The sequence below is a fragment of the Parasteatoda tepidariorum genome, chromosome 4, assembly GCF_043381705.1.
Source record: "Parasteatoda tepidariorum isolate YZ-2023 chromosome 4, CAS_Ptep_4.0, whole genome shotgun sequence".
NCBI classification, from domain to species: Eukaryota; Metazoa; Arthropoda; class Arachnida; order Araneae; family Theridiidae; genus Parasteatoda; species Parasteatoda tepidariorum.
The window spans coordinates 30,357,059-30,429,147 of NC_092207.1; the positions used below are offsets into that span (position 1 = coordinate 30,357,059).

Here is a 72,089-nt window from a genome sequence, read left to right on the forward strand (position 1 = left end):
TCTAAGAACTAACAAAACGAAAAAAAGGGTCCATCTTTCTTTTATTAACCGTCAATTGGATGAGGATTCGGTTTAAGAAAAACGCCCTTGAACCACGTTTTGGCTTACCAACTTTTCAAAAAAACAGAGAGCTGTCTCATTTAAATTCAGCTGACTATTCCAGATGATGAAGTTGGAGCGCGATGAAATTCGTCGTACCAGTCCACTGAACTAGAAAATTTTTTCTTATCGCTCTTCTTTTCCTGAGTATTAAACACTTAGCCATTCATTTAACTGCAATCTGCACTTTCTCAGCATCAAGCTTTCGTGATCTTATTTTTGAGCACTGAAGATTCCCTCCAATTTTTTTAAAGTCAATATGATTTGAGAATACGAAATTAATAAGTACGAATCATTCAAGAACATGCTCGGGACGGAATATGGAATATTTTTTTTTATTTTATACTTCCTTAAAATACAGCAATTTTCAATAAAGATATTTTGAACGAAAGAAAAAATCTTAAATGGGTTTTGTTTAGTCTGTATTAGAAATAAGGTTTATTCAAATTCACTAAAACATCACGTGGTTCCCAATTTTTTCCTGCTACGGAACCCTAAAAAAACGACCTTTTTTTGACGGAACTCCCGGGTTAGTAAATAAAGTTCATTAGCAATTTTAAATATTTTATCCGACGAAACACTGCTAATCATCACAAAAATATTTAATATGTAAGAAAGGAACAACTATTGCCCAAGCATCTCGTTGCTCCATCTCTCTGCACTCATTTAAATTGCTGGTCCGAAACCAATTCCGGAACATGCTCTCAGAGAATTTCCGTACAAGCAATATACACAAAACCTGGTTCAACCGTATTTTAACTATCCCAAATCAGCCCAGGTTTACGGCAGTCGCTCTCTTTAGACTTGTAACGGGCCATGACTGTCTGGCCAAACACCTTTTTAGCATAAACATTTTTGACTCTCCTAAATGCAAGCTCTGTCGCCTTGGGGAGGACATGGACTTGCCCAATATTTCCGTCTGTCCTGCGCTCATCTCCACTACTGTGTGTGGACGCTACTGGGAAGCTAGGGCCCGTATGGGCTAAGCATGTCACTATGCATTCAATTCTATTTATTTCTTTTTGCCTTGTTTTTCTTGTTATTTTATCCTTTTTGTTCTTTTAAATTGGCCTGCCATTGGAAATAAAAAAAAAATATTTAATATGAGAAATTTAATGAATTTTTTTCATTGTTTTATCAATAATAGTTTTAAAATTAAGTGACAGTTTAATCCACAGGTCTACAACGGCATCTAGTCCAGTTCTAAATTTGATTTCAGCCATGCAATGAAAATTCTAAATCAGCTAAGCTAATTCATTAGCTGAAAATGAATTGGGTGATTTATGGTTTTCGTTGGGGAAAAAAAAAAAAAAAAAAAAAAAAAAAAAAAAAAAACGAAAAATGATGGTTATTAGGAAAACGCATTTCTTTTTTAAAATTGGTATTTTCTGCGAATTGAAAAGTTAGCTGGAAAATACCAATGCCATTAGCTTTGTTTTTAAATAATACATCTTACTCAGTGACATTTTGGCTTTAATTATTTCATAAAAATAACTGAAATATTAAATAAATAATGATTCGATATAAACATAGTTACAGGTTTCAAAAATCATTACTGAATTTTTAAAAAAAAATGTCCTAACTATCGAAATTTCTGTGACTCATCCACGGAACTATAGGGTTTTGCGGAGCACCATTTGGGAACCGCTGACTTGAGGTTGGATAAATACTGTTTAAGTATATAGAAAACGTCTACCTTCCATGCTTGCATAAAATTATTGTTTTTTAGAAAAAGAAGTTTTTTCACTACATTTATTTTTTTACATTTTACAGGGGTTTTTCTTCCGATACGGGATATTAAGTGTTTAGTGAATCTTTAGCTTACACTTCACCTCTACTTCAGTAGAGGGGAAAGAATACCTAAACTCCCCAAACATAGCTTCATTTCTTTTCTTCTTTCTTTTTGTGAACTAAAAGTTATTTTTTTTTTCCAAAATAAAAAAGAAGGGAGACGAAATATGGTTTTCTTGGAAATGTGGTTTTCTATTGCCGATAATGCAAAAAATTACAAGCCAATTATAAAATTAAAATTATGCATTTGTTTCTGCAAACACCAAATTATTTTTTTTTAAAAAAAAGATGTATTTTAGGGCACCAAAATAAAATTCATGAATAAAATTCACCCTGACGTTAATATCAGGAAATATAGTTGAAAAACGTTACGTTCACTTTTTCCTTAGGAAAGACATTAAAATTAGGCAAATTGTGTTTTAGAACAATGCTAATAAACTAATTTCGTAAAATTATCTGAGCGATTTAAAAAAAATACTTATCAATGCTGCTTTTATTTCAAGAATTCACACTTATAATTAAAAATAAATAAATAAATCAAATAAGAACTAGTAAACAAATAAGCACTCATTTTCACAAAAAAGTCCTCTTCGCCATCTATTTTTTTCCTTTTAAATGAAATTATTATTTTTTTTTAAAGGGAAAACAATCTAAATACGAAACAGATTTTTATTTTTCGAATGATCACCCCTTTTACTAAATAGGTTTTGCTTTCATCCCTTCTACCGGATACGAAACTATTTGAAATGTACTATCTTTCATTTCAAATACTTGCCTTCTAACTTTGCACGCTGTTACGCTAACTGTTGCCCGCTTTTAAAGTTAAAAAAAAAAGGTCATTATAATGTCCTTTTTTAAATAGAGACGTCAGAAAATGCTTTTATTTATGGTGAATCTTATCAAATTGTAGACAGTAAGTCTTTCCTATCCAAGGACGCTGCTATCATATATCTTGTTCCATTAACTAGAATGTATTTTTTTCAAGCTTATAAACCTTTGGGGTAGATCAATATCTTCAAGTTAGCCACATTATCAACAGTCTGGAATTCTGCAGTTCCACTAGAAGCTTAATTTTTATCTACATTGCTGGCAACAGAAAATATAGGCTTAAAAAATATTTTAAAGTTACATTATGTTTGTACCTTGTCTCAGAATTATACCATAATTGTAACGTAAAAGAAATAATTTACCATCAAAAATCATAAAGCATTAAAAACCATAATCCGAAAATAAGTATTCTCTGAAAATATACTTTATTTCTAGCTAGTAATCATTGCAAAATTTTTTCTAAGAAATGGTATATCATAAAATGTAATTAATCCATGACTTATTATGGTTTCTTGAGATGAAATGATCTTTTAAAGAGTGACAAATATTCCACCAGCGACTGTTTAGGATATTTTGAATAGATCCATATATTTGTTGTCAAGTATAGATCTTTCTGATTCATAGCTCGTGATGTAACTTCGTCCAGAACTCCGCTGGTAATAAAATTCCATTTAATTTTTAAAATTGTTTTTCGTAACAATGCTCGTTAACAACTATAAATTTAATGCGTTAAGACATCATAGAGGTAGCACCGTTTGGTGAACATTCACCCTGGAAACTATGTTGTATCGGTCAAGATTATTATTATTATTTTTTTTTACAGGGTGCGTAGTCAAATCTTTCAAGAAAAAATAAGCACCTTTTAAACTCTCAAAATTATTTGTAAGCAAATTAAAAAAATATAATTAGGTAGTGCTAACAAGTTTTGACAATTGTCAAAACTCACGAAATTTTGAATCATGTAAAACGACAGGCATTTTCATACGTTACGGACCGACGGCATGCCGAAAAATAGATTGAGCTTGAATTAATTGTGAAAATGTTGAATAGAACAATGCGAACAGTGTCTTTTTGCATAATTCGTGGCAAAAATCAACATGGTAAAGGAAAAATCTTATTTTCGAAAAAGGAAATTTAAGCACTTTTTAAAAACTCCCAATGAAAAAAAAGCACCTCTAAATGCTTTTAAAAAATAAAAATTGGAGGAAAGCACCTTTAAGCACTTTTTAAAAACGCTACGTACCGTGTTTTGAAAGAAAAATATTTTCATTTTAGTTCATTAAGTTCATTTTAGAGTGATAGAGTGATAGCGCACATTTTTATTAATACACGCAACATCTGAAGTCAGCTATATTTGTTTACTTACTAATGATAGAAAATAGTTCTGGAATGTTTGAATTCACTTGTCTTTTCCACAACTAAAATCGATGATCAAAGGTTTATGAGGAAAAGCATTGCGCAAAAATAAGAATTGAAATTTCGAACTCCGTTAATATAAAATTATAAGATTTCTCAATATGTATTCATTTTAATTACTTTAAGTTTTATATTGAAAATTAAGAAATTAGAGTTTTAATTGCATAACTTTTTATTAAAAATAGAGATGTAAATTAACTTATCAACCAAGGTAGGGTTTACTTTAGCAGGGCGTTACTAATAGCGAGGTAACTAGTGCATGCAATCCAATTTTGGAGCCCATTTACAAAATGATCTAACTATTTTTATGCATTTCAAACTATTTTTATATTTTTTAAGCAAAAAAAAAAATGTTTCATAATATCTAGTAAACTAGTGGATAAATTTATATATTTTCCTTTGCCGGTTGTAAACGAAAACCCATATAATTCACGTGTGAGCTACAGTTAGTTAATAACTCTCATAAAAATTATTTTTCAATAAAATTTTGCAAACTTTTAATACTCTCATAAAAAGTTTTTTTCAATAAAATTTTGCAAACTTTTAATTTGTAATCCTGAGAAAAGCAATTGATGATTTGTATTAGTGCCCTTATCTAAAATGGATTTGGTACCTCTTTAAGGCCGCGAAAACGAAGATTGTTAGCTGCTATAAATACGCATAAAAAATAAATAAAAAGCTAATTACCTCGAAAATATTTCATGTTACGAATATGAAATATTTAATCATATGAATTAGTTCTCGGTGTATGCATATGCTGAAAAGGAACTAAATTCTTTATTCGTGAATTAAATTCTTGAACTATTTTGTTCTGAATTGAGAAGCTCGTTGAGAAATACTTACGGAACTTTTAACAAATGCAGATTCTTTTCATAATTTATACAATATATTGTTCTTCAATTTTAAAAAAAAAAAAAAAATTGTGTCACTTTTTTTTTCATTGCCATTTTACATAAATAATTTCATAATTACGACCGAAATATTAAATAAATTCTGAGTTATTGATTGGATATAAATGTAATTAAATTAATTAAAATAATTGAAAAACAAATCGTGACTCTTGGATCCAGGGTGAAGTGAGATTCCAGGGAATTTTAAGATTCTGCGGATTATCTTTCGAGAACCACCCTATGTGATTGCCCCTTTTACCCTGTATGTGGGGATTAAAAGGAACAGATTACTATGTAGATAATGTCACTAATTCTTTGCATTCAAATCTGAACGTCGCGTGGAGTTGACAGGCGATTTCTAATTGCGTTTTAGCCTTGGCGCAGTTATATAATAGGCTAGACTCCAGACCGAATTTAAAATGATTATACAACTTCACGTTATCCAATAAGGGTTTTAAAATGACTCAATCTGAAATAGTACATAGTTTAATTTTTATTTTTCATGTAGTCATCACATTGTTAGAGTAATAAATAATACGTAGGATTTCATAATTTTGAATTTATAATACATTTATTAATTTACAAGTTTAATAATTTGATAATAAATAATATCGAATTTGAATTTTGATAATTATTTATCGAAGAGAATTATTAGATATGAATTGCGATCGTATTGGGGCAATTCAAACCAATTTATTTTTTGTCCGAAGGTAAAATTTTTATATTCAAACAAATCCTTAATAATTCTTTCCAGATCATAAATGCGAGCATTTCACATTGGGTACAATTTAAAATAGAATTTTAAGCAAGGTTGCCAACATTCTACATTTTTTTTGGGGGGGGGAGAATTTCTTATAAGTTGTTTATGGTTTAATGTATGGTTTTTTTGTTTTGTAAATTTGATTTGAAGTTATTTTCGAAGCCACAATATGTAAATAATTCAAAAGTTCCTATAAAACGTAACTTTGTCCCAGATCTTTCAAGGCGGGGCTTTTAAAATGTTAGCAAAAATACTAAAATTCTGAAAACTTTAGTTTTTAATTGTCTGCCATTTTGCAAAAAGCTTGTCGCGGAGAGAATTCCAAATAATTATGAATGTTTTTTTCTCCCTAAAATCCGTGAATTTTTCGAAATGCTTTGATATGCTCGAAAATAGTTAAAAATGTGATATTATTTTAATTATTATTATTTTTTAAATTTCTTACTTATATTTTAAGAGCAATTAATACTTTTCTGAAGTTTAAAAATTAAAATTATATTGTTTGATCGATAAAAAAATTAAGCAAAATGGCAAGAAATTAGTTCAAATCCTATTATGCAAAGCGGCCTTTCTATCCCTTGTATGACAAATTAATAAGGATATCACGTCTTCCTTAACTGCAATTTTATAACCGTCGTTGCACAGCCGAACCAATTCTTGGGTTTACTACTGCTATGTAAACTTGCAATTTTGAACCCAATCCAGAAGACAAGGGAACTCCTGGATCAAGTATTGGGAGAAATTTACCTCCGTGGATGACTTTTTTGATGGAACTGAAGTAACCCGCATTTGCGATTGCGTAGAGAAAGACCAAGAGAACATTCCACGGTTAGCCCGACGACAAAGGGACTCTAACCCATGATCCGTCTACCACTGAGGATATTTCACGTCAGCACTGTGGTCGGTGCAAGCCGGATGCGGAATGCGTATTGACCAGCCATTGTCGGGATTCGAACCCGGTTCACCCCAATGGAAGGCAACGAAGGAACTAAACCTTGAGCCATTGTGGCTCTCCTTAACTGCAATTAGAATAAAAATGGAAGAGAAAGTTCAGTTAGCCTCTTCTTTAGCAAGAAGATTTTCAGACTTTTTAAAATTTTTTTATATCATACACCAGAACAGATGGTGGGTCCACCATCAGTCTATGATGGGCAGCCCAATACAGTTCAAAAACACAAATAAAAGGATTAAAATTCTTTGCAGCATTTACAGCTACTATGTCAGTAAGTCTAAATTGAATTTTGACAAAAGCAATTTAGGTGATCATTGCTCATGTCAGACTCAGTCAGGCAGAGTGGGCAAATCAAAGAGCCTGCCAATCCAATTTTATGAAGGTGCGTCCTAAGGTAATCATGCCCGGTCAATATCCTGAAGTTAGCTACCCCCACCCATCTGGGCAGATTATATGGTACGGGATTATCCAACAAGGAATCCCAGGTCTTCCCATTGGATAGGTTGGTAATAGTTTCATGATAACTGGTTGAAGAACGTTAGGTCCAGCTTTAGCAAGCGAATCAGCAAACTCGTTCCCTATGATACCGCAATGACTTGGTATATCCATTGTAAGGCAGCATTTCGTCAAATTTTTATCAGAAAATCTATCAGAAGTTCGCATTAAGGAGCAGAACTATTTTTAGTCAGCATAACTGAAGAGATAGCCATGATAGTGGCCTGTGAATCAATAAAAATCACAATGGTTTGTTCCTCTCTTCAGCATCTCAGTTAATGCCATTTCACCATCAAAATTGATATAATGCTTACCAATGACTCTGCCGAGGCTAAAATACCTGGAGTAGACATCAGCATTTGGTTGAGCCTCAGTAGCAGAACCGTCAGTGTGCACACGAATTCAGTGTTGTTCTGGGAATCTTTTGCCAATGCTGATTTTCAACTCTGACTCTATGTAGTTCTTTGTACTAATACGCAAAACCAAATCCAGATTACATTCAGCCAGGCTCAGATGTCAATGAAAATTTGTTGTTATTAATAAGGGTTATCTCTTTGTAGGAATGTCAAAAATGGTAGACAACTCTGTTGTCACTTGTACAAAGTTAGGTTGTGATTTTAACCTATGGACTGTAGGATTTACTGAAATGACGGTATCTTACTTCATTCATGTGAATGCCAATTCCCTTGTTAAGGACAAGAGTTTCTCACAATTTCTCCATAATGTATGGAAATAAATTTTGCCTTTGTTTGTATCTCTCGATCACTGCGGTTTTTCTAGTACACTGAACAGTCACATTTTTTGATTTTTTTCACCTTTATTTTCAATTTTTTGTTGCAAACTTCACGTTATCTGTTTCAAATAACTTTTGCTTCCTCATTCACGCCTGGTGAGTCTTGAGAATAGGTGACTATTTTTGAGCACTCGAAATATGTAGACTATCATTATTATCCTCATAATTTTGAAGCAAATGAACGTTTTTACTTATTAAGTATATCAGTAGGGTTAATTTTATGCTAGTATGGCTCTACATTATCCATTTCCAAAAATTTTTTAGTTCATTAAGTACCATGTACCATATGATATGCCAGTGCATATAATAGGCATTCTTTTTTATCGTCCCTATGCACTAGTGAAGTAAATTTTACAAGACAAAGAATGTCAAAATGCTATTCCTGCGTTTCCCAAATCAGCATCATATGGTTGATACTGAATATATTATATTATAATTTTCATATGAATATTAAAGGTGCATAAAAATATTTGAGAAATAGGGTAAATTTTGAAATGTGAAAGGTTACATACCCAGTGCTGCAAGATTACTGATGAAGGTCATAGTCAAGCTTAAATTAAGGTTGCCATTTAACAGAACTGTCCACATGTTACTTGCTCCGCCTCCAGGACTGCACCCAAATGTAAACAAACCTAAGCGTAGGATGACATCATCAAATAGCAACCTAGCTAAGCCATAAGCAACCTAAAAGAATGAAATTTTTTTTAAAACTATGATGAGAATTAGTAGCACATTAGGTTAATATTTTTTCAAAGTATTGATTGATTTCAAAATAATATTAATTTCAAAATATTGATTTTTTTTCAACTCCTTGATTAAAGCAGTATTTGAAAAAAAATGTCTCAGTGAATCCCATTTTTGAATTAATTTATTGGTGATGTGCAAGGGAAAAAAAACAGGTTATGTCTTGAACTCAGTTCAAAGGTATCAGTAAAAATAAATGAATCATCATCATCATCATCATCAATGGCTCGACAGCCGAGGGTGGGCCTTGGCCTTCTCAAGAAGATTTTTTCCAGGCTAACCTTTTTTTTGCTAGTGCTTTCCAATTTTTAGTTTTGAAGACCAAAAGGTCTTTCTCTAGGCCATCTATCCATCTCAAATTTGGCCTGCCTCTTTTTCGTGTGCCAACTGGACTGGCATTGAAAACTCTTTTTGCGGTATGAAAATAAAAGAATATTGGACTTTTTTAATGCTTTGCAGTCTATCAATAATTATAATAGCAAGGAGTGAAATTTCCACTCACCATAGATGCTTAATTATTTAAAGCTGGTGAGCAATTTTCATGTTTTAAAATATTCAGTTTTTAATTAAACTATATTCACTTAGATAATCCTGTTTCGATGAAGTGATCAAGCAACAGCATTTTTTTTCTATTTAGAAATATCTATAAAAAAATGCTAAGTAGTTAACTTTTCACATACAAAACCATTTATATTGGAAACATTGAAATCTTAAGACAATTTTATTTTGATTTAATATTATTATTACAATAAATATGCTTTGATATCAAAGTTTCTTCATACTTATTTGGTTTTTCAAAAAGTATTTCATACTGCATCTGTTAACTTTTTCAAATTTACGAAAAAGAGGCACACGAAATATGTAAATGTAAAATAGTTTACAAAATTAAAGTAAAAATTTTAGTCTGGCTAGTATTTATAAATTTGAGAGAAAGGTCTTGAGAAGTATTTTTTGGGGAATTCAAAAAATTGGCATGTGACTTAGAAGAACAAATTTAGAGCTTTATCACTCAAATAATGAACCTGACATTAACTTCATTAAACAACAAAGAATAAAATGGGTAGGCCATGTTATCAGAATGGGTGAAGACCACACCACAAAGAGTTTTCAATGCCAGACCAGTTGGCACACGAAAAAGAGGCGGGTAGAATTTGAGATGGATAGATGGCGTAGAAAAAGACCATTTGGTCTTAAAAACGAAAAACTAGAAAACGCTAGCAGGAAAAAGGTTAGCCTGGTAAAAACTTATTGAGAAGGCCATGGCCCACTCTGGGCTATCGAGCCATTGATAATGATGAGTATTTATGAAACTGAAATTTCATATCCTGATAATATAGCGATTCCAAGATGAAGGGTTTACAATATCAATGATGAAAGGTTTACAAACGAAATATGTTTTCCTTCTAGCAGTTTTCAATGTTTATAGTAGTTCTTTTTAGATTTAATTTCACCGAAAACAGGGTTGCCACAGAAAAAAAAGGAATAAAATAGTTGCTTTTAGTAGCCTAAAGCATGAAAATAGTTGCTTTTAGTAGCCTAAAGCATGAAAATAGTTGCCTAAATAAGAACAAAATTTTTTCAATAATATTAGTAAAATTTATTAAATGACTTAGTTGTCATATAACATGATTCATTTAGTCAAGTTGGTTCCAAATATGATAATTCTTCTATAAGCGTAAGTGTTCTAGCAATAAATTTGTACATAAAAAAATTAGTAAATTTAAGGAAAATTAAATATTTTAATTATTAGAATTGCATCAAAAAATACTTTATAAAAAAACATACTTTTTTTAAATAATTTTCCCTTTTATCAATAATTGATTTAGCAAAGTGAAAAGTGATTATTCAAATTCGAAAATCACACATCCTACAATCGTATTAAAAATTGGGTTTTTTAAAATTCTGCAGAATTTCGTAGCAATAACCATTGAAAAGGAGATTGAGATACAAAATAGACTTACAATGGAATCTGTGCAAATTGAGCGCATTAAAAAGTGATAGTAACTCAAATTTGCAATTCAAAATTTTCAAACTTTTTTAAGAAAAAAAAAAAATCATTGTGTTCAGGGTCATCAACCCAATTTATGCTAAAAAAACATCATAAGGAGCACAGAAAAGTCTCCCAATAGTCTATTTTTCCTGAAAATAGTTGCTTTATTAGCCTTTTCAGGCAAAAAATGTTGTCATAGTTACCTGAGATTCAAAATAGTTGCGTGTGAATAGTTGCACTGTGAAAACCTTAGTATCAATTTAATCAGCTTATTTAATTTATTTTCAGCTTATATTTATACGCCAAAAACAAATTCACAACAATACTGGATTCAGCTCCAGGACTTTGAATTTAACTTTCGAAAATAAAACCTAAATTAAAATTATTAATGATAAAACAATGAAAAATGTCATTCTTATGAAACATTTTTGAAATAAAACAGTCTATTAATTATAGGTTAATATGTTCACAATTGTCTTTATACATTTTAAAATCTGGGTTCCGTTGAACGAATCTTGATAATTTAGGGTTCCGTAATTGAAAAAAATTGGGAACTGCTGAACTAGTAAATTGATAAATAACGCTTACTTTTGTTTACACTCATTTTAATATAATGGAGTTTTTTTTTGTGATTGAAGCTTGGTAATTGTTTGAAGTTAGTTTGATGTATAATATGTATGGTATTAAATAGACAATAGAATATCGGTAACACCATTCAGATTCAGGAAAAGTGTGCAATTTTTCAGATAACCTCCATGTCTAGGTACGGATGGGGCTGGTTTTGAAAGGTTTTCCACCTACTATCACTACTTTTAGGGGGAGATTTCTGTATCGTGATCTGTGGTAGAATAATCGCCAAGTCTTTGCCACTTCTGAGAAGTGGCCTGCGAGAAATTTAAAAAAAAAAAAATCACAGAAAGGGACCAACTCGTGAGGTATAACTCGTAACCACTCCCAAGTAAACATCTACATGTATTTTTTTTATTTTTAAAATTGCAAGTTTAAAAATCTATTTGCCACCTTGGCGATATTAGTTGGCGCAACATATCACGATACGGAAATTTCCCCGCAACATTTTCTGTTAGTTGCTGCATTTGTCTGATTTATGGCATGGCAAGGTATAGGAAAAACTTTAAATTGCTCTTTTATTTGCTTACTCTGTTAAACTACCATTTAAAGACATAAAGATATCTCGAGAGAAGACCACTAGATACCACGATAATTTAACATTCAAACATAACATTTAATACAAAAAAAAGGAAATACGTTTAAATTTAGAATTGACATGGTTGGTGAGAGCTGCCTTCACACAGTATCTCCAAAACGCATGTGAATAAGAAATTAAATTGTTCTATGGTATAAAGTTAAGAGTTAATTATAAATTCGGGAGTTCTCCATCGAGACTGGCTGGCGCCTCTCAATGACAAAAAGGATGATGCAACTATCTTATATTTCATGATGGTAGATGACGCAATGTTCGTAGTTATTACACTATAATACTGTAACAACAGCTACACATTACTACCCCATAAGCAGACACTGCCACCAAACCCAAGTAACGAAAGAACACATTTTCAATCTTAAGAGTCTTGTCGCACATTTTTAAACTACTCATACAGTCCTTAGAACTCGAAAAACTCATCCTCCAAACTTTCGGAAACATTAGGTATTGAAATAGGCAAGACAACAACAATAGTTTATCTAAATACAATTATTGAATCAATTGAACTAATGGGTGGATTTAAACCTTTTAAAGCAAATGAAATTTTAAGAACAGTTAAATGTTTTTAATAGTAGCTTCAATACAAAAAAAGTGTTAAGAAGTTTAGGAAAAAATGCTCGTGAAATTGGAGATAACGGGTCTTTTAAACAACAAACCAATAATTTATTAAAAATTTACAAGTTAAACTAGTGATCTCGAAAAATCAGAGCTCATAATAATCGGGTTTGACTGTATACAAAATATGTAATTCATAAATAGAAAAATATGGGACAATTATTTTCGACGTATAAAAGTTATGAACTATGACAATTTAAGTTATGTATTTAATACTTACTAAAGGCATGACAGCATACTGCGAAATAAATCCAATAGTAGGTGCGATAGGTTTTCGCAAAACTGACTGCACCACACTAAGATCTAAAGCACAACCCATATTTATATAGTTTAAAGACACTAGGGTGGCTACAGATATAGTGAAAGCTTTTGATATAGCTCGAACTTTTCGCATCACAATGATCTCTAGAGGTGGAGAGATTTCTTTAGTTGTCCCGTTCACTTCTTTAACAACTCGTACCGAAGTTTTGCCCAGAAATACTGCTTGGATAAAGAAAGATCCATTATAACTGCTATAATCAAAGACAGTATTATTTATCGTAGCAATATCTGGGTTAGTAGATACAGCTTTATAAATCCCTTCTGATGGATTGTTAAGAGATTTTTCAAAAACAGTGAAGTACACTTGTTTTTCTTCACTCTCAATAAGTTTTTTTAAAGGATTCGGATAAAACGTAACATTGATAGCTGCTGTTAATTCCATTAGCAGCATTAAAAAACTAAACAACAACGCTAGCAACACTACAGGACACATCTTTTACAAAGATCAATCAAAGTAGGGTATGAGAAATGAGAACTTGAATACGACTCTCTAACACGATAACCTTCTTTCATCTATTGATGTTTTTTATTTGTTTCGGTTTTCCAGTTTGGGTAATTTAAGAAATAAAGTTCAAAAATCAGCACTGAACTTTATAAACTCTTAAATTTCATTAGTTATTGAAAAACATACATAACTTTAAGCATTTACGAATTAAAATGGTTTAAACGTTTTAATACATACTCAGTGTCAATTTTGTGAAAACTCAGCTCTGATACGATAACAGTTAAAATAAAATTTTTGATTAAAATATTTATCTGTAAAAAGAGAGAAAGTTTTTAATAGTATGAACCTAAAAGTATGAAATTGTATAATTTCTTGAAATAAAATAGAAATTTTATTAGCTCATAAGTGTTCTAAAAGTTATCATTGACCAATGTAATGAAAAATTTTGTTTTGGTGTGTCATCTAGTGGTGAATTTAAAAAGTATATCTTTGATTGTTGCGGATTGCTCTATTCGATGAATAGTATAATCTCGTCAGTTCCTTGGAGTTGTGCATTTGTTTGTAATCATGGCTGCTGGATGTTGTGGGGGGAAGAAAGAGAAAACAAATTATCACTTCCATCCCTGTTGTAATGGCACGGTAGTTCATCCTTACACTTGCCAACCAAGTATATATCGAAATGGAATGGTTGTTTGTGTTGAAATGTGCTTCTTTTGCTTCGATGTTTTGTACTGCCATTTAAACCAATATGAGTCGCCCAAAACTCCTAATTTTCCCAATGAAAGCTAGTAAGAGCTTAACCTACTTTTATTTTTTCAATTTATTTCTTTTAATTATTTTTGAGAAATGTGTAAATTGATGCATCAGCTAACTTTTTTGTACATTTTTAAGTGTTTTTTGTTAAATTTCCTTTATGCATTCGTAATATTATTCATATATTCAGTTTCTAAACAAAGGAATTGAGTAATAACTGCTCAGTCAAGGGAAACCAGAAACAGCTGTTTTGGCAAGGCCATTGTTGTTATTCGGTAGCCAATCGAAGGGTTTTCCGTATTTTGGTATAAAAACGCCTTTGGGTTATTTTCTGACTTTTAATAAATTGATAGTCTGTGTAAAATATTTGAAATAACCTTTGTTTCAATCGAAATTTCAAAATAATTTTTTTATTAAATAGTTTCAATTTATAATATATTTAATGAAATCATTTATTAAATTATTATTCCGTATAAAAAGATTGTTATCTTTGAATTATGTTCGGATTATCATTTAACTTGTTATATAATTTTGAAAGATGTAATTTTTTTTTTGCAATCAGTTAATCAAATGTTTAATGTTATTCCTGATTCAAATCAGTCTTTGTAATTTTATTTCTGGTAAAAAAAATATTAAAAAAAAAATCATTAGGAAATTTTAAAATGTAATTTAGTGTTTTGTTGTTTTTGTTTTCATTCGCCATCTTAGTTATATAATTATTTTAAGCTTGTACTAATGGATGTAAAGTAAAGCTTTTATAACTTTTGGCTTTACTGTTTGGACATAATTCATTTATTATATTTTTCTTTGTGTAAATTAACTAAAGTAAATTAAGTATTTAAAAAATTAAATTTTTATTTTTAAAATTAGAATGTAAGATTTTTAATAATTTGCCGCTTGTTTGAGTTTTGTTATTTTCCTCTTCCTTTACTAATTCTATTTATATTATTTTAATCTCCTGCTTCACTTTTCCATTTATCAATAGAATAGTTTACTAAGAAACAATGACAAATTGTTTCATTGTTAACACTGGAAAAAGTTACTTAGTTCTATGAGGAAAATGTTGATTTAGAGGAAAAAATAAAATATCTGGGTCAAATGTTTAGATGATTAAGCAAATACAGAACTAAATTGAATCTGTTTATTTCACAATTTTATTTGGGTATTTTTTTATTTATTTTAATTTGTAGTATATTGTATTGTAATACAAATTCTTTTAAATTATATGTAAATATTGCTAAAATATTTATAAATTTATTTCTGCACACAACACTATCCAAAAAATTTATTTTAGTGAAGTTTTAATGTAGGGTGTGTAGTTGTCCTGATTTTGCGGATAAAAATAATTTGTTTTGATATTTTGCTTACTTTCCTGATTTTTTTTGCCTGCTCAGAGCAGAACATTATATTTTCTATGAATACAATTGTGAGTTTTTAAAATAAAGATTTGAAGAATTGAAAAGTTTGGATTTTTGATAGATCTTTTTATTTTTATAAGTAATATTGCTGGAAGAAATTTTACAATTCAGTAGTTCAAATTTAGGGACCATCCACTAATTAAATAGATGATTTAGACGTATATCTGTACCCACAGGATTCACTGTTTGAACCTTTTTGGGAATTTAATTATTCCTTGAAAAAGAAACTCAAATGACCACCATTATATAATCAATATTTTTATAATTAATTCAAAGGTCATTTGATTATGTATTATTTTAAGCAAATGCAGTAGTAACTAATTTGTAGAGTTGAAATCTTTTGTAGTATGACAATTATTGATTCTTCTTTTACATCTGATTTTTAAAAATGATTAATTCTAATTAATTCATTACGATAATCATATTACAGAATTTTTAAATTGTGAATTGATATGTCATCATCTGAACAAAAATGTTCACTGTTTTCGTTTTGAGATTATTAAAACCATACTATAAAATTATTTGATTTAGAAAATTTCTGTTCCAAAATATTTAGACCAAAAAAAAGCCAAAAAAATTTATTGCTTTGTTATGAATCTCTGAAAATAAGCTGTTGAAAAGTACATTTCTTATAGATTTTCTTTAACCCTTTATCTGTCAGCATCACATCTAATATGTTGGGTGTTTTTGTGCCCGCATGGTTGGTGGCGCATTCCATGTGACAAAGAGAACAATTGCATGATTGAAATCCCTGTGGCGGAATCACGGCAACAATGTCACAGAACGTTAGAGTTCTCACAGAAAGAATTTTTCTTTAGAAAGTAAAAAGTTTTGGTTTTCTTTAGAAAGTAAAAAGTTTTCGAATTTTTTTTTCTTTAAAATTATATTTAAAAGATGCCTTTTTCGTGCATCAAAGGAGGAAGAAATGTCCGTAATTTTTCGATTCTTGCTTGAGAAAAATGAAAAATAAAGAATATTGAAGCAAAAAAATTTCTTTTCTGCAGAATTTTCTTCTCCTTCCAGAGGGGAAGAAATGATTAATTTTAGCTTGAATGATTAATTTCAACGTGATTTTTTAATTTTGGTTTTCTTTTCTTTCACGTATTTTACGATTTTTAATCCTTTTTTTATTTGATGATTTACAAGATGCAAAAATTGAAATAATTAGTGTGTTTTCCTTTTACAAAATGTGACAATATTGCCCGAGATGATTAGAATAAAAAAAAAATATTACATATTCAAAGTTTCTTGCAGATAGATATTAGTGCTAGAGAGGTATGTCGCAGAAAGCCCAAACAAATTCTGCCACAGGGATTGAAATTTAATTTGTTGCTCCTAACTCGTCTCTTTAAACCCCATGATTATTTTTGTATTTTTGAGCATTGCTAAGAGATGGCACAACTGGTCCCACTTTCTTTATAATTTTCACAGTAAGATTTCCTGCTTTGAATTGAAATCAAAATAATTTTGTACTTTCTCTAATTTCGTTTTTATTAGTGTTATAGTTAGTTGCATGTCAAAATAGTTATGATGTATTCAGAGCTTGGGTATGAGGACAGTGATTGTAAAGCTGTTTTAACGGTAACATTGGAAAATTATTTTTCAAAATATTTTTTATCCAATTCTAATAATTATTTTATGCAGATATTTATTTTAAACACCTTAAAGCAATAGAGTTAAATATGCTATCTCAGTGTATTTTTTTAAAATAAAACTTGGGTGCATTACAGGGAAATCTGGAGATCCGTGGATGGGACATCACATATTTCACCACTAATAGGTCAAGCAAAGAACTGAAAGAAAGATTTCAAATTTAGGCTACAACATATATTAATTATCAGTGGTAAAGAAATGCCTTTTTTTGGGTTGGAAATTTGAAGCAAAAATCCAACAGAGAAGGAGTAGACTCTTCCTTAAAAATATAACAAAAGTCATATTTGTAGGAAAATAACATTAAAGCTGCAATGTAATGTATATTAATCAGTAAAGCATAAATGGTCATATATTTATTTTAGATAACATTCATTATTAGGGAGTTGATTGTTCTCAATAAGTAAAGAAAAATAGTAACTTTATTTGTAATGTAGATTGATAATGAAGAGATAATGTTTGATTAAAAATTTTTTAGAAATTGCAAATTATTTGTTATTTAAAAATTCCATAGATGCTTAGAATATGCTTAGAAATTTCACTTTGTCCATTTTGAATTATGTTACTTATATCTGTAAATTTCAGTTACAATTATCTCAGGACAACGTAAATTAATTAATAGCTACAAAATTGGGTAAAAAAAAGTAAATAAAACTAATATTTGATATAAAATAATAACTGTAATGACTGGAATTAAAATATTAATTTAAAAGCTGCAACAAAAGATATTGTTATTAATTTCATGACAACCAAATAACTAGATAAGTTACAAGTTATCTGCAAGCTCATAATTTATAAGAAAATTGTAAAATATATTTCACTTCAAAGCTTTGTGGAATTCAGTTAAAAGTAATTGAGAGAGAATAATTAAAATTTTCTTTTATTTAAAATTAAAAGTGGATTTACTTGTCCATTTTTATTTCCTTCAAATTCCATTTTTTTAAAAAATTTCTTTCTTGGATAAGCGTTTTTGTAGTATTAATTGTTACAACATTTATAAGATTTTGCAGTTTTTTTTATTGAAACAATATTCATTTAAAATTTTGAACTATAAAAAGAAAAAAAAAACAGAAAAACAAGTTAATCAATCAGCTATCAAAATGAATTTGATTAATAATTCATTTGTTTTTAATTTGATTTCAATAAAATTAAATTTTTAAAAAAATATTTCTGAATATAATGAAAGTTTTCAAATATTTTAGCATTAGTAATTTTTTGTAAGATATTATTTTCAAAAAACAATACTAAAATTAAGAAAATCAAACATCTAGAGCTGAATGACAAATGGCTTGTGAAGTGGAAAATAATAGCTCAAAAAAATTTATGTTGTACTATTTAGAAGCTATTTGAAAGTATATAATATGTTTGACTTACACTTAGAAGGCTAGCATGCATGTGTAGGTTGTAAGTTTTTAACTTTTTCCATTTGCAGGTAATGAAAATAAAAAGAAATAAATCGAAGTATTTAATATAAATAAAACAAATACAGAATGAAAAATACAGAGTAATTTATTACAACTCAATGGTAGAAACATGAAATCGAAAAACCCGAAATTAAAAATTTTCCTATTTAAAAAAAAAAAAAAGTTAGCTGAAAGTTAGCTTTTGCTGTTGTTAGAAAATAAATTTTGCCACTATAAATTTTTTTATTTTTATACAGTGCATGTTAGATTAATTTGATGTTTGTAGTTAGATTTTTCAAATTTTTTTTCTTCTATCTTTTCATTTTTTCGAAGTTAATTTTACTTTTTTTCCCTTTATAATTATATACAAATTTGTAAGCAATTACCTTTAACGACAAAATTTTTCTGAACCTATAGCCATCCCTGTGGAAATTTTTTTTCCGAGCTATCTGCGACAAAACTCTCTAGCACTAACATCTTTCTGCAAGATACTTTTAATAATAACAAACATGTACATTAATAATTTAAAATAACAAAAGCGCTGTGTTTACAAAAAAATATATATAAAATTATTTTTAATTAAGCATGTAATAATTTTTATTCTAATACTATGGGTGTTATTCTCGCATTTTGTTGAGGGGGGGGGGACACACTAATTATTTCCTTCTTTGCATTTTGTAAATAATTATCACAATGAGAAAAGAATTAAAAATCATGAAATCCATAGTAGTAATTGCCGAAAAGAAGATCGATGACGAAATCAAGCGAATCGGACTCCTCAAAAAGGTGTTACTCAGATGTGTGCTTCCTTCCGAGATTAGGTTGTCGAATAAAAAATATCAGATTTAAAAACTATGGTGAAATCAATAGCAATAACATAGCCAAAAAATTAATAGAATCATTGCCTTAAAATGTAAATACTCAAATGCACTATTTGAATTTTCCATATTGTTTGAAATATATCAGGATATTTAAAAACCACATGAAAATCAATATCAATAACAACCGAAAATACAATCGAAACATTACTTGAATTTACTTGTCATGAATTAAGCTTGCCAAAAAGTGATTATCTTAATGCACGGTTCAAATTTTACGTGTAAATTTCTGTTGGAAAGAAAACTAAATTTTTTTACTTTTAAAAAGAAAAATCTTTCTGCGACAATGTTGCCGTTTCGCTGTGATTCTGCCATGGGGATAGCCATAAACAACACTTGCCGAATGCAATGGTTCCAAACGCATTACGGTGTTTTCACTACAGCGCGAGAATCTCGCCTATTTTTTTCTTTTCTCGCAATCAAAAATTATTAACGCGAGAAGTTCGTGCACTCTATTAATCAATTTCAAAATGCACGAATTTTGGAAAAAATTTCGTCTTTTGCCATTTTGAATAAAATCCGTTTCACTTTTTCTTCCTTGATCTTTCATTATTTTGAACATCGGTCCTTGTTATCTAGCTTCCCTATTTATCAGTATTGTTCAGAACCGGTGAAAACAGTAGAGCACCCCCCCGAACCACGGAACCCCTTTCAGAACACATTTCTCTGCTACCACGTGTTCACCGTTGGTAAGGTTTCTTCATGTAAGACGTATAAATGTTTTGTGCATGAATGTAAGATGGACAAATACCTTGTTAAGGTGGCATCTTCTACTCTGTAACGGACAAATAAAAATGAAACAAATGTCCGTAGAAACGGTCAAAACGAAATAAGTACGGATATTTTTCAGCCAAATAAATATAATAGCCGATGAAAAAGTAGATATAGAACATTTTCCATATGATGATGCAGCAAAAATATTGAATTAGAAGATGTGAAAAATGTATTATAATTAAAGAAATAATTTTTTTCCAAGTCTATTCGTGTTTTTTTAATTTTTAGAAATCTCACTAAACTTTTTGAAATCTCATCCTGTTTTTTAGAAAGGGTAAGAAATTCTCTCCCATTATTTTTCTGTAATAAATACACTGCATTATAAGGATATAGATAAGGATACAATAAGTAAGTAAAAGAGTTAAATAACAAATAAAAACCCAATAAGCCTAATCAAATTAATGTGGCTGCACTTTTTTTTCCAAGGCTGCAAGAAATAATATTTTTTAAATTACTACTTTTTTTTCTTATATGTATTTTAATATAAATATTTAATCCTCTATTGGTTTTAACAATTTCATTTTTACCTTATTCAAATGCTCATACTTTTTTTTATACAACTATGGCTCAAGCTAATATCTTCTCTCCTATCAGAAAGCTATAGTTCATTTTATATTTTTCTTCTCATTCAAGTCTTGAAAATGGGCACCTATTATGGAACACTTGAAATATGTTGACTGTTATTTCTAATTTGTATATTCTTGGTGTGAATGCAATTTTTTAATCAGGTAATATTTTGCTTCAGTTTCTTGGGATTATTTATTCATATGGTGTGAAGGGTTATTTATTTTTTCCTATCAAATTTAGATAACTGTTTTTTTTTCGGAATAAAAAAAGTTTTCTGAGTTTTTTTCTATGTACAGGAAAAGGAAGTCGATCAAAGTTAATTTTTTTGTGTTCACAGCCATTTGGAAGGGGGGAAAAATAGTTTCGAAGCGTGCAACCACCAGTGGGTTAAAAAATGGTTCAGAGGCAAATGAAAAGAGTTTTTTGAGGGCAATAAATTTTGCGTCCCTGCAGTAGTGTCTACTACAATGTTCAATTTTTCTCCTATGAGTAGGATGTTGTTATATGTATTGGCTTTAAAGGTTTTTTTACTTTGCAATTTTTTCTAAAATTTTATTTTTTATTTATAACCATTATGCTGAACGGAGGTAGATTTGGGCACAGAGACTAATGCACAACTAAGTGAAGTTATGACTATAAATCCTTTTTCAGGATATATTCAAATTAAGGCATAGAACGAGGTAAACAGGTAAGCATTCATTTGCTTTTCTCATAGAAAAGTTTAATGACAAATAATACCAGAACGAAATTTTTACTTGCGATAGGTGCAAAAATTATTTGAAGGACTTCTTGTAATGAATTAGATTTTGACTACAGATATTTTTATAACAATTTGATCATGAGCAACAGTGGGTACAATCTAAAAACCTCAGATAAAGAAAATTTTGATAAATTATAATCTATTTAAAGTTATCAAAAAAACAAAACAGGAAAGACAAAAATAATTGGCTTTTTGTAGATGTTTAGCAGATTTATAAATTGTTTTCTTTATTCATGAAATTTAACGAACTACAATGATTGTGCAATTTAATTTCGCCCCCAGCGCCCCTGAACTTAATACATACCCTCCAACTGCTACGGAATTTCCGTAGTTTCAGAAATCTTCTTTTCTGACGGTAGCAAAATTAATGTATAAATATTTAAAAAAAATTTATTTTAGCGTAACTTGTCCACAATTACTTATAAAAGTGCAGGCCATATGGCTAGATTCTTAAGTTCTGCTAAAAGTTNAATTTGGTCGATTTTTGGGTTTTCCATCGTGAAGTGTCCCCTTAAAGTTATCAAAAAAACAAAACAAAACAGGAAAGACAAAAATAATTGGCTTTTTGTAGATGTTTAGCAGATTTATAAATTTTTTTCTTTATTCATGAAATTTAGCAAACTACAATGATTGTGTAATTTAATTTCGTCCCCGACGCCCCTGAACTTAATACAGCAAGGTTTTAACAAAGCATTTAATGCTACTGCCAGGTCAACGTGGCGAGTTCTTCCTCAATATAGTTATTTGCAGACTAGCACTATTTTAAAGTCTGAATAGTTGGACACGGCGACAGACCTGAAAAATTAGTGACATTTATTTTCTTTGTAAAGATTATTTTTTGGATAGGTTAAGAAACTTTAAAATTTATGTTATGCTTATTTAGTTCTCATTGACATGGAAAACTGAAAAAGAGTACAATGCCACCATCAACTCAGTGATTGTTTTTTTTATATTTTTTTTTGCGTTGATGGCCAGTCTTTGACTGCAGTATTAAAAAATTCAAGATTTTAGTGTATATAAATATTTTTTGTGAGCATCTTAAATACCGTCCAACTGTCGCAAGAAATCATCCTGATTGAGAGCATAAAGTGGTTTGCTTCTGCAAAAATAAGAGTTAAATAATTTCTAATGGGGAGAAATTTAAAAAAAAACAACATAATTCTCCTGACCTATACCAAAGCAGAACTCCAAATTCTTATCCCTATTTGAAGGGACATCCTCATTACCACAACAATCACCGGTGCAAGAGTCAAGTCACTAGAAAAATTATCGTGATAGGTAGATAGTACATACATCATCAAAAGTGTTAGATACAAACATTTATAATTAGTTATGTCTTTGTAGCAAATAAATTTTGTTATAAAGTTGATGAAGTTCATTATAAAGTTGTACATTTTAGAGGAAAAACTTGAGAGGTGTAGCGGTTCTTATTATGTTTAGTTGGTCCCTTTTTCATTTATTGTTTAGTGTTTACAGTTAATATGTTGCATGTATGTGTGCCTTTCACACATACATGCAACATATCAATCACATCATACATGCAACAATCACATTTCCTATTATTTTCTGAACGTAAATTGGTTATCCATAAACAAGAGTTGAAAAGGTGTGCATGAAAGTCCTTGAAAATTATAACCTTAGCCTCTAACTGATTCTAAAAATAAAACCATCTGAAATTTTTGTGTGTGAGACACTGCAATTTTTAACTCGAAGCTTTTCAAGTATTAATTGGCAAATGTGATTGTCAGATTTAATTAGCAATTGTGACAGTGAAGAGAAAAAATTTCAGCCTAGATGCTATGTTTAAAGTTATAATCTGAAATTTTAACTCTTTATTTTCTGCTTTTTTTTTATCATTGAACAAATTTTGCCCTCTGCCTAAAGTGTTTATTTATCTCAGTATGCTCATATTGCACAGAAATTTATCAAAAGTTAAACAAAGGAAAGTATCTTTGCATTTATTTTTATTTATTTTTGCATATTTTAACTAGTGAAAAATTCTAATTATGTAATAACATCTGGCTCTTGGTTACAGGGATATTCTTCCTTTTATTCTCTCTTATAGAAGTTAAATAGTTTTTATAAATTGAATGCATTAAAATGTTTGGTTCATATTTATCTTTGGTTATTTAGTCCGCTGTTTGTGACATGGAAAATCGGAAAGGACCGGAAACTTCGTGGTTGTATTGGTACCTTCAACTCTATGAACCTTGCTTCTGGATTAAGAGAGTATGCTGTTACTAGGCAAGTGCAATAGATTTTTCTAGTTCCTCTTAATCAGATAAATGTTTGCTTTACAAATGTAGCAACAACAAAAAAAAGTTTAATTACTCATTGCATAATTATTTATTGTATGAATGAAATATTTTTTTGCTTTAATCTGTGAACTGTAAGGCATTTTATTTTACTCATATTCCCCCCTCACGTACGTACGTCTCATAAACTTCCTCAAAGAACTTGTTAACTTTTCCAATTTTTTTTGTCCCTTTTAAATACCCTCTATATGATATTATAATGATACACAAATTTTGAATTAAGAATTATCTATTTTTGATGTGCACTATTCATGACAATTCCTTTATAAATCCTCATCATTTTTCGATCCTTTTTCGACTATTATTTACCCATTTTTGGCCATCTCCACATGGTTTTTTTGAACTCTGATATTTTTTATTACATTATTATGATGCCTGAAGTTTGCATTTGAGTAATCACTTTTTGATGCTCTTAATTTGGGACTATTCCATTTTTAATCCATGTCGCTTTCCAATAGTTTTGTAGACACTTATTTTTTGTTTTTACAGTCCCTTTTTACGTGGTTTTCCAAACTCTGTTTTTAAAAGAATATTACAACTATGACATGCGAATTTAAAATTTAAACAATCACTTTTTGGTGCACACAATTTTTGAAGATTCCGATGGTTTTTGGGAGTTATATCGCATTTTTGCTTGTTTCTGAGTAGATTTTAAATTCCTATTATGCCACCTCAATTTTAAATTTGTGTAATCGCTTTTTGTCAAGTTCAATTCGTTTATAATTATTTACTTTTTGGCCATTTTCGCATCATTTTTAAATCCTCGATAATCAAATGTGATATTAGTACCTTCATTGAATTTGAAAACATGCATTCAAGTGATTAATTTTTGATTCACTAGATTTACAACAACATCATGAAAATTCCTGTGATTTTATTCATTGTTTTTTCGACATGACTTTTAAAATCTGAATGATTTTAATACAATATTATTACTAAATGCGAAACTATGCCACTGTATACCAAAATAATAGTGTCTTTTTAATCATCTTGTAACTTGTAATATAGTTATTTTATTCAAAACTGCAGTAATAAATGTCTTTCATCAAATGTGTCGAATTCAATGCATAATTATGATTTTAGTAGCATAAATTGGATCTACTTTCATACAAGTATAAATATTTAATATTAACCATTCAGCAATGGATTTATGTGACACAGTAATGATGAATGCAATTTTTGCATTCTCAAAATTTATTGTGATACCGTATCAAAAAATGCCAGTATTAAAAATAGTTTTGCTGCAAGTATTTTTTAGCACTAGCAAACTTTGCTACTGATTTTAAAAAATGAAACCATTCCCTGGTCTCAGTTACTTTACTACCAGTTCCTGGTAGAGAGAGCTGTTTAATGATTTTTCCCTGATGTCGTTGAAAAAGGAAAACTATTCCTAAAGAATAATGCTGCATATAGCCTAAAGCTAAGGATTTGTGCTAGGGTGTTTTGAGTGGCTCTTTATATATAATCCTACACTTAAGCATTATGGAGCAGAAAATCTAAAGAATTAAGTGGGTTTTAGCTGTTAGCAACGGATGAATACCAAGATTCAATTAATCTTCTGTATGGCAATAGATGCCACATTTATCTAAATCAGTTCCTTTTTTAATTATTAAAGATGATATAGTTTACTTGACTTTTATTCTCTTTGGTTGTATTCTTAGTCCAAAGAAAGACAATTTTCTCTAGGTACCATAATGAATTGTGAATGTTTATATTTATAGGTTGATTTTAAAAAGTTATAGGAAATCTGTATAAGATCGAAAAAAGTGTAAAAAAGATGGTTTGATTTTGAAATATAACTAGGCTGTTGGAGCTTTCAACTAGGCTGTTGGATGTAAATATAATACAAGATTATTTGGTCATTTTTCGAAATTCAATGCTAGTGAAACCATTAAATATGATGATAAAAAGCAATTTCATTTTAAATTCCACGTAATTAATTTAATTAGGAAACAAAAGATTAACTACTTTAAGAGAAGTTTGCAAAGCATAATTTAAAAAAGGAAGTTTGCAGTTTTTAAAAAAATGTTCAAGTAAAATTTTATTCTATGTTATGCCTAAGTGTACCAGATGCTATGCTTAAAGGAGGAAAAAATGTAGCTACTTATCTTTCAGAATTCTGAGGCTTTCTAAATTTATTCTTAAAAAGCTTAAGATAAGGTTGAAAAGTGGACGAAAGTAAAACAAAACAAAAGGAAGCTTTATGTTTATTTTGAAGAATTTTCATGTACAGAGATAAGGACATTTTTTGAAAAGTGTTGTTATATAATCTAATTGATCAGCTTATGAAATATTTTATTACAAATTTATTATAATGAAGTTACAAAACAAAGTTACATTATTACAATTTTAAAGTTTTGTTGAGAAGTTCAAATATTCACAACATATTTAGCACATAATACTTTATATATAAAAAGTTAAAAACATAGAGAAAACATGGAAAAAATTAAAGATTAATAAGCAGAGAAGAAAAAAAAAATATTAAAATAGAATATTAGGAAAAAAAAAGAAAAAAAAGAAAAAGTTTTCCGTTCATGCAAGTTTATTTGAATTCGCTACTCGCTTTATAGGTTTCGTTTTGTGTTTTATTCTGTTTTTTTTTTAGTGCTCCTCACACTACTGTACTGATATATTTTGCTTTGGCTATATTGATACAATATTAGAAAGCACTCCTTTTTGCAGATATAATCGTGTAAGCTGATGAAGAGATTATATCTTTCCATTTTTTTTTTGTTTTGTTTTCCTGCTTTTTTTTTATTTTTCAATTGTTTAAAAAATTTTTTTTTTAGTATTTTATTTCCATAATTTTTTTCTTCTTCTCTTTTCATTAATCATTAATTTTTTTATGTTTTCAACTTATTTTATGAGTTCTGTATACTTGCAGCTCATGCGCAATGAATAAAACTTATTAATGCTCTTAATTTTCTTCGTATTTTACTTTTTTTAAAATCCTTTTTGTCTTTATTGTGATTATATATATATANATTTAAATAAAAAAATTATTTATAGCTATAAGTAAAATTAACAGTTCTTTTTACTCTGTTAATATAATCAAGTTTTTAAAACCCTAGTGGTTAATGGTTTCCATCATGAATTGTTATTTTTTTTCTTTAATTACCACATTTTTAGTAAGTACTCAGACTAAGAAATTTTTTCTCAATAGTGCTTTTCGTGACAGTCGATTCAGCCCCATTACCAGAGAAGAGTTCTCGAAGCTGCATGTGTCTGTATCCATTTTGCGACATTTTGAAGATGGGCAAGATTACTTAGACTGGCAGGTAATAAATACATTTTTGATTTGTATATATTTTTTTTGTAATTTATCTTGATTTATTAATCTAATTTCTTTTTAGGTTTGGTCTAAATTTATAATTAGCACTTATTTACCTTTTGAAAACATGTTATTTCTCAAAATAATCTTCTTTTCTGACTAGTAATATGTTTTTTACTTATTGAACTCATTTTAACCCTTAATTTACACCATAGTAATTAGAGTGGTATGTAGAAAAACAACGCCTGTATCTTGTGAGTATGGAATTATATCATGAGAGCGATGTAATTTAATGTTCACAAATTTTAAGCCCCCATTGTTGCTGTTGATAGAGAAGAATTTCTTTATAGAAGTTTGTTTTGAGGAGTTTAGTTTAAAATCTTCAATGCAAGGTGCTAATTCTTCTCGTGGGTCCAGATTTTTAAAAATTTTTATATGCGTATTTTAAGCAATTATGGCTTGGATCAACCCCAATCCGAGTTGATCAGTTAATCATAAGTGAATATTCATATTTTTTAAAATAGTTTTTTAATGAGTACAATTTGATGCTTTTTTAAGCACAGTTCTACTCTTTAAATGTTTATTTTTTGTGATAGGTTCAAAAATGATTTATTGAAGTTTTCTGAGTTTTTTTTTTGTAATTATAATTTCTGCAACTGAGATAGTTTCCTATCACAATTTTATTCTTTCCTTGTTTTTTAAAAAGGGTTCTTTTCAAATCGAAAATAAATAATCTTTTTTTTAGTCCTTTTATTTATTTTTTTACCTAATTTAAAACATTTTTTCATACTTTATGTACGTTCCATAACCATACGTTATGTAGTTCCATGGCCTAGTCAAATTATTTCTATTTATGAAAAAAAAAAGGATGTTCTTTAGGAGTTCGTCCCCTTGAGAGTGTTTACATTTCAGTTCCATGTTCATTTAGAGTGTCTACATTTCAGTTCCATGTTCATTGAGAGTGTCTGCATTTCAGTTCCATGTTCATTGAGAGTGTCTACATTTCAGTTCCATGTTCATTGAGACTGCATTTTAGTTCCATGTTCATTGAGAGTGTCTACATTTCAGTTCCATGTTCATTGAGAGTGTCTACATTTCAGTTCCATGTTCATTGAGAGTGTCTGCATTTCAGTTCCATGTTCATTGAGAGGGTCTACATTTCAGTTCCATGTTCATTGAGAGTGTCTGCATTTCAGTTCCATGTTCATTGAGAGTGTCTACATTATAGCTGAACGAGATGGGTGGCAATTAATTTATTTTCATTGCATGAAAAGTTTCAGCAACTGTTGTAATTTTGCATCTTCTGTAATGTATCTGCAATTACTTACCCATTACTTTTCCTTTATCAAAATCATTCTTATCTACTTATTTATTTTTTTTTGAAATGGTCCTTTTAAAGTTACTCATACTCATACGTGGAAATGATGGTTTATAAAAATATTGTTGAGCTAGTTTTTGTTGCATTTTCGTGCTTTTAAAACCTTGCCCTTTTTTATGTTAAGCTGAAATTTTTTTTGTTGGTACATTTTTATATGATATTAATTTCTAAATAAGCTGCACTATATGCACATGTAAAATGAAAATTTTAATTTAAGATGAAAATTATTTTTTCTTTGAAGTTAAATTTCACTTGATGAACAATTTTACATGTATCTTTTTATGCAAAAAACTAAGAAATTCATATTATGTCAATTTAGACTCGCATATAACATATCAATAAAGTTTTCTATAACTTTTTTTAAAGGCTTCTTTTCATGAATATATTATTTTTTATTAGAAATACACTGCAGAATGTAAAATTTGATATTTAATGACATTGAACACAACCTTTTCAAAACTAATTAAAAAATTTGAAACTTTCTATAATTATTTGGACAGCAAGAAAGACTTAATTTCTGAAACAGACAACTTAAAAAATATTTTGTTACATTTTCAAAAGTTATTAAGCAACTTTTACTTATGTTATCACATTTTCAAAATACCTCTAGATTTTTTTAAACAAATTATTTAGAGCTGAACCATGTATCCTTGCAATTTGTAAGTTTCTTACATAATGCTTATTGAGAGCATTTTTTCATTGCTTACTGTTGCCTAGCTAATTTATTCTAATTCTTTTGTTTTTTTTTGTCATATTCAGTTTATTTCACATAAAAAATTATCTTGATAAACTGTCGAGAAATTAAACATGGTTCGACGAGGTACATGGCCCGAAGGTGCCACCCTCTTTGATGGCGATGAAAATACAGCAAAGATGTTGGCTGCACAGATGTGAACTAGTAAATGAAAATGTTTCTAAATTGCTAATTATCCGAAGATAATTAGCTGAAGAAAAATGTGACTGCAGAGTCTCATCATGGTTTGCAGGAATAAAACTAAAAGTAATAGACCTCTTAAGAGTTCTAAAACCTCTTGAAGAGAGAAAAGTTTTTTTCAAATCTTGGAGAGTTCTAGCTAAGCTGACTAACTTTATCCTGAGGCGAGGTGTACTAAATCTTCTTCTGATGTTGATAGACCTTATGTGAAAAACACACTCAGTGAAATTTACAGGATAAAGTTTGCGACAATTGCAGCATTTAACTGAAATTGATCTATCTTTTTCACAGATGTAGGAGGCATGTTGTCCAGTGTATTTTAGGCAATATGATTGGTCGTTGCATCTTCTTTTAACATGTCTAAGCAACTGGCATCTGTAGCATTGAATCTGCTGCTGGCCACTGTGTACCTTTCCACTATGACTTCGTGGTCCTCGGTTTTTGTAAAGCTGTAGATGTTGCAATGATCAGTATGATGAGGAAAATATGGAGATCCACATAGGTAGGTGGATCATAGGCTTTACTGGTTCTCTTTCTGAACTGGTCCGGTTTAATGCAGCTGTAGTCGTTTGTTCGCAGTTCGTCTCCAAGAGTGGCTGTTGTGTATTGGACTGGCACTCCTTTGAGATCTCTTCTCCTAGTTGAATTTGGAACAGACTGTTTAAGATTGGTTATATCTGCTTAGCATTCCATCGATGTTGTAGATAGTGCAGTATCAGGTGGGAAAGGAGAAGAGGGTTGGGAATCAAGGGGGAGGGTTGGGGATGTTACTAGATTCCGAAGCCACTTGAGGTTTTTATTATTTTCTGCTTTTTAGTGTCAGTCTTTGGGGTGGTGTTGGAGTCAGGAACAATGGCAATTGAAACTGGAATTTCCACAAGAATTTTCTCTTTGGCATCATTGGTGGAAGGAGCCTGAAGACAGTGTTGGTTCTCATTTAGGAAATTCAGTTTTATAAGACTTCTGGCCAATTTTTCCATAGATGGCCAGATCCAATAAGCGTGATAGTAGTCTCCTGCTTGGCAATGGCATTGTCTATTTCCTCCATGGGTAATTCACATAAAAGTCTGGTCGAAGCTGTTTCTCAATCCTTGTCAATTAGAGGCAAAATCATGATCGTGTTTGCTGAAGAACAACTGTTTGACTCTGTGGCCTAAACGTCATGATTTCAGAGCACCATCGGTGAAATTTAAAGGCTGAATGACGGTGATAATTATCTGGATAAAAAAAAGAAGATATATATGAGGTTAATTATATCCATGAGCTCTTTTAAAAAGCATGCAATTTAAAAGCTCAAATTCAGTTTAAATTGAATTCAGTTCAAAAATGAATAATTGTTAAAACATTGAATAAAATAAATAATTTTTGATCAATATCTCAAATCACTTAATTTAAATCAGTTCTGTTTATCATAATTATCTGTTCTGTTTATCATATCATATTGTTCTGTTCATCGTAAAATACTTAAATGCATATTTTAATTGAATAATGACTGAAAGTTATATTTTAAAATTCACCAAAGAACTTATATCTTCTTGTAAGAAAGTTGATTTCTTTTCTATCATCAATTTTCTCTAATCAATGGTATAAATGTTCATTAGTTTTGGTGTAAATTATTACTATTAGTTAAATTAAATCCTATCTTTTGTTTCATATATATATATCATTTGTTTCTAATTTAAGTAGTTTTAAAGTTTTTTTTAAAACCTGTATAGATATCTATAAAATATTTTCCTCGACAAGCTATGCTTCAAGTACGAGTTTAATACTGGTGAGGTTCTTCCAAGTTTTTTTTATATTATCCACATAGCTTCGAAATATTTTGCTCTAATTACATATTTATATTTAGGATTCTTAGGAAAAATTGGATAATCATTATTTATTTACTTATTTACTTTGTCAAATGTTTATTATCAAACTATTCTTAATAAAAACTAGGATTATAAAGTAAGAATATTCAGTTTATTTATGAAGTACTGTCAAAAATACTTTTTTATATAACAACATTTCAACAAATAATTATTTTTTGCATCATAATTGGTAAAATGCTAATTTTTGCTAAGATATTAATAACAAAATATTTCTTTTTAAATTGCGTGATATCCTCTTCAAAATAGTTTCATTTGTAATTTTCACAAATTAGTCTTTTTCTTCAAATATTTTATGATTAAATGATAGGTTTATGAAAATTTGTGTGTATGTAATTATGTGATACTAAACAAATCATGCACCATTAATATGCTGTTAGATTCAGCTCTTCATTTTTTTAGAATGTTTGTTAAAGTTTTTTTTTATTGAGCATGCTTTTGTGTTAATAATTTATTTAAGTAAATTTTTTATATTTCTGTAAATATTTGTTTTTTTTTTTAAAAATTTATTAAAATTTTTTATCAATTAAAAATATTTTAAATTGTTTAAAGAAATTGTTAGTTTGGTTTATAATTAATAAAATAAATAGTAAATTTTTTTCATTTTTTTAATCAAAGAAATATTTCTTACAATAGATCGGCATGCATGGGATACGCATAGAGTTTAATACTGAGAAAGGCTACAAACGTACTGCTACATACCTTCCAGAAGTTGCACCAGAACAAGGTTTGTACAACTGCATATGTAGAACTATTTTGTTTTTAGCTTTTAAACTAAATGATGATAAAGAACCGAATTTTGAAGATTTTTTTTTTATTAAATGTTTATTTTTTAATTTTATAATACGTATTATGCATTTTCATTTGTGATATTTGTATGTTATGCTTAATTTTTAACTTTATACTATCCAGCTTTATGTTTTTAACTTTTATTGAAGTTTCTAAAATTTTCTGAATAGCAAAACTTTTAAGTGCTTATTCTAGTTCTGTATTTTTATTAATTTAATATTTTATTCCATAAAATAATTGGTGAATTTTTTTTGTGGTGTAATTTAATTTTTTATTATATCAAGGTATATTTCCAAATTCTTGATAACGAAACCTATCGTGTTTCTTAAAGACCTAACACTCAAAGAACACGGTAGACAAAGCCTTGGACTCTTGTTTCATTCATATGCCTGTGGCAGAATTTTTTCGGGCTTTCTGCGAGCGCCAAACTTCTCTATCATTAATAATATATTTTTCTTTAAGATAGTTTTAATTACAACAATTACTAATTTAAAGGAACACAAACGCTGTGTTTACAGAAGAAAGTATAGAATAAAAACATATAAATTTTTTTTATTGTAAAAGCAATATTTTTTTAAAAATTCAAGTATTATAAGCACTTTCTCGCATTTTGTAGATGGAAAAATGCCCTAATTATTTACTCTTTCTAATTTTGTAAATCATTACAAAATTTAAAATTCATAAATAAATTAAACTATAATAAAATAAAGTTTTTTCATAAATTAAAAATCGTAAAATCCATGTAGTAATTCCAAAATAAAGATTGGCGTCAAAATCACGCGAATAAGACTAAAATCTTTCTGCAAAAACTCTGTAACGTTCTGCGACAATGTCGCCGTGTTGCCGCAATTCTGCCACGGTTCATATGAATGTTGATTCCCTTTTTAACAACATTAGTTCTGCACTACCTCTCCATAACGCATTGAAATGCTATTTACCTATGATTTGCCCCTCTAGGCCACTTATGTTTTTCTTGTTCTGTTTTTCACTTTTTTTTTTCTCTTTCGGCTTCTATGGATTTTATAGTTTTGTTTCTTATCTTAATTTTTTCATGGCAACTTTATGTTTTATATAACAAATCAGTTTTGTTTCTTCTCATTCACGTTTGGCAAGTCTTGAAAATGGGCACCTATTTTTAAGTGCTTGAAACATGAGGACTTATTTTCTGTTTATATGTTTTTGAAGTGAATGAAGTTTTTGATCATGTAATATCTTATAGTTTTAGTTTCTTGGGATTATTTATTAAAAAAATACTTTTGAACGAAAATTTATAGTAGAGTGACTGCATTATAACTTCTAGAAAAACAAAAAGGAAAAAAAAAAAACTCTGTGTTGTTATCCGAAAGACCCTCTAAAGTATAAGTTAAACAAAACTAATACTGTTTGATCTATGTGATCACATAGCAATTTTTTAGCTCTTATACACTGTTGTGGCCAATTTTCTAAAGGAACTAGGTGTAAGGATGACAAAGTCATTAAGTATAAACCCTTACATTAGAATTACAGAGCATTATGATGAACACTTTAAAGGTTGTTTCTGGAACTTTTACATCGAATGAACAGAAGTACAATGCAGCATATGGAAACACATTAAGTGGATATGCAATTCATATAATAATCTCAGAAGTTATTAGCTTAGTCTTAGAGATAAACAGTTGGACAACAATTAAATGAATTCATAGAGACCCAAAGTTTTTTCCCCCTGATGGGTATTACAGTAAAATTAACTTATTTAAGAGTTGTTAATTTTTTTAGCAGTTAAAAATGTAGGGAATGGACTTGTGTACATTTTTCAGTTGTATTTTTTAAAAATTGGTTTCAAATTGTCTCACAAAATATATAAAGCATTCAAAATGCTGACTTTGTTTATTTTCCTGTTTATATTCTAACTCCTTTTTCTACAAAAATATAGCAAATGGCTTTAGTTTGTTTTATAATTAGTAAAAAAAAATTGTTTGGAAAAATATCTCTTGTTCAAATGGAAACTAATTAATATTCAAATAATTTATTATTCTATATTCAAATGTGGTGTTGCCCTCATTTTACTTAAATTTATAGTTTTGCTTACATTAAAATTTTGATATTAATTCCTATTTGTGAAATTTCTTGTAAATTATTGTCATTTTTTTTTTTTTTTAAAAAAAGACTATTTAGTCATTCTAATATTGTTTATTAAAATGTAATATTGCTATGTGAAATGAATTGTATACTCTATACATAACTGTTATTTTATATTGCATGTGTAATATAAGTATATATCATTGACTCTTATGATTGAAGCTTGTTGTAGTTTTGGGTTCAAATTTACTAATTGTATGATTAGTATGAAGAAAATAATAATTAAAAGTCATGATTTTTAATACAGCAATGTTCCTTATAAATATTTTGTTAAATTAATATCATAAACAATATTTATTAAAATTGTAATTTTTAAATGTTTTTTTATATGGCCCTGATTATCTGTTTTTTTTATTTTTTAAAATTTTTTTTTATTATTATCAGAGTTAATAATACAAGAAGGTTAAATTGACCCTGAAGAAAATCAGGTTATTGACAATCATATTAAGATGACTTTATCATTTTCTACTCTTCTATTATAAACAATATATAGTCTGGTACCCATTTTTTGTTTTTCAACATTGTTCATGCTCTGTGCATGTCTTTTTAAAAAAATTTTGATGAAAAATAGCATACTTTCTCTAGTTTTTAATATTTTTTACTATTGTGATTATGTATCTTTGATAAGTTTTTGTTTGGTCAAGTAATATTTGAAAAATAAAACAATTTTATTTGCTCCTTGAAAGGCCATTATGTTATTGCCAATGGTAAAAATATTTTTATTTAAATAACCGCTATCGTTTTTAAAATTTTGACATTCTCATTTTTATGTTATCATGTTTCCCAGGTTTTTTTCCGCATATTTATTTATTAAGACGAATTTAAATGCCATTTTTGCAAACAATCTCACATTTAATGAGAAAACTTGTTTTACATCGAAAATGTCTAATTAGTACAGAAACTCCAATTTAAATTGCTATTGTTATATCAAGAAAAAAGTTCTTTTTGAAAGTTTAAAATTTTTTTAAATCTGAATAGCTTTAGTTTGAATAAAATCAAATGAAAAAGTAATGAATTTTCTCTTGAAAATTTTTCACTTCCTTGTTAAATGGAAATTCGTATTTCTTTGAATAAACATTATATATTTTTTAAATGTTTAGATATAGTTTTCCTGTAAATATAATATATATATGAAAATAAATTGATATGAGCAAAATGATTAAAAATTGCTTCATATAAAATCTATCATTACCAAATTCATTTTCTGATCACTTTTAAAATAAGTAAATGTAGTAGAAATTTGTACATTAATGCATGTACATTAAAAAATTTGTACATTAAATTTGTACATTAATTATTGTACAAATTAAAGGTAGAGAAACTTTTTTTTTTTAATCTCATGAAAGACACTTTGTCTTTGTTACAATCAAAAGCATAAATGAAAATGAAGTGCTTCATATTTAGAATTTTTTTTCTGTCATCAGTGTAGACAAATTTGTATTGTATTATGATTTTATTCATTTTTGTAATATTTTCAATATAATATTTTTGTATTAAAAAACAGTTCTAGTAAAAAATATTCAGAAATCAACTCCATTGGAATTAATTATCACTTGATTTAAATTATGATTGAGATAAAAATTGAAATTGGTTGATTTTTTTTTCTTAAAAAATCAACCAATTTTTTAAAAGCCATTAATTGGCACAAACTGAATTTTTTTACAAAAAATTATTAATTTTATTATAAAAATATTTTTATACAATATAATTAATAAATAAATTTTTTTAGGGTATGATTTTTTTAAAATTTCAGTGTAAAAAAAACATTTGGTTTCAACTAGCCAACCATGACACAGGTCAAACTTATTTCTTGATGTAACAATTGTAATTTATATTGCAATTTTTGTACTAATTAGCTATTTTTGATGTAAAACAAGTTTTCTCTTTAAATGTGAGATTGTTTGCAAAAATGGCATTAAATTTATTTTAATAAACAAATATAGGGAATAATCCTTGGAAACATAACATAAAAATGAGAATAACAAAATTTGATAGCAGTTATGTAAAGAAAAATGTCTTTAGCTTTGGCAGTGACATAATGACCTGAATTTTTTTTGACCAAAAACTCAACAGAGATATATAATCTCTGACAATATTAAAAAATATATTAGAAAACTAGAGAAAATATTTTTTTCGTAAATTTTTGTTAAAAAAAGACACACATAGAGCTTGAACAATGCTGAAAAACAACAAATGAGTACCTGACAGTAGATTGTTTAACATAAAAGAGTGGAAAATGATAAAGTCATCTTAACCTGATCTTCTTTAGGGTCAATTTAACCCTGTTGTTTTATTAACTCTGATAAAAAAGACCAGAAAATTATGGCCACCTGAAAAACATTTATAAATAAATATTGTTTATGATATTAACTTAACAAGATCTTTAAGAGAAATATTGCTGTATTAAAAATCATCACATTTATTTATTATTTTCTTCATTCCAACCATGCAATTAGTAAAATTGAACCCAAAATTAGATCTAGTTTTAGTCACCAGAGTCAATGATACATTACATTCACAATATAAAATTACAGTTATAAAGATTTAATAAAATAATTTTTAACCATCTTAGTAAGAAATATATAAACTGCTTTAGTTGTAATATTGTTTTAAAATATTAAGTATTATTAAAAATTTTATTCGATGCTTTGGTTGGTAATTGCTGAAAAAATAAAACAAAAATCTGTTTTAACTAAAAAAAAAATCCTATTTGAATCAAATAAATCAGATATTTATAAAATATCATGTTTTTTACCAACCCTGGAATTCATTTGCAATATTTACATTTTATTTCACTCTATTTAATGTTGCCTTATGTTAGTAAGAAAATTGGTGGCCTCATAGTGGGCTAAGGTAGAAACCGGGGTATTTTTGTCGGTACAGAATACTTGTACCAGTTTACTTTTAAAAAAGGAAAAGGAAAACAACAAATTAACGAAGTATAATTTGCTCTACTTAAATATAATAAGGGCAAGTTTTATCTCACGAAACAAAATAAAATATACTATTTTTAATTCCGGAGTTACTTTTTTCAGAAAAAAAAAAACTTTAGCATTTTTTCCAGCAGTTGCCCATTAATTAATGGTGTACTGATTATTATTAATATAAAACAGATGATATATTAATAATAATAATAAAAAGCACTTCAAATAAAAATATTTGTTAAACATGTTAAACATATTAAAAAAAGAACTTTTTAAGTAAATATATTTCTTAACAATATGATAAATACCTGCTAAGTCTCCTGTTTTTTGATGAAGACTCCCATATTTTATGAGTGACCTCCTGTTTGCCTGTATATTCTCAAATTTCTCTGTATTTTTTGAAGAAATTAAAAAAAACATTTTTAGCGATAAAATATCCTCTTATGGCAAAAATGCTTCCATTCCTCAACAGATGGCACTTTAGCCAGTTTCGTAGTTCTTGCTTTGCTGCTACGCTGACCAAACCAGATGTATTGAGAATGCTGCTGTGAGTCGTTTATTCAGTGAATAGTTTTTTCTCTGATAACGAAAGCATTATTTACTGACGGAAATCTGGCAAAAACTTCATTTGTTTGCATTGTATTGTTACTAATTGTCAGTACAAAAATGTATTACTGTTTTTAGAATCATTCATTGTGGGTGTCAATTGGGTCACTAGAAAATTAACTGCGTAAAAAAACAGTTAAAAAACATTACGGACATTATGTCCTGTGCATTCCACATAGCAATGCCGAGTGAAAGATAATTTTCTCTAAAGTGAAAAAAAAATTCACTCCGAATTTTGCTCATCACTTTCTGATGAAAAATAATTTCTCTAGTGACTCTTATGAACTTTACTGACACTGGTTGACTTTGATAAAAATTTCCTATGCAATGCCAAATCAGCTACTTATGTTTGAAATAGGAATAAGTAAAAATTCTGTAAAATGAAGCTAATTACTTAGAATTATGAAAATTATTTTGATGTTGAGAGTTTAATAGTTTAAAATTTTTTCTCTTTAGACTAAGATTTATATGAATTTTTTTTACTGTGTTTAATATAAATGCTTATATTATTTCCAGTGTTACATTTCTATTTTTGACATACATGTTAATTGTTATTATACAATTATTATACAATTGTTAATAACAATATATATATAATAACAATTGTTATTATACATGTCTGCATAGTATGCATAGCCGTAAAAATTCAAACCTTGGTTGATCCCTGCTGTTTAAAAATTTTTCTTCGTATTCCTTCTTTGTATTCTTGAAACTATTTTTCCAAGTCAATCTGGTGTTTTCTTTTTTTGGAATGACTTTTAATGAATATTTTGATTTTAGGATGGGACCATATACAGACAATTGATTCTTTGCTCAGGAAAGGCGGCTACAAAGGTGTGATAACCAATGATGTGAGAAAATCTATCCGTCTTACACGATACCAAAGTGAGAAAATAACTGTCAGCTACAACGAGTACAAGAACTCATGGCGCTCTAGGTGCTGCTAGCAACAAGCTCACGCTAGCTCTCCAATGCCAGCTAGCGTGAGCCATCTCGGAACATCCTTCCCTTGGACCACGCCACTCCTCCCATTCAATTGGGGACTGTGGTCCCCTTACTACGGGGTGGGACCTCCAGCACCATACACGTCTGGCTTGGAATATCATCCCTCCTTCGCCTCTGGCTCCTGGTGCTGGAAGCCTTAAAACATCCAGCAGCGGTATTAAGTTGTTGCTGACCCGTGCCTCAAGTTCCATTGACATAGTTTTTCATTCTGAAGCAGCAGCGCACTGCCTATTTCCCGAGCTTACAGTGAAACTTTGCAGTCTCGTAACTAACATAAGGCTGTTGCCAGATTCCACAGCTTATGTTTTGAACAATTCCATTTTAGTTCCAACAGGAATCAGTTTAATAGTTCTAATTTTTTTAAACTCTTTTTTTTCTTCTTCTTTTAATAAAATTAAGAAGATCATGCAGTTTATTAATTTTTAATTTGATATAAAAGTCAATTTATTTATTTTAGTTTCATCTTTATTTGGTATTTAAAATTTTGCAGTCTTGTAAACTAACATAAGGCTGTTGCAAGATTCCACAGCTTTTTTTATTTGAACAATTCCATTTCGAAGTTTAATAGTTATTATTATTTCTTCATTTAATAAATTGAAGTAGTTCACGCAGTTTATTTATTTATAGTTAGATTTAAAAGTAAATTCATTCTTTATTTTAATTTGTTCATCAGCTATTTTATGTCTATTCCATTTTTAATATGTAATAGATCCATTTTACACGGTGCTAGGCTCAATAGGCAGCTTATATGTTAGTCACAAAAGTTATATTTAAAGTCTCTTGTGAGATTTGAAACTAATATAGAACTTACATTACTTACATAGACCGATAAAAAAAGTAATTGAATTTTTTAAAAGAATATTACTGCAAATGTGTGAGCTGAACTTTCCTTTAAATTAAATTACAGGCTAGTCAAGAAAGTACAAATTTAAGTAGTATTAATTTAATAACACAATTTCTTTTTAATATGACTCTTTTATAAAATCTATTTTCTTTAACATTTACTGCAAATTTTTTTTTTTTACAATTTAACTTTTTAATTTGGTATTTTGAATAAAATTAAACACTGATGACTCTAGTTTCATGATATTATTGAACTATTTTGTAAAACACAATTTTTACTATGTTTTATGTTCTGTTTCTGTTTTTAATAATTGCTTACAATTTGAAATAATGAATCTTTTTAATTTTGATCACTTTCATTTGGAATGAATTCAAAATATCTGTTAGAAATTCATATTATTCTTTCTTTTAATGTAACTTGAAATATTTTAAAAATAGACTACGTTTAAATCATTTCCAACTTTCTTAATTGTGAACATTGCATTGCAGTTTATTATTAAATAAAAATATACTTTTGTAATATGTTAGGAATTTTGATTATTGCAATGAATAAGTTCATATCAAATGAAATACTGATTGCTGCTCATTATAAGCAAAATGTTAGTGTTTTTTTTTTTAAAATTTATTTTATTTGTGATGAAATGTTGCTTTTAATGCTATTTGTTTTTCAGTGTTTAAACATATCATAATATTAGCTTTGTTTGACTTTTCTCTGTCTGGGAGAAATTATTTCAAGTCATGAAAAATGTGTTTATGACTAACTTGGCTTTTTAAAATTATAAGTATATTTCAGATAAGTGATTTTTTTTAAATTCTAAATTTTTGTCTTATTCTTCTCCCATTTTTATATGCCCTTATAAGCATATAATTGCTTAAAAGCATATAATATGCTTATAAGCATATTATATGCATCTTATAAGCATATAATTGCTTCTAACTTTTGTATCAGTAAACTCTATTCAGACCAGAGTTTTTGATCCACTATCATTTATTGCATTGAATATTAAAAGAATAATTATGATAATTAGTTTTCATCTTGAAATTCTAATCATTGTGGATTTATTCATAATAATTTAATTAAAGTAGTTATGTTTTTGTAATTTAATTTTTGTCTAGTTTATTCTGTTTGTAATTATCAAAAAAATATAATTATGGAATGTGTTATAAATACGTTTTAGAACACCGAGAAACTGAGAAAACTGATGGACTGTAGGGGAAACTTTATGAACCCCTTTGATATCCTCTGTTATGGTTATTTTTAACATTTCTTTTGGGCAATTTTTTTTTAAAAAGCTAAATCGCCAAGTTAGTTATAATATATTTCATGCTTTGTTTCTAATGTAGTTAAGTTACTTATTTAAATATTAAGAATGTATTTATTTAGTTTAATGATAGCAATTAGCCTTATAATTGTTTGATTTAAGGTATAATTCTATAAAATAATTTGAATATCCTAAATTCCTGTTCATTTTTAAAAATTAATAATATGGAAAAAGATGGCTTAAATATTCTGAACCTTATGATTGATTGCAAAATTATTTAGAGTTAATTTTTCTTTTTTTTCATAATTTTAAGTTTTTTAATTCAACATTAAGAATCTCACATTTCGTAATTTTAAGTTATGAATCAACATTTTCATAATTTTAAGTTTTTTAATTCAATGTTGCAATTTCTGCTTTTGACACTTTTTGTGATATATTCATATTTAAATTTCAAATTGCGGTTTTCCTCCACTTTAAATTTTAGAGTTTATTTTACTATTTCAGAAAAATTTGCAAAATTAACTTTCTACATAATTTACATTCTGCTAATTTTTTCTGCTCGTATACAATCTAAACATTTTTTAATTATTGTTAAATGATCATTAACTTTTACTTCAAATAAATTAATATTTTTAAGAAAACTTTCCTCTGGGTATAGTGTTTTTTTTTTAAATCAAAATTATTATCCATATTGGTCTTTCGCTCCACTAATTAATTCAAAAACATGTCAATTTATCGGAGCTGTATTTATAACCATAGTTGTAGTTAATTTGAACTTTTTGCCTTTCCTAAAAAAATAAAGAGGTTGATAGTTATTGTGTTTTTAAAATTCATCTAGTTTTTATTTTAAAATCACAATTTCATGTCATTGTGCACTTATTTATGTTTGATAAGTTTATAATTTTAAGATTATAGAATTGCTCATAAAATACAATTATAAAAATTAAATTGGAGTTAATGAGCATTCATTTTTGTTTGGTTAATTTTAAATTTAAACTTATCATTTAAGCTATTTTAATAAAGCAGTTTATTATATTTCCCTCCAATTTTTTTTAATTAAGTATGTGCAGCACCACTAATTAAATTTTCTTTAAAGAATCTCAGAGCATTGATTTCCCTTAAATTTTTTCCTGTAAATGTTTGATTAACATGTGTTATAACAACATTAATAATTCAAATTAAATGTAGAGCGACTGAAGTGCACATTTAACATATTTCTTTTTCCAATTTTTGTAAACTCTCAAAATATATCGAAACAAAATAAATTTGGATAAAATAAATGACTAATAAAATTAAATTTGAATAGACTGATAAAATATCAGTTAGTTAGGGGCTTCTTTTTCTACTTTGGAAGAAAAAAATGATTAATCAAATGAAAATTTTTAATAAAAGATATGTTTGAAGATTTGACTTTATTCAAATAGCTTATATTTTCATGCAGCCGCTAATATAATTAAGTACTTTTACTTAGTCAAGTAATGGAATTATTTTATCATAACACTGAATTATTATAACACTGACTCATATTTTTGGTCATTGTCATTACTTATAACCGAGCCATCAGTCTTTCAACTTAGAAGAGTTGAGATGTGGATATAGAATTGCATTATATATTTGCATTTTTAGATACAGATGTATAATAATTTCTGAATCACAAATCAGTATGCATTATAAATGAAATTTTGGTGGTTAGAAATTGTTTCACAATTTTAAACACTCACCAGTTCAAATTATGCAAAAAAAAAACTCTGTGCAATATTAGTATAAGATAATTACTGTTATAAGGATATCACTGATATTTAGTATAATATAATTGATATTTATTATTTTTTAAAAAATAGTTATAAATTTCTCATGTTACTCTATAAAAATATCACATTAATTTTTAGAGATGCTATTTTCTATTGACTAAATAATGAAAATATACATTAAAATATATTAAATTTTTTGAAATTTTTATGTAAAGAGTTTTCCATTTAATAGTTTTTCATTGATAGGTTTTGCCTATTCGGAGAATAAATTATTTCAAAGCCATTTGTTGTATTTTTTGTTACATTATATGTGTATAATGTATAAAATTTCACAATATGTTGTAATTTGTAAGTTGCTTTTTCTTTACATTTCTTTCATTATTACTGTTTATTTTGATCATGAGTAATAATCAATTAAATTAAAAAAATTTCTTATATTTTTATTGCTATTATTCCAGGGTCTTTTAAAGATTGCATAAGCATGTCTTTGGAACTTTTTATTTCCTCTTATCAGGAAAAATAAGCAAATTCAATTGATTTATTAACAAAGGAGAAAATCAAAATCATTTTTAGTTGAATTGGTATAGAGATTTTGGTTTTCATTATTTGTTGAATTTTTCTTACCAAATCAATTACTACTAATATTCCCCCCCTCCATATCATAAAATATTTATTTATGCAGAAACTTAAAGTAGAGATTTACATTATTTTAAATTAGGGGCCCATGTTTAGCCAAAAAGAATATCTTGAAAGTAGGAAATTCTGGGTATAAAGGACCCATACTTTCTTAAGCCTAGTAGAATCATTGATATATGTATTATTAATTGGTGATTTCTAGACGAGGATATTTTAATGTTATGAAAAACAGTTTCTAATTTTTTTTTTACTATATTTATTTGGATGAAACTTTAGTTTTTATTGTTTTTTTTTTGAAGGGCCAAAGTTTGATTGTGTAGAGAGTGTTATATTTGAAGAATCATTAGCAACATCATCGGTTTTTTACACTTTTTTAACCAGACTTCTCATTCTTATTTTGCTTAACATTAATCGAAGTATAAAAGAGGAGGAGACTAATCTAAATTCTTTTTTTTTTTCCTTTAAAAAAGTAAATATGGTGAAAAACTGCGAATTCTTTTCCCTAATTATTTTGAAACCTTACCTTATTAACTTTCTTGCTATACCTGTCTGTGAAAAAGTGAAATCATTAAAAGTCTTCCCTTCAGGTGCTTATGCAAGTTTTAGAATGTCCCTTTATATCATAATATTATAATTAAAAAATATTACATTTTTCGGAAAAAGTAACAGAAATATTTAACACATATGTTTAAACTTCATTTATTTAGTTTTGCATCTATCTCTTATTGCATAGGATGTTATGGTTGCCCGATAAGTGTGTTTAAGACACAAAAGTTGATTATATTAATTGTTCTTTATTATCCACCATAATTGCATTAATAATCTTGGTATGAGGTGTCAGTTAAAATGAAATACAAAGGAGAAATAATTCGAAAAAAAAAATAGTTATGAGTGTGATTGCTGACTGTCAAAGAACAATGCAAGTACTCATTAAATATCAAATATTGATTTTAAATTTCTATTTTGACTAAGGAATCAATCCGCTTAAATTTTAATTAAAAGTATTGTAGTGGTTTTTAATTAAATATAAAGAAATTCATGCCTTCCAGAAAGCAAAGTATTCTGGGTAAATGTTTCTGGATCTGCTTTAGAAAGGACATTGTAAATGGAAAAAAAGAAGGGTGTTTCAGTGGTGGTAAATGTTTCTGGATCGGCTTTAAATGAAGATCTTGCAAGTGAAAAAAAAAGAGGAAGTTTTAAAATGCTACGAAATCTTGTGGTGTTAGTCTACGTGTGAGGTATTTTGAATAAGACTAACAAAGCTGTTTGTTAACGAGAAAGAGATAAACAGTATCTCAATCAGTTTTTCACTCTTAATAGTTATATTCTGCCACTTTTATTTTTATCAGTTTTTTTTGTTGTATTTTTTGTACAGTAGAGAACCGATTATCTAGCTGGATGAGACTTATCTGAATGGGTTCTGAATATAGTTTTTCTAGTTTTCAGTATCAGCAAATTTTTTTTTCATTTACTGATCAATCAAGAATGATATTTCATTCAAGATAATATCTTTATATTAACAAGAAAAATAGCTCTAAATTGCATTTTGTGATATTGATCATGCTAGAAGGAATTATTTAAAATCTGAAAACAATAGGCAAAGTATACAGTTGTTGTATTTTTCGATTTTGCATTGCTATTCAATTATAAATATATAATCAAAGCAAAAATAATTAAGGAATTGTTTGGTAAGAAAATAGTAGTTTCTGCGATATAATCGATTATGAAAATTTCTTGATCACAAAAAACATTGGATTTTAAGTATAGGCCATTCTGAAAGTATTCCAAAAATCATTCTACGATAAGTTAACCATCAGGTTTTCTGGATAAAAGGTTCTTTACTTTAAAAAATACATTGAATTAACATTTTTTCTCAAATGTGAAGTGGCACTTTAAATTTTTTTTGTGTTTAAAATGTTTGAGTTATTTCTCCTAAGAAAATTAGGTGCAATTCAATTCATTTTAGCTGTTTTCTTCCTTCTAACTTGTCGTGTGTGATGATATACATAATATTAAAAAGTTTCATTTTATATATACTTATATATGTTTTGACTTTCATTTATTTTATTTTGAAGTGTATAACTGTTGTAAAAGTTATACACAGTGTTATATATATAGTTATACATTTTACAATGTTCTGTCTCAAATAATACTAATTAAGGTGAATATTTCTAAGACTTAATGAATATGGTTTGAGAAGAATCCAAGATTCATGGATTTTTTTCTCAGAGATGTTGAGAATGTTAATGTTGTCACTAGGTTGTGACAAAAAATTATGTATTTCAGAAATTTCATTTGGCTCTCTTGTATTTCAGCTACTTTCATGATTTTAACGAAGAATAAATGTTAAAAAACGTTTTATATCTCTAATTTACTAGATAAACCTTAAATGCCTCACTTTTCATCTTTATAAAGAAATGAAATTATAAATACATTCATCTTTAATTACATATTTTAATGAAATGAATTACATTATAGTTTTAAAAGAACAGAAAAATTTTTATGAAAATTAAAATGGTAAAGACTGAGTCATATTATTTATTTTATATTCAAATTATTTTAAATTACTTATTAAAAGTAACTAAAATTATTCCCTTGAAAGGAATATTAATAAAGATATCTATCCTAGGAATATTTGATTGCATCAATTTCAGTTTAAATAGTGAGTGAAAAAAAATTAATTATGCCCAAACCACTGCCTCTATCAAAACATCAGTAAATGGTTGCGTATACACCCCCCCCCCAATTTAATGTTTTTTTTTCTTACTAAAAAGTTGAAAATATATCATATCTAGTTTTTCTTTTTTTTTGAAAATAAAATCGGTTAATAATCTTATTTTAACCCAGTCAGCGTTATGAAGAAAGAATGTCCAGTGACTTAATCTAGTGTAAAGCATCAGGACTGGAGAATTTTTTTTACCCCTAAACTTGACTGAAATGGTTATGAATGGACCTGCCCAGTGATAGTTAGGAAGAAAAGAGTCAGTGCTCGAATACTTTTGTTTCTTTGAAAAAAGGTAAAACTTTTAGTTCATTTTCTAAAAGAGAGATGCAAACGGACCTGTCCAGTCATAGTTGGGAAGAAAATAGTCAGTGCTTGAATATGTCAGTTTCTTCTTTGAAAAAGGGAAAACTTTTAGTTCATTTTCTAAAAGAGAGATGCAACACTGAATCGTTTTTGATAGACCTTCTTAAGTCAATAACTCCGAAACTGTGGTATTTTAAGGAGCCACTGCTCCATATCTTAAGCACAGTGACTTATTACATATTAAAAATTGCTATTTTCTTATTATTTTGTTCTGTTCTAATTAAGATTTTGTTAATAAATCGTCGCCTATTAAAGCTAGGGTACCAATCGTTCAAGTTATCGTTACAAATCCTACGTCATGAAATATTTTATTCATATAAATTAAAATACAGGATAATACTCTTAAAACAGAATTTGATTATTTTTGCTCTCTCTCGTAAAACTAATCACATTAAAATTTGTTAAATTTTTTTAAAACTTTTTTTTTAAACTTTTTTTTTTTGAGTTCGAAGACATATTTAAAATTGTGATTTGTAACAAACATGTAGTTAAAGGAAAAGGTATTCAGACGAACACAGAAAAGGTACTAAAAGATTTTCTTTAGTGTTTTTAAAAGAAAAAAAAAATTGTCAGAAAGAGGCATTTAAGGGTTTATAACTAACAAGATTTATTTTTTAACTTTATATTTTTTTTCCTAGAATGCTTTTACTTTTTGATCTCATAAATTCATTAATTGTTTTATAAGCATCATTTAAATTTTTCCATTGAACAGTTGCTGTTATTTTTAACACATATGTCAGTTGTGATAATCATTTACAAATTGACAGAAGTTCTAATGCTAAAAGAGATTGATGTTGAAATTTTAATGAACTGTAAAGACTTGATTTTGTAAATACACATGAAAAAGCTGTTGTTTGATAGTGTTTAGAAAAAAGAAAACTTGGAGTAATCTTAAAAAAAAAAGGAAAAAAAAAGAAGATATATTATGCTAGTTGTTTGTTGCAACCTTTTATTATGTGTACTGTTTTGCAGTCAAAATGCTGCAATGTAATCCTATATTAAACTTAGATATTTCATGTAGTGTTTGCAACTTTATGTTTATCACAAAATGGCGAACAAATTTGTGATTCCAAGGCGTTACAGTTTTTGCAATTTGCAATTTTAAATGAAATCTTCCAAGTTTATTTGCCTGAGTTGTTAGTTCATGTAATATTTCTTTAGAGTGATTAATAGAAATAATTTTGTAATGCTTAGTTGTATTTTTTCCTATTTTATCCAATTATTATTTAATTGACTTCATGTTTTTTCTTTAAAAAACAAGTAGGAAATTTTGCTAGTGTTTTGTTGAATGCTGATGTTTTAAATTTAGATGTGATATTATGTGCAATTGTGTAATGTTTATAATGTTATTTGAAAGTATGTATTTTACGATACACTTGCTTTTGTAAGTTTTTATGCTTTTCCACTTCGTAGATTTGTGGGCTAATATTTTATCACAAATTTTTGCTTTAAATTTTGATATCAGATATTATTATACAATTAAAATTAAATTGGCAGTATTTAGAGATTAGTGGTTTTATTTTCCTGAGCCAATCTGGTTGAAAATTCAAAATATTTGTAGATCATACAGCTGAGGTTTTCACTGGAGAAAAAAAAAAATTGAAATTATGCCAATAGATGGTGCTGTCACAAAATTATAAGAAAGATAACTGAATATTTTATTTATTTACACATCTGTGCACTCTATGTGCAATAGTGTACCTGTGGATGTATCCTTTAGCGGTAGACGTCATCTATTGGTAAAATTTTAAAAGATTTTTTCCAAATGGTATGGTTGGTTGATTCTAATGCCACTTGCCACACGGGCAAGCCTGCTTGGTGAAACCGAGCAAATTTAAGGCAAAGTGTGGTATTCTTGTTTTTCAGTCGCACCATCTATGGCCAAGAATTCGACTTCGCCGCACCGTACGTCACACCTGTTTATAAGGCGGACTCCGAATGGTATAATTTTGACTACATGGTAACATTTCATAGATTTGAAGTTTTATTCGAATCACTTCAATAGAGCTGGAGCTACGAGCCTCTAAATACCGCCAGTTTAATTTTAATAACACTCCAAAGGAATAATAAAAAAAAAGAAAACAATATTTATTTAAGAATTTTTAAATTTGTTTTTTTAATAAAGATACGCTGTTATTATTATAACAAGGGCTGGTATATAAAATTATATTATGTAATGTGATATAAATTTTGTTTTATTTGAAGAATATATTGTTTAAAAAAATTGCTATCTAATGCCATTGTCCAATCGTTAAATAATTTTATTTGAATTAGTTCATCTGTACAAATTTCTTCGACTAAAACATAACTGTTTCAGGTGATAGAATTTGTTCAGAACAGTGTATAATTAAGTGTAGTATATAATAACTATAACCATTTATAATTAAAAGAATTTTCATCTACTCTAAATGAGGGGCTTGGTAATAAATTGGTTTTTGAGTCCTTTCTTATATATAGGTGGTAAAAAGTGTGGGGGAAAAAAAACTAGGCAAACTTACTGGCTTTTTAAATTTATTGCTCAACAGCAAGTTTTGAATCTGATTTTCTTTGTATGCTAAGAATATTAATTATGAGTTGGAAGGGCATATGCTCTTCCAACTTATAATTAATATTCTATGCTGACACTTAAATAAATTTCTTGGACTCAAAAGTATCTAATATGTATAACATCTTTTTTGAATTTGTAGGCTTGTTAAATTAAATACATAGCTTTCGTTTTGTTATAAGCTTCTATATTCCATTACCTTAAAAGCTATTTTTTCCAAAACTGACAAAAAAAGAAAAATCTTTGCCAACATAATATCTCAGCGAGTGTTACATTAATGGCATAAATAGCTGCTATTAATAATAATTTGTAAGTTAAGTTAATAACCATTTTAGTATAAAAACGTCAGTTTGGGTTTTAAATTAAGTCTTAGATTTGTAACTAAAGCACTCTACTATTAATGTCATGAATGGGGTTTTTGTATTTACCTCAGTGTGTTCTTATAAAGAAATTTAATAGATTTTTCATAAAGTATTTTTGCATTGTTAACAATCATCTTTTAGATTAGTCTTAATTATGATTGACTCAAAGTGTTGACTAAATAGTAAGTTACACAAGTTTACAGGCTTTACATTTTAGCACACTGAGCAAAAAATAAAAAGATATCTCTCTAAATAACTTTTGATTTAATGATCATGTTTTCATACATTAAATGTCGAAATTTATTGTTCAAAAAAGTTTATATACTAATTAATTGCTCTTAGCTATTAATTAAGTTAAATTGGACAAAAAACGTTCTTTCTCTCAATAAACATATTCTTTTTCGCAGATTTGGATTTTTGGCAGTTAAAATATGGGGGGTGGGGGGTAGTTACAATCTGGAAAATCTCAAAATTAGTCTGGAGAGGGAGCGGGGCGGGGACCTTCACTGTTTATTTAACTTTTTTACGTATTTCACCATATCACTGGAATTTTTTAAACTAATTAAAAACCTTTTTCTCGTGATTTTGTTACTCCTTTATCCAAAAATAATTCCATGCAAAAAAAAAATAAATAAATTATATTGTTTGCCGTTTTTACGGTATGTTATTTTATTTAACAATGATTGAAAAAAATTTGAATAGATAAATATTTGCATCATTTTAAACTATGTAATTTTAAATGACAAAATTGGAATGAAATCGGCCAAATATTTTCTGAGTTTTAAAATTTATAAAAAAAAAAAAAGTTACATTTTGAGATTATAGTTCTTGCAAAATGAAATTAATTTTATTAGAGCTAACAATAGGGTTGTACCTATTCTTTCTGTATAGGTTTGAAATTTTAAAACAATGAATAACTACAATTGATTATTTAGCCTTAACTATAATTATTGTAATATTTATGTGATTTATACTGATTGTTTTTACTTAATTATTTTGTTGTAATATTTTTTTTCGAAATTAAACAGTCGATAAATATTTAGTACTCATAAAATGCTAATAAAGGAATGATTCATTAGTTTCGCTTTGACCGTCAACACAATTATTTTTGTTAATATTGTCGAACGCTTTCTTTTATGTCTCTTTTTTTTAGAATAAACTATTAATAAAAAGTAGCAAGTTCTCCTATGCATAATTTCTAATTGTTCTTTGGCTAATTTTTTAATAGAACAAATTTTGAATGGTGGCAAAATACTGCATAGGATCACAGTGTATTTTATTCTAATTTCACAAGAAATTAGAATAATGTGTAACAAGTTTTCATTTAGAATTAAACTTGGAAGAAAAACCTATTATTTTGTTGTTTCATAATATTAGTGTACAAAGAAAAAAGAAATACATTTTATGATGCACAATGTTTGTTTATAATTGTATAAGGAAAGTCAACAAGTCTAGAGTCTCATTTCCGTCTTCACAATCGAAGTTAAATGGCGAGTATTTAGATGTGCTTGTAAACTACTCATTCAATGATTTTTCAGAAAGATATCTGTATGTGGTGATCAATATTCAGAATATTGTACTTAAATGGTTTGGGTTTTCGCTGTGGTATACTTTTTACTGTGCCTTAGTGGAGTTTTTAATTTAACTGTAATTTGTTTGATAATAAAGACAGAAGTGTAAAATTTACAGTGATTATACAAAAATAAATTTGGTTCTTTGTACAGTTTTGTCTGTTATTATTTTTTATTGAAAAGTGTTATTTCTGTTCCCTGATGATGCAGTTTAAGTTGAAGAGCTTGCAAACAAGGAAGTGTTATGAAGTGTGTTTTATAGATTTTTTATTACATTTTAGGTCAGGAAAATAGTATATAAAATTTATTTTCTCTACTTTGAAGTAATTATTTTATAAATATTAATAAACATTACAAGTTTTGTCTTTAATATGTCGCCAAGTTATGTCTGACAGGCGAAGTTTTCATTGTTAACTGTAACAGGTTGCATTAATTTAAGACTTATTCTCATTTATTGGAATATTTTATGTTTACGTGAAGGCTAAAACTATAAGAATAATTATAAATCAGAATAAAAAGTCAATTTTTAGCAACTAATTCTAAAATTCCTGCACAGCTGTAAATTTTACAAGGTTTTTTTTAAATTATTTTTTTATTATAACAATTAGTTTGCCAAATTCGAACTCAAACAAGAAATCGTTTGAAATAATTATAATTTTTTTTAAAAGTATCTTAAAAGTAATTCTTCCAACTTTGTTCTTTATCGCAAGTTTTGCGATTCTTTATAAAAAATTTTTTTTGCCCCAACTAATATTTTCAATAAGTTATATCTCCGGAACTCAAACAAAGTAGATAAAATTTAATTTTTAATATTTCATAATTAAAAAGAAAATTATTAGAAAATTCAGCTTTACTTACCAGTGGCACTTATGTTAGTGAAAGGAAAAAGTTACGCTTTTGAAAAAAAAAGGGATTTTTCAGGGTCTTTTATTCTAGGGATTTGATCTAACTTATTTTTATTTAATAAACAACCACTATTGGTAGTTATTACCCCACTAGTGGGATAATATCGGGTGATTTGACTTTTTCTAGAAAAAATAACATATGAAAAAGTATCGCATCTATGATTTTTCAAGAATGACATATTGTACACAACTATCTTGATCAAATTTGACAGTTGAGTTCAGCTTTTATAAGCCTTCGAATCTTAGCTACCTGGTCGAACTCCACTTTCCTCTACTACATGACAATCTTAGAGTGTTTTCAAAGTGAAGGCAAGTTCCAAGTGCCTTTGGCAAAAGTCTACGATTAACCTTAGACGCTATGAGTAGGTACGTTATAAAGCGAACAATTTAAATGTGCGTGAAGGATTTAAAGATCGCCAATTAGAAGATTACGGAGATGAAATAAAGAAATCTGATGCATATAAACTTTAAACGCAATTTACTCGAATTTAATAAAATGTTATTTAGAACCTTTAATTACCTAACTATTTTCGTAGTAACAAGAGGAATATAGTATGCTCAAATTACAATTAGTGAGGATCAATAATTTTATGGGATTTAAATTTTCAACAATGGAACAGGGTTGCCACTCCACAGGGAAAACTTGGAAAATACAGGGAATTTAAAATCACCTTAAATAACAGGGAATTTTGATTTTTCTTTACAAGCTGGGAAAATACAGGGAATTTTGTTTCTTATTTTTGTCTTTTAAAAAATGGTGACCACTCAAAGCGTTATCTATGCGATGTACAAAATTCTAAGAATTCAAAACAATCATTCAAATCCATATAAAAACTTTTTTTTATAACAAAATTACATCTTTTAAGCAAATACTAAGTTATTAAAATAAATTTGAATTCAAATAAATGATATGTAATTCGTTAAAGCTATTAGAAATGTGGCATAGTATAATTCGTGATATAAATCAAAAATCGTCAAATAAATTCGTAATATATAAATTCGTGAAAAAAAGCACTTTCGACAAAATACTGAAATAGAGATATATAGACAAAGACTATTCACTTCTGCCTAGCTTAATGGAATGAGATTGCCGCAGCTGATGCTCTCTGGTTATTTCAGTTTCCGTTTTTAAAAGCGCTATATGTTGAGCTACCTCAGCTAGATTTGGCATGTGGCATTTTTAGCGGCAATCATTGGTCGATTTGTCGTGTAATAGAAATAGTAACGTAAACAAAACAAAGCAAGCGTTGCCACCGGCGGAAAAGAAATACAGCCAAAATTTGGGAGCCACGTAAGAGAATTATATATATTAGATGTTCGAGCAATTAAAACTAATAAATATAGTTAGTCCAATATAGCTCACACAAGAGCACAGTAATTGTTGTTTCCTCTTAATATATTGTGTAAAATATGTACAGGGAAAACACTGGGAATTATTTTTCCAGATTTGAGTGGCAATCCCGTGGAATTACGGAAAGCTTTTGAAAGCTGCTGAAAAATTATTTGTTATTAACTTTTTAATATTTTAATGACCAATAGCTTTTGGAAAATTTGTGACCTTACTTTACTTGACTCTTTTGTAATTTGAAGACAAACGCATACTTTTTGCAATTGGACAAACCTCTAAATCGCACAGAAAATAAATTTAAAGCAATCATTCTGAATAACTTACTTCAAAAAAATTAATAAAAAATCCATTGTTAAAGACTGACATACATGGTCACACCATGGTTTATTTGTAAAAAGTATCTTATGCATGCTTCAATTTGCGTTTTAGCATTACTATGCAAAGCACTATGGAAAATTTGAGAGATTTTGCACAATATCTGTCCGTTAACTTCTTCCTTCCACTTAACTAGATAAAGCCTGCTCAAGCACCACAAGTAATTGACGCATGTGCAGTGATGATCAAGGTAAATTGAAATTAGAAGTAAAACTGTTTCAAGCCAATTATTAGGTAAGAAATTCAAAAGATATCTACCAAATTGCACATTCCTCAAATATTACTGATTTTGGACAAAGTTTAACTCTTTAAAAATTTACAAAAAATATTTTTTGACATATATAAGCACTTTAGAAAAAAATGGAGCCTATTGTTTGATGAAAAACCATGACATTTACAGTGAAAAGTTTTCGGAGCTTCAGTATTCAAAAAAGTATGCAAAAGCTAGACGTTAAGAACGTATCCAATGAGCGAGCATTGGATTGCGAAGCAATCCGAAATGAACTGCGAAAGCAATTCCGAGGGTTGGCGAGCGCCAGCGAGCAGTGGGCGAAGCCTCCTAGTAACTTAAAATAACTCACAAAACAATTTATAACTTTTCTTAAGAAAATAATTGTGTATCAAATTAGTTTTTGAGAATTAAATGAATTATTTCTCACGATAAAATATTTTCCCTGCCATAAAGATTTAAGAGAAGAAATATTTTGCAATATTGTGTGCAAATTAGTAAAATATATAGATAAAAAATAGTTTCATGCTAAAATGTTTCTCGTTTTTAGTTTACAGTCAGTTTAGATTTTAAAGACTCATTAGACTAAAGTCATTAGACTCAGTACCGTCTTTATACATGGGCGCACTCGGGCGATGCTCGGGGGCCACAAGAAACTCAGGACGCCTGTGAGAATCTTACTTTTCATGAATTGTATTTAAAAAAAAGTTAAGAATAAATAAAATTACCTTATATATTTTTTAAAATAAATATATTCTATTGTATAAAGTGTGCATTTTTTTTTTATATAAATAGTGATTCATTATCGTGCAAACACCAATAATTTGAATCCAATGAAAATTTTAGGTACTTGGGCATTGAAAGATGTTTCAATAACTGTTTAGTTTGATAAAATAATTTATACCTTTTAATTTTTGTTATTTCATATACCTTTATGTTTATTTACCTAAATTATTTTAATTAACTGACATGATGGTTTTGAAAATTATTTTATTATTTGAGGATTATAACTGGTTAGTATAAATTTTTTTAAAAAAAATTCTGCATAGTTTAAAAATGCTTTTTTTGGGTCAACCAAAATGTGTTTGAATTAGTTAAAATTATTGCATCATATCTTAAAAATTATTTATTTTATATACGTCAAGTTTTTTAGTTCGTTTTTAAACATTATGGCATGTTATGAGGGTCTAAAACATTTTTGTGCCCGGGGGCCCTGCATGCTATTAAAACTGCTCTGATTAGACTTCTTGCTTTTCAATAATTTTCTATACTTTTACAAAAATTGTTGGAGAGTAGAAAAATATTGGAGAGCAATATCAGGGGTGTAACGTAGCAGGCCACCTCGTGGTGCACCCTGTGTAACGAACCACAATCTGCTGTAGCTCTCTGCCGAGCTTTCCGAGCTTTCTTTTGAGATTTAAATAATTATTAAACTTTACTAAGTCAAGAGTGTTTGCGAAACACAAGATACTTCATTGAAGACATTTTCTTTCTAACATTTTATTTAAATAGTCGAATAAATTTCACCCCTTCAGAAAATTGATTAAGTAGAAAAAGGACCAAACAATTGTTTTATAAGATTTTACTCCTCCTGAAATAAATTGATAAAAAAAGAAAAAAAAAAAAAGAAAACGCCGTTCTATTATCGACGCTAATGATACTTAATTAATTTTAGTAATATATACTATTTAAAATAAAAAAGTAAACTATGTACTTAAATCAAAATTGGTGGAAAAATATTACTAATATGTTCAGGAGAAATGTAAAAAAATCGCCATACTATTATCGACTCGAATCACTCTTAATTAATTTTAGTAATGTATATACTATTTAAAATAAAATAAGTAAACTATGTACTAAAATCAAAATTGGTGGAGAAATATTACTAATATGTTCAGGAGGAATGTAAAAAAATCGCCATACTATTATCGGCGCTAATCACTCTTAATTAATTTTAGTAATGTATACTAATTAAAATAAAAAAGTAAACTATGTACTAAAATCAAAATTGGTGGAGAAATATTACTAATATGTTCAGGAGAAATGTAAAAAAATCGCCATACCATTATCGACGCGAATCACTCTTAATTAATTTTAGTAATATATACTAATTAAAATAAAAAATAAGCTATGTACTAATCAGAAATCGAAATTAATGGAGAAAAATTTTAAATTCGTTCAGTAGAAATGTTAAAAAAATCGCCACACCTTATATTGATGCCAATGATGTTGAATTAATTTTAGTAATCGGCACTACAGGCATTATGATAATTGGCGCAGTTTTAATCGGAACCAAATCTGCTAATATAGGTACAAAGCACTATATTAGCATATTTGGTACCTATTAAAACTGCATCAATACAGTTTCATTATAGGAAAGATTTTTTTACGGCCTCTCGAAAAAGATAAGAATCGAAGAAAATTGCTTGATTGTGGTCAAATTTGATTATCATGAGTTGGCTTCGAGTAACAGCATCATGCCAAATGACACTGAAAACAGTAATCTTTATTTTGATAGATTGAAGTACCGTCATTGAAGTACCGTACTTTGTGCAGCGGGGGCTACTTTGTGCAAATTCGAATTTGACATTTTTCAAATGCTGCCATTCAGTATTATGTTTATTTCACGTTAAAAATGTGTGAAATTTGAAGATAGAAGTCTCTTATATTACTACAAATATTTTTTCGAATTTTAAAACAATCTCAGAGTGTGTTTCGTTCATCCAATGTCAACAACTTTCCGAGGACGTCGGATGTCGAAAAGTGTGCGTGTAAACTTTAACTGTGAAATGCAAAGACGTTGATAAAACAATTGTCGTAAGTGCAAAGTTTTTTATTTATACATTAATAAACAATTATATCATGTTAGCGTTAAAAAAATTAGAAAATTAATAACAGATAAACGGAAAATGAAAAAAAATGCACTTTGGGGCTACTTTGTGCGAAGTTTCATTAGTTTTTTTTTCGACAGAAAAATGGTCAGACGTTATAAAAAAATACCTACCACGAGAAACTACCGTGATTACACTTTAGAAAAGCTGCAACAATGTTTGCAAGCAGTTGCTGGTGGTATGTCGATTGCAGAAGCTTCTCGGAAGTACAGAATCCACAGAAATACTATCTGTAATNTATTTTAATGACCAATAGCTTTTGGAAAATTTGTGACCTTACTTTACTTTACTCTTTTGTAATTTGAAGACAAACGCATACTTTTTGCAATTGAACAAACCTCTAAATCGCACAGAAAATAAATTTAAAGCAATCATTCTGAATAACTTACTTCAAAAAAATTAATAAAAAATCGATTGTAAAGACTGACACACATGGTTACACCATGGTTTATTTGTAAAAAGTATCTTATGAATGTTTCAATTTGCGTTTTAGCATTACTATGCAAAGCACTATGGAAAATTTGAGAAATTTTGCACAATATCTGTCCATTAACATCTTCCTTCCATTTAACTAGATAAAATCTGCACAAGCACCACAAGTAATTTACGCATGTGCAGTGATGATCAAGATAAATTGAAATAGGAAGTAAAACTGTTTCAAGCCAATTATTAGGTTAGAAATTCAAAATATATCTACCAAATTGCACATTCCTCAAATATTACTGATTTTGGACAAAGTTTAACTCTTTAAAAATTTACAAAAAACATTTTTTGACATATATAAGCACTTTAGAAAAAAATGGCGCCTATTGTTTGATGAAAAACCATGACATTTATTTATGGTAAATTATGCTTGTTTTAGTCATCATTTAAATATTCAGCAAATATTTCTTATCATATATAACCTCGTTTAAAAATGTCCTATTAATATTACTAGAACCCGGACAATGCCGTAAATTATGTAGCCCATTCTTCGATCTAGAGTCCAAAGAAATCCTGCTTCGTAAAAAATATTAGGGCTTCATACATTGTAATATTGGTCTTCATTTTCCTTAGATTTTGCTCTTTTTTAGACAAAAATAACCTTTTTTTAAAAATGTTCTATTAGCATAACTAGGAATTTGTGAAAAATAGAATGAATTATGACGCCCAATTTTTGATTTAGAGTTCATTTCAAATGAATACTGTTTTGAATAAAATTATTAAAGCCATATACATTGTAGACCATACGACATTTTGTAAAGATTTTGCACTTTTTGAATGCAAATAAATTCTTTTAAACATGTTCTGCAAACTTAACTAGGTATATATGAGCAATGCCGGCCATTATTTTATTTTGAGTCCATTTCAAATCAATCCTGCTTCGAATAAAATTACTGGATTCACATATAATGTCCCACAGACAGCATTTTGCAAAGATTTTACATGTTCTAGAAAAAATAAACTATCTAAAAGCAGTTCTAAAAATATAACTAGAATTAAGTGGGCAATACCATCCATTATGACTTATATTCTTTGATTTAGTCCATTTCAAATGAATCCAAGCCTTGCTTGAAATTATTGGAGTCTAATATATTGACAACACTCAGCATTTTCCAAAGATTTGATTTGTTTTGGACAAAAAAAATTTCTTTTTAGAACTCAAGAGTTCATTGAAATGAATTTTGCATTGGATAAATTTATTAGAGCTTCATGTAGTACTTCATTTTTCGAAGATTTAACACGTTTTAGACAATAATGTAATCTTAAAAGAATTCTAAAATGTAAATAACCATACATGGGCAATACAGCAAGTTATGACGCCATGCACGTCAAGTTTTTTAGTTCGTTTTTAAACATTATGCCATGTTATAAGGGTCTAAAACATTTTTGTGCCCGAGAGCCCTGCATGCTATTAAGACTGCCCTGATTAGACTTCTTGCTCTTCACTAATTTTCTATACTTTTACAAAAATTGTTGGATAGTAGAAAAATATTGGAGAGCAATAACAGGGGTGTAACGTAGCAGGCCACCTCGTGGTGCACCCCGTGTAACGCACCACAATCTGCTATAGCTCTCTGCCGAGCTCTCCGAGCTTTCTTTTGAGATTTAAGTAATTATTAAACTTTACTACGTCAAGAGTGTTTGCGAAACACAAGATACTTCATTGAAGACATTTTCTTTCTAACATTTTATTTAAATAGTCGAATAAATTTCACCCCTTCAGAAAATTGATTTAGTAGAAAAAGGACCAAACAATTGTTTTATAAGATTAAGATTTTACTCCTCCTGAAATAAATTGATAAATAAAAAAAGAAAAAAGAAAAAAAAAAAAGAAAACGCCCTTCTATTGTCGACGCTAATGATACTTAATTAATTTTAATAATATATACTATTTAAAATAAAAAGTAAACTATGTACTAAAATCAAAATTGGTGGAGAAATATTACTAATATGTTCAGGAGAAATGTAAAAAAATCGCCATACTATTATCGACGCGAATCACTCTCAATTAATTTTACTAATATATACTAATTAAAATAAAAAATAAACTATGTACTAATCAGAAATCGAAATTAATGGAGAAAAATTTGAAATTCGTTCAGTAGAAATGTTAAAAAAAATCGCCTCACCTTATATTGATGCCAATGATGTTGAATTAATTTTAGTAATCGGCACTACAGGCATTATGATAATTGGCGCAGTTTTAATCGGAACCAAATCTGCTAATATAGGTACAAAGCTCTATATTAGCATATTTGGTACCTATTAAAACTGCATCAATACAGTTTCATTATAGGAAAGGTTTTTTTACGGCCTCTCGAAAAAGATAAGAATCGAAGAAAATTGCTTGATTGTGGTCAAATTTGATTATCATGAGTTGGCTTCGAGTAACAGCGTCATGCCAAATGACACTGAAAACAGTTAATCTTTATTTTGATAGATTGAAGTACTAAAAACGTGTCTTGCCTAACCTTAATAACGTAAAACCAGCGGGAAAGGTAAGAAATAATAACTAAATAAGCATAGACATTGCAGGCTTTATATAGGCTAAACTTAACAGCTATGAGTAATAGTTGCAAACTCACCGCAATTGTAAATAGAAATTAAAAGAAGTAAAAAAAAAAATTGTGATCTCCGAAAGGTTACCCATTAGCAAAGTGGTTGTTGTCTAATTTTTTTCCAGCTTGAACTGTAGGTTAGAATTTCTGATTTTTAATTAAAACAATAAAAACAAAAATATCGTTCAAATAAAGAAATTCTCTTTTATTCACAACTCAAAAAGTATTTATGTGATCTCTCTGATCCCATATCTCAAAAATAAACTCACCAACTTAATGCNACTAAAGTTTGAATTAACATAGTTTTTTTACATGTCAAAGTTCAAAAACTGCGAAATCCTGCACAAAGTAGCCCCGAATCACGGTATTAAAAACGTGTCTTGCCTAACCTTAATAACGTAAAACCAGCGGGAAAGGTAAGAAATAATAACTAAATAAGCATAGACATTGCTGACTTTATATAGGCTAAACTTAACCTAACAGTTATGAGTAATAGTTGCAAACTCACCGCAATTATAAATCGAAATTAAAAGAAGTAAAAAAAAAATTGTGATCTCCGAAAGGTTACCCATTAGCAAAATGGTTGTTGTCTAATTTTTTCCCCAGCTTGAACTGTAGGCTAGAATTTCTGATTTTTAATTAAAACAATAAAAACAAAAATATCGTTCAAATAAAGAAATTCTCTTTTATTCACTACTCAAAAAGTATTTATGTGATCTCTCTGATCCCATATCTCAAAAATAAAGTCACCAGCTTATTGCATAACAAAATTAAAAATGAAAAAAATAATTAAAAAAAAAAAAAAATTATCAAACAATAGCGGTCGCTATCATAGCAACGCATGCAATGACGACGCATGCGCACTGTTTACTATTACTTTTGAAAGCAGTTGAAAAGTGTGATGACGTCCAAATAAGGTGCGCACGCCATCGAACCCAAAACGACACCCATTTTACCGATGGGTAAAAATTATATAAATTATTTTAGCTTTATTGATTGTTTTGGAATAAGCCTTTCAGTGTTTTGCAGAATTTCGTGATGATTTACTTCCTTTTTCACTCTGTACGATGAACGGGTATTCAGCTAATATTTCATATGTTATAATTGTAAGATGTGTTTAAAAAAGAAAGAAAGAGACATAATTTCTTTCAAAGGTTGGCTTTTTATTCTCAGAAGATAAGCATTAGGGTACAAGTATTATATAATGGTATATGAGAGTTTTAAGCTAGTCCACTGCGTCTTAACCATTATCAAATCTGCTTCTACTAGGATGGAAAATGCCACCAAAAAAGATTTAAGCTCGTACTAAATCACATGGCACCCCTTAGAGCAACAAGTCCTCAGTCACCACCGCCATTTTGTTTTGGTTTTCTTTTTTTTTGTGTAAAATTTTGTTGTTTGAATGATAACTTATGAGTATCAAAATCAATTTCAACACCAATGAAAGAGGGAGAGGGTGCATAATAAGAAATTGAACAATGATGTTACACATGATTTTAAACAAAGACTATCAATGAAATGAAAAACACAATCGAGAATAGCAGCCCAATTCTCGCACAAGACAGTATTCGCCAGTGAAAACTACGTAAAAATGACGTCATATACGTGAACTTAGCGAAAGGTTTTTACTTATCTGACGTCATTGTTGCGTATTTTTCAGTGGCGAAACTTATCCTGTTCCCAGAATTGGTTTTATAATGAATACAAATCAAATTAAATACCAGTACAATGCAACCATTGCAACCATTAATAAATTGATGACAATATTAATTTCTAAGCAAATCGGTGGTGACAATGTTCTAAACCGTTTAGCATTCGAACGAACTTTATTTTTAATCTACTTTTTTTAATATTTTTTTGTGGAAACGTTTTGATGAATTATATTTTTGTTAAATATTCTTTCAGTGTTAAACGTTCTATCATATAGTTTGATTGTTCTTGTTAGCTTTTAACGCTTGTGACACTCATAAAAAAAAAGAAACATTGTTTAGACCATTTTCTCCTAGAATATATATATATATATATTGTTTAAAAGAATCACAACTGTGCGGCTCGTTCAATGCAATAAGCGGGTATAATGCGAACATTCGATTTTTAACGTGGCTAACAAGTTTCAGGGAGAATGAAAATTAATAAACAAACGTAACAGACACTGGCTTAGGGCATTTCTAATTATCTATGAGAAAAGCTCGTTTGTTTGAGCATATTTGAAAAAATAAAATAAAATTTAAAATGATATAAATGTGGATTTATATACACTATATTAAAAACATAAATGTAAATCTGTTTAATGATTTAGGACGTTTTTCACTTTAAAAAATAAAAATAAAGAGGTTTCACATTAAAATTGTGCTTAGGACTTAGGAATTTTTCTTAAAAATGAAATAAGGAATTTAATTTTCCACTATTATTGGCTAGAATTCTGTATTCACTTAAATTACTGATCATAAATTTTGTGAAAATTACTCTAATCTTAGTATAACAAATTTGTTTGAAAATATTTGTTGAAAATATAACTCGAAAAAATTATTAGCTAAAACTAATTTAATTTATTTAGAAATGAATATAATTTCTTTAATTTGCTAGAGCAGAAATTTTTTTAAGAATATTTCCAAATGCGTTAAAATATTAAATAATTTGCGCGTATATGCTGGTTAAAGTACGGTTGTCCTATAATAATTAAATACAGATCGACTATTAAAATTGAATAAATTTACTTGAATTTAAAGATTTCTTTTTATTAATTGGTGTTCTGCTTGAAACGTTAAAATATTTAAAACAACAATTTGCTATTACAAAATGTAATTTTGTCAAATTTTTTTATGATCTTGGAATGCTATTGTCCAATCTACTTCTTTATCAACATTTTGTTAGCAGAAATTTAAAATGAAATAAATCGCTCCTTTGATATCCATTTAAACTAATGAAAAAGTAAATAGTTTAGGAAACTGAGGATTTTATCAATTTTCTAGGAAGTTTTGACTGTGATTTTGAAGTTTAAATTAAAATACCTTTTCAAATTAAAATCGTGGTTTTGATGTAGGAATCAGTTTTTTTTGGAAATAAAGTAAACTAATTTAACTTTCTACGATTATTAACTAAAAGTTTGGTGTTAAGTTAAATTATTTCATTCAAATTAATTTGTAAATAATATAGACAAATAATAATTTACTATGAATTTATTTTTTAATCTCTTGCACTTTGTTTTGTCTCAAAAATTAGAACTTGCTTTGGTCAGTGTCTGAAACGTTTTCAACGGCGTAATGCTTCGCAGCACGAACACAACTAAACTTTACTTTTCCGAAAGACTCAGTGCTGAGGCTCCATCTATGAATTTGTTCTCAAATTCACTACATGTTACATTCCAATATGCTGCCATGTGAAGCAGAGAATGCAAATATATCATTTCTATAGATTATATATATTTATTATATATAGTAGAAATTAAGGCGAAAGCTGTGCTTGAAATAAGGTTATGCCGCCGTCGCGCCATCTGGTGACGAGAATAATAAAATCTCCAAGCAAAAGGAATGACTTCTGTTTGAATTGATATGCTATGTACATTGTACAGATCTTCAAATGTTTGGAATCGTCATCAGTCTTTACTCTCAGGTACTTCCTCTGGCAATCTTAGGCAATATCTCGCATGATTTAAGTCTAACTGCGCTACCATTTTTTTAGACTCATACTTTACTGATGACAGCAATGTGTTACAAGTTCTTATGTAAAAAGTGTATCTACTATCAAATATATAATAATGAAAAATATCGGATATTTTTCTTCGTATTAAGATAAATATATTTAACAACCAATTCAAAATAATTTAACACCGTAGATAGTAGCTCGACATCAAATTAATATCACTTTCTCTTTTAAAAGTTAAGGATTACGAACCATCTATTTCAGAAAGTTTCTTTTTTTATTAATATCCCTAACGAAAATTATTTCAAGAAAAAGTAAAAAATGCTCCTACATAAATAAAACCTGCATTTTGATTGTTGAAATTGATGGTTATAATATTTGGCTACAATTGCAAAGTCACGGTTTCATGTTACGATATGGATTTCTCAAAAATAAATTTTAATGATATTTAAACTTAAAAAAAGTGTGCATTAATATATCGTATGTTTCAAGAACACACAAAACTTTTTTTGGGAATAATTTTTATGAAACGTCAGCGTTATCATTTTCCTAACTATAAATAATAGAAAGTTAATTTTAATTTGAGAAAAGTTTTGATACTTTAACTAACTCAGTTCAGTACTTTTTTTTAATAAAGCGAAATTATTAAAAAAAATAATAAATTCGAGTTCAATTTTCTTCAACACTCGCAAAAATAATTTGTATCAGTGTAATACTATTAATGACTTTTTTTTTGGCACATAGTAGCTAGTTCAGCTTTTTTAAGAACTAGTATAAAACTTGAAACAAATTTTCGTTTTGTTTCAGCAGTTTTTAGAACAATAAATGGTTCATAATCCTTGTCTAATACTTCTATAAAACTTCGACAACAAATGTAAACATACAAAATTGAAATAAATATTGAAAGGAAAAATTAGGACGTGATAAATTATTCTTAAATAAATTATTCATATACATTTATGGAAATATGTATTTACATGTGTCAGGAATTTAATTTCCTTCTTATAATCTAACATCAACATATATCAGAAAGCGTAAAAAAAATAAGTTTAAATAAATAGAAATCTGTTAAAACATTCGTAAATTTCTTAGATTTTATGCTGATTTCTTATTTACTTTTTTTTTTTGCAATATACACACAAATAACTACGGCACCACTTCTTAGCGCAGTGTATTTTTGTGTGTAAAATCCTGTGTGCTGCCGACAGCACCCTCTGGTGGACTATAATTTATGTATAAACAGGCGGAGGATGGCAACACTAACGTAGAAATTGACGGCAAGCTAAGAATAGAATCAAACACTTAAATTAATACTGATTATTATTTTATTACGCATGTTGGTTTTAAGTATTACCTTAATTATAATTACCTTAATTACAGTAAATTTTATGTCTTCAACATTATCAATAAAATTATTAATTTTACCTGCATAATAAGTATCGATCATTTCAATCTCTTGGTTAAAATGAAATTGACTTTTGTGGCGTTTTGGAAATTCGAATATTGTTTATTAAATAACTCAAATTGAACAAGTATTTGAGTGTTTTTGATAAGTTAATGGATATTTATTATGTTATTACTTCTGTGATAAATCATGATATTTGTTTGTATAAATTATTTTATTAATAAATAGATAATTACATTTTTATATTTCGAAATTAACTGAAGAGTTTTTCTATTTCTAAATAGCAATGATTCGTGTTTTATTTGATTTCCTTTTAAAAATGTTTTGAATTAAACAATTGAAATAAACATTTAAGTGTGTTTAATGATGAAATGAATATTTATGATATTATTACAATTGCTAGTATTTGTGATATTTATGTGTATAAACTGATTCATTAAAAATAGTGAAATTTCTTTCCTATTTAGAAATTAAATGCTTTTTTCCCCTTCTAAAAGTAATCATTAAATATTTGAAATTAAGTATTATTTTATTATGTTTCTTTATCATACAAATCTGCCTTTATTAATAATCAGCGACAAAATTTTTTTCTTTTTGTTATGCTAAAATATCAGTTCGCTGATAATAAGAATTGATTTACACAGAGATTTAGTTTAAATTTACGAAAAATATTTTTTTCTTATTTTTTACAATTCGAACATTTAGAAGTTTTCATCTTGCCCATAATATCATACAAACTCAATTAAATAGAAAGGGATGTGTGCAAGAGTTTAATAGAAGAAATTTGAAAGTACCTACACGAATTTATCTGATTAATCGCTTATGACCCTCAAAAAATAAATTCAAGAAAAAAGTACTTTCAAGCTTAGAATTATAATTGCACTTTTGAATAACAACCGGCAATCTCTAGACAGAAGTTTTACAATCTTTCCGAAACTAAAAATATCATTTCGGAAAACGATGTTGCACGCTTCGTGAAGTTCGTTAAAAAAATGGAAAGAGAGAGTTTAATCTTTATCCATTACAATGATTTGTAACAAGTTGAATATGCTCCATAAATCCCTATTCTTTTATGATTCCCTAGTGGAAACTGTTCTTCACGAATCGAAATCGTTTTCTTAAAGATTTGTGAAAGAACAAAATGAAAAAAAAAAATATCTTGTCGGTATTTATCTTAATCAAACTTAGTTTGTCATTTAAATGTCTTGGTTAATAATTTTTACCATCTCTACTACAATTTTCTTCTTGTGTTTAGATCACCATTTCTTCTTGGCAACAATTTCAAAATTTTTTTTCTACTCTCGTCGCTTTTAAGAGCTCTTAGTTATTTGTTCTCTTTTAACCAATTTCTCTTTTGAGACCTTTTTTTGTTCTTTCTTTTCTTTTTATAACCGTTCCTGGTAACCGTTCTCGGTAATTAAGCCGTACCTTTCATGAAGTGGATCATTAACGGTTCGCGATAATAACTGTCTTCTAGTAATTACTCTTTACAGTTGAAAACCTGACAGTTTTTTTCTCGCCATTTTCCTTTTTAGCTAGCATTTCTTTTCATATATCTCTTTCAGACAAAATGGGAGAAATACTTAAGCACGTCGGGTATAAGTCTTGCATGTTCTTCTTTAAACTGATCTTAATTTAGACGAATTGTTTTCGTAGGTGCGCAAGTTTTGTTCGCTTTCTAAATTTACCCGAAAAAGAATTATTGTTTGACTTTTTTTCCTTCTTATAAGCGAGAACTTTTTTTCTTTATTTTTAATTTTTAAAATATGAGGAAAAATTTTATGATGACTCTTTATGTTTATTTTCCCTTTAAAGTGCCCTTAAGACCGTTATCCTTATTTTTTCGTCCGTTAAATTGTATCGAAAAGTAAGGCTTAACTGAAAAAATGTGTTGTTCTGAGCCGATGAATCTAACACTTCGAATTATTTATTGTTCTTTCAAGTTTTAAAAGTTATAATTAACGAACGTTGTGTGAATTAGTAATTTGTTTTAAAAATGGTATTTTTTTTTAAAGCTTGTTTGGTGGGAAAAAATTTGCTGTACATTGGACTCTTTTAGAAATGAATGTTGTAAAAATTGTTGTTTTCTTCAAGTATGATTTATTTTGAGTACTTTTGCATTATCTAATTTTTTGTTTTTAATTTAATTCTCTATTATAAATCTTTAAATAAGTTTGTTTTAAGGTAAGCACTGTAAATTAAAAATGCACATGTATAATATGATTTGTAATGATACTGTAAACCAATCAGCAAATAGTATTCCACTATAGTTTTAAATTATGGAAAGCATTCCTTAATATTGTCAAATAGTGTGATACGCACTTAACTGAAAATGCAAGTGCGATATAATTTGGAGGGCATTAATTGAATAACAATTAATGGATAATATCTTACTGAGGTTATAAACTACAGAAAATATTCTGAAATACTGTGAATTAGTGTTGTGCAATCTTTCGTACTACGTGGTAAAATTAGTAAATATATTTTTATAAAAAAGGTTTTATAAAAGATTGTGGTCATTCATTTTTATTTTATTTAAAAACTTTATCATAGGAATGTAATACAAAATTGAATGTCGGTAATTATAGTTTTATAAGAGTGGGGATTTTATCGTAGACCTTTGAATGGTGATATTTGCCTTTCATTTCATTTTAATAGAAATTTAAGTACATGCATATTGTAAGGAGTTGGTGATATTTCTTATTTTATTTTATCAGATACTTTAACACGGCATTAATAGGTGATAATTGAAATACGATACAAGCAGCAATTTTTAAATAAGTTTTCTTTTTTTTTTATTACAGGAAATTGAACAGTGGTGATATATTTGAATAATTTCTGATTTTCATGAATAAAAATTTGAGATTTTTTAAAGTGTACGTAACATTAACATAAGTATCAATTAACATTGTACGTCATGGTACTTTTGTGCAATATTTCTGAATATTATGAGCTCATTAACATATTATTTAGAATACCTATAAAATTGTCAGGATATTTTGTGCAACGTTTTTAATCTATGCAAAAATTATATCATAACGTTGTAGAAGTATTGCATTAAAATCTACATGGTGTTCAAATGGTTTAAGTATGGGCTATCAGTTAAAATTTGCGCACTAACATAATTTAAGATTTGATTCTATTCTTAGCCTCTTTCCAATCCAGTTTATGCGAAAAACATATTTTTCTTTATAGTGAAACGTTTTGTTGTCTATTCTACTTTCTTTACCGGTCCCACGGCGTTCAAAAAAAATCTACAATATTTATATATCTTATCTATACTATGAGTTATAAATACATATACGTGATCAGATCTAATTTTTTCCTGCCAAAGGGGAAGTTCAAATGGCATTAGGAATTCTTCCGATTTATCAGTGTTCAATATATCGGGTACGAATATTCCTAATCTCTTTGAAGATGATCGTAGGTCAGTATATATTTGTGGTTGTGCTAAAGATGTCAATATTCTATACAAGGATATATATTGAATTTACACAAAGGAATGCTAAATTTCCAATGTCTGATCACACAGAGGTACCCGTACCATTTATGCTACTGACACCAACCGAGAGCTCAGTGTTGCCACTAAAAATAACTAAATAACACTCATTTGAGATAATTTATTTTCATGAAGTGCTAGAGGAAATGAATTTAGCCTACTTTTGTCTTACGACTTAATCATTGAGTCTGAAGCTATCACGGCTGGTTAAGAGCAAAATGGTGGACGCCACTGTATGCGAGTTCGTTATAAAAGGAAATTAATCTCAGCTAACGATATATTTTGATTGTTCCCCACTTTAAGCATGTTGATAAGCGTATACTGTTTTATCTTAAAAAAGGATAGAAACAATACATTTAATGAAAGGTAAGGTAATCCTACGGGTTTATTTGGTTGGTTGTATTACTTAAGTAGTGATGGCACAATGTAGCGTGTTTTGCTATCTCAGGTATTTAACGAACTAAATCGCAGCTTTTGCTAATTTTTTTAATCGTTTCTCGTCGAAAAGATTGTCCTTAAAATTCTATCTGCTGAAAAAGTCATTTTTCGGCGAAATGTAGCTCCTTGTTTAGCTCATCTTTCATTTTGTGAAAATTCAGCGTTGCAGTTGCCTTTCTCAAGGGAGTTGAGTTGTTTCCAAAGTCGGAATATTATCTTTTGCATTTTGTTTTAAATGTAGCGCTTATGTAACTGCTACTGAGTAATATCATCAAACTTATATTTAAACAAAAAATAGTTAGAAAAAACAAAAACTAAATTTCGGTAGATATGTATGATTACGTAATTGCTAATGCCTTTCCTGGATTATTTTCTCAAAAGCAGTCTGCTTCCCTGTCATATGCAATAATTTACATAGCGTACAAAATATATACAATAGAAGTTAAAAAAATAGTACATAACATAGATGTATACAAATGAACAGCACAAAATAATTAGAAACAAAATTACAAAACTTGTCATTATAAAATTCAACAAAACAACATTCTAAAAATCGTATTTTAACAATAAATTAATCAACAAGAATAAAAATATGAATATTAAATACAAATATGAAAAAGTTTGTTAAAGGACTATATAACATTACCCTGTGAATAGGCTCATACTTTAATCGCTTTTATGCACTTTAACTTGACTAGATACATCCTATATGAATTTTTTTTTGTCTTTTTATAGTTAAATCTTATTGAAGCTTTAACTATATATCCAAATTATTCATGTTTAGGGCGGAATCCATACAAAACCGTAAAAATATATTAGATGTTAATAAGCAGTGAGTTTAGACTTACTAAATCAGAAGATTTATTTTTTTTCTCTAAACTATCCGATACTTATTAAACCTTTATACAGTAATTTTTAAAATTTAATGCTATTTACTTCATTTCTTAACATAGATATATAGCCTAAACGATTTTTTTTATGTCATACAATGCTAAAATTTCTATCTCTATTGAGTTTACTTTCGCAATCTAAAACATTTCACATGAAACTAAAAATAATAAAACTGAAATTAAGAATAACTTTCTCCTTTTGTGATCTTTAAGAAGGAAATAATAATCGATGATTCACTTTATGAAAGAGTAAAAAAGATTGTAAAATTTCGAATAAGATTTAGCAATTAGAATAATTAAATTTTTGTAAATTTTAATTAAGCGTAAGATACTTTTTAAATAATTATACTGTATCAAAGTTTTTGAAAAGCATTCATAAATGCAAACCAGTTGTGTTACCGCTTGTACGGTTATCGAACTATTTAAACCAGGTTTGTCCAATGTGTTTACCCTTACAAGAGTTAAGGAATAATGAAAGGTTCGGCTCACTTATTGATTTTAAATATTGTTTAAATTATATTTTTGCTCTCATAAGCTTTTAATCTTGTTTCTAAACTAGTTTTAATGTTCTAAACAACAGGATATATAATTAAATTTGCAGTGACTTTTTTGTCTACTTTTTTTTTTAGTTTCTACTTAGTGTTTTTTTTTTTAAAATTTATTTTTTCAGAATATTTCAATTTATTAAGTGATTTAAATTTTATTTAGTTTAACTATCTGGCTAGTATCTATTTAGACAATATAGAGAGTCTGAATAAATTATCTAATTTTTATGTATAATATTATCGATAAATCTGCATTGAAAATTATTATATTAAATAATAATGTATTGTGAAATATTTATTTATGAGTTGTTGAATTATTTAATTGTTAACTTTTTGAGTATTTTATTAAAATTTGTATTTGAAAGTTGCTACGGAAATTAAATTTAGTGATTAACAATGTGATTTACAGTGTATAATTTAGCGATTTACAAAGCAATTTAAATGTAGCATTTATAATGCATTAAAATTATCCTGTAACTTAATTTTTTTACAGACTAATTTGTGCTTCATAAAATATTTATTTTTATAATTGATATTAATAATTAAATTTTACTTTTTTAAAATTTTTTTCTTCTTTATTTTTTTTAAATGAAATTAAGTAAAATATCTGTATACTTAATTTAATAACGTTGATGAATTACGAAATTTCTTTAATGCACTTTACTTGAATTAAAAATATCTGTATACAGAATTTAGTACTTTTTTAGTACTAAATTCTATAGATATTGATATAGTTGATATCTAAATTACGGTATTTTTTCTTGTGTCCTTGACATAAACAAAAAATATTGAACAATACTGACTTAAATAGTTGATTTTTGATTTTAGCTGAATTTATACACTAATATGTTGTCTTTCTCCTTATAAACTGAAATCTCCGAACAAAAACTTCTTATTTTAATATTAGAAACTCCTATAGCTGAAAAGCAACAACGTGCTGAAAGAATGACAAATTTCAAACATAACAAGATTTGATATCAATATATATATCCTAACAACATTTTTAATCTAATTTATAGAAAGATACAGGAAGTAGTTTAATCATCTAAACACTCAAACTTATTGGAAAATACACTCTTACAGGTGTCTTGACCTGTCATCGTTTGAGTTCCAGAAAAAATGCTACCGGTATTTTTGCTATAACGCGGTTATCCGGTAATAAATCTGGTTCCTTATTTACAAGGCCAGGAGTTCCCGAGTTACCCTAAAAATGTGCTAGAAACAGTAAATCATATATAATACCTAATAATCGTCTGAATTTATACTTTGCCATTTCCTTTTCTTGCACTAAATTATTCTATACAGCTCTCAGTTAATATTAATTAACTCACATATTGAAAAATAATTTGCGGATGAATTTTGAAATAATATTAATAACGAAATTAAAATATTTACCTAATCAATTCAGTTTAGATTTGGAACATTCTATTAAAAGTGAAAACGATTAGTAAAATTCCACAAGTTTGTGTTTTTGTATGGAAATTCTTTTTATGAAAGTATTTATTAAATATAGTACAGTATATTTTGCTATGTTAATTTTTGTACATGAATAAGCATTCAGAGAGAGAGAGAGTTAACTATTTCCGTTCTGCCTGAATATATTTTAAATATTTTACGGATAAAGTCAATCATATATAATACCTAATAATCGTCTGAGTTTATAGTTTGCCATTTTTCCTTCCATGTTTTAAATTATTCTATACAGTTTACAGTTTATCTCAGTTTAACCCAGATTGATATTGAAAAATAATTTAAGGGTGATCTTTGAAATAGTATTAATACCTGAATTTAAATATTTATCTAATCAAATTAGTTTGGATTTAGAATATTCTAATGAAAGTTAAAAATAAATAAAGAAATTCTAAGTTTGTGTTTTTATATGGAAAATGTTTTTTATAAAAGTATTTAATGAACACTGTACAGTATATTTAGTTATGTTGATTTTTGTTCAGAAATATGGATGCTGAGGAAGTTAACTATTTATAATAAGTTAACTTTTTTTGCATTGCCTTAATATATTTTTAAATATTTTACGGGAGCAGTTAACATTC

General features: G+C 28.0%; 2 protein-coding genes across 2 annotated transcripts; one reads left to right on the top strand and one right to left on the bottom strand.

The window, feature by feature from the left end:
* Positions 1 to 8,028: 8,028 nt before the first annotated feature.
* LOC107456611 (sodium-dependent organic anion transporter) lies at positions 8,029 to 13,618 on the bottom strand. Its single transcript, XM_043044167.2, has 2 exons — positions 12,816 to 13,618; positions 8,029 to 8,708 (listed from the first exon to the last, which is right to left on the bottom strand). The coding sequence occupies exons 1-2, from the start codon at positions 13,347 to 13,349 to the stop codon at positions 8,529 to 8,531; spliced, it is 714 nt and encodes a 237-aa protein (XP_042900101.1). The 5' UTR covers positions 13,350 to 13,618; the 3' UTR covers positions 8,029 to 8,528.
* Positions 13,619 to 13,899: 281 nt separating this feature from the next.
* Positions 13,900 to 39,562, top strand: LOC107456613 (nuclear protein AMMECR1). The gene is made up of 5 exons (XM_016074519.3): positions 13,900 to 14,149; positions 23,698 to 23,808; positions 27,043 to 27,157; positions 31,967 to 32,057; positions 38,548 to 39,562. The coding sequence occupies exons 1-5, from the start codon at positions 13,929 to 13,931 to the stop codon at positions 38,712 to 38,714; spliced, it is 705 nt and encodes a 234-aa protein (XP_015930005.1). The 5' UTR covers positions 13,900 to 13,928; the 3' UTR covers positions 38,715 to 39,562.
* The last annotated feature ends 32,527 nt before the right edge of the window (positions 39,563 to 72,089 follow it).

Bases quoted from the DNA above. Each gene is read 5' to 3' on its own strand.
- LOC107456611 (XM_043044167.2), bottom strand. From the start codon at position 13,349: ATGTGTCCTGTAGTGTTGCTAGCGTTGTTGTTTAGTTTTTTAATGCTG. The intron at 8,709-12,815 runs GTAAGTATTAAA...TCATTCTTTTAG, and splicing joins AGTATGCTGTCATGCCTTTA to GTTGCTTATGGCTTAGCTAG.
- LOC107456613 (XM_016074519.3), top strand. From the start codon at position 13,929: ATGGCTGCTGGATGTTGTGGGGGGAAGAAAGAGAAAACAAATTATCAC. The intron at 23,809-27,042 runs GCAAGTGCAATA...TTTTCTCAATAG, and splicing joins AGAGAGTATGCTGTTACTAG to TGCTTTTCGTGACAGTCGAT. The intron at 27,158-31,966 runs GTAATAAATACA...TTCTTACAATAG, and splicing joins AAGATTACTTAGACTGGCAG to ATCGGCATGCATGGGATACG.